Below are 72,089 nucleotides of genomic sequence, written 5' to 3'. Positions count from 1 at the left end.
GTAACAATCAACAATTTATCATCGCCAGCTCACACTTCACACCATATAATTTCCTTGATTTAGATTCAGGACACTCAGAATCAAATACCCCACTCCGTACCTTAATGAAGAATTCTACCATATTTGGACTCTCACTTGAGGAAGGCATCTCCCCGCCTTACACCAAGGGATTGCCCACTACATTTTTTCCCGTTTTATTTTTGCAGCAGATAGCAATGAATTCTCACCCAACCAGATTGCGAGATCTTCTTTCAGCACACAATCGCAGGTCTCTCTGATTCAATGGCTGCATGAGACTATCCCCAAAAGTCTTGAACTATAGCCTTGTGCTACTGTGGCTCCTATTCTTAATGGGATCCTGCCATTACCTTCACGTCTGGCAGCAATTTTTTGCCATCCTGTAAGTATCAGGGCAATATCTATTTAAACTTCAAGCCAACAGGCTGTGAGATTGACTATAGAGGGCCCCTTAGATAGCTGGTACACAGTCCTTAGGTCCATTGTTTTATTGATGGAAGTGTTGGTGAATTCATCCATATTTTATCGTGCCATTTGCCACAGGATCATAACTGCAAATGTTCAGATGCTGCAATGTCAAGACTCAAAGTACAATTTTTCCTTAATGGTAGGGGCTAAATCACTGTGGTGATTGAAAAGCATTTTTTTTTGCAAACAGTAATAGACTGAATTTGAACTGTGTCATGTTTTGAACTACATCAACCTATCTTGTACATTCACTAGTGGACTCAACATCAGAATCTAAAAATAAAATGGACATATTTGCCCAAACTATTGTTGACACAATACTCCCAAAATAACTGCACAACAATAAGGTCAGTGCAGATTTTATGGGCCAAAGGAACTCTATCCGCGCTGTAAGGGTTCTATGATTTTACGAAATGATGTTTGCTGCAGTATAGCTTACATGGCATTGTGCAGACGAAACATTTGCTGAACTAAAACCATGAAACATATACATAATCATTGTGTTGTTTAGTACAAAATTTGTATCCAATGTTATAACCATTGAAATTGATCCTCAGTTCTTCATTCTTAAATGTCACAAAGATGGAAAATTTGCTCCACTTATTATATGCAACAAAGTGGGAAATGTATTGTTTATAATGAAAACGTGTTCCAAACGCACACCGTAAGATTTCACCATTGTTGGTGTGAATGTATTAGCTAGAATTGTGATGACGTTTAAAAAGAGTTGTGTTTGCTTTCAGTGGAAGATATGACTCGCCAGCAGGGTTCCTCAGGGTGGTGTCCTTGGCCCAACCATCTTCAGCTGCTTCATCAATGACCACTATAAGGTCTGAAGTGAGATGTTCATTGATGTTTACACAGTGTTTAGCACCATTCATGGCTCCTCAGATACTGAAGTAATCCATGTTCAAATGCAACAAAGTCTGGACAATATAAAGGCTTGGATCAATGAGTTGCAAGGAAAATTTATACCACGCAAATGTTAGGCAATGACCACTTACAGGAAAAGAGGATTTAATAATCACCCCAACAGATTTGATGTCATTGCTATTGCTGAATTCTGAACTATCAACGTCCTTGGGTTACCATTAACCAAACATTGTACCAGACTGGCCATATAAATCCAGTGCCTACAAGAACAATTCAGAGGTGAGGAATCCTGCAGTGAGTAACTCACCTCCTGTCTCCGCAAAGCCTGTCCACCATCTATAAGGCACAAATCAGGAGTGTGATGGAATACTCCCTCGCTTCCCTGGATAAGTGCAGCTCCAACAACACTCAAAAAAAACCCTAACAGCATCCAGGACAGAGCAGCCCATTTAGTTGTCATCACATCTGCAAATACCCATCACCTCTACCACTAATGCTCATTAACAGCAGTGTGTACAATCTGTAAGATGCACTGCAGAAGTTCAGCCAGGGTCCTTAGACAGCACCTTCTAAACCAAAACCATTTCCATTGAGAAGGTCAGGGCATCAGATACATGAGAATACCACCTAAGTGAAAACAGAAGAACTGTGGATGCTGTAAATCATAAACAAAAGCAGAAATCACTGGAAAAGCTCAGCAGGTCTGGAAGTATTTGTGGAAAGAAATCAGAGTTACCATTTCAGGTTTAGTGGCCCTTCCTCAGAGCTGATGGAAATTTCTCTAGCTACTATCAGTTCTGAGGAAGGGCCACACAACCCAAAACATTAACTCAGATTTCTCTCCATAGATGCTGCCAGGCCTGCTGAGCTTTACCAGAGATTTCTGTTTTTGTTAATGAGAATGCCACCACCTGCTTGTTCTCTTCCAAGCCATTTACCATCATCATTTGGAAATGTATCATTGTTCCTTCAACGTTGTTGGGCTGAAATACTGGAATTCCCTTCCTAATGGCATTGTGGTTCCAGCAACAGAAAAATAGGCTACAGCAGTTTGAGAAGGTAATTCATCACCACATTCTTGAGGGCAACTAGAAATGAGCAATAAATATTGGCCAAGTGACTGACAGCCAAATCAATGAATGAAAAGAAATCCCCAATGTGTTTCTCATTTTACAATAATAAGCTTAAGATCCAAGTAAGCTATTCTTGGTGGCAATGCCGTGTGACTTGACCTGGCATGTCAATAGAGTTTTAAAATATAATTTAATATTAAATTTGTTGCAGAAACTCCACCAACTCCAGTATGGCATAAACCGTCACTCCCATAATTGCACACTATAATAAGCCTAGTCCCATTGTGCATTTCTCTATGGAGGATACATTCCTTGGCCAGAAAGTGATATTCGATGTTCAAATTGTTTCATTTTGCCAGGCTTGTTTGCTGAAGTACATCTTTAATTATGTCTCCTGCTCCTTCCTCTGAATACTCACCCAGATAACAGTCTTGGTGACATCATTTATGCCATGTTGAAAGTTCCAATCAGCAGGAGGGGGAAAAGGGAGAAACAGCTTCTTCAGCTTCCATCCCTGCGTCCCAGCAGCAACTTAGGAAAGTATCTGAGGTCATTTCTGTGTTGCCTTTGGTTCTGATTGCCGCTGTGAGCAGATCTAGCTTCTGTATGGGACTTTGAAAAAAGAAACTTTATTTATATAATTCAACAAAGAGTTCCTTCCTTATTCAGGTTCTCCTTTTCCTATTTATGGACCAGTGGGCAGGTTAATTTTTTTTTGGCCACTTTCATGCTTTGAATAGAATTAAAGGTTGCAGGCTCCTTCTCTCATTCCCACTTGGTGCTGCACAGATCAGCAGGAGACCACCTTGTGCTTCTGTTAGCAAAGGTTTTACCTGAAATGTTTGGAAACCTAATATTGACGATATCTAGTCACTGTGTCCTGATTTACCTTTAATCTAATCTGTATGTAATGCATTGCCCGGTGTACCTTGGGCTTTAATTTAACCATATATATAATACATGTTGGCTTGCATAAAATGTGTTTTCTAATTTTTTTTACACATATTTTAACAGCAAGTGGATAAATAGGCCTCTAGTACAATTAGAGTATCATATTAGATACTTTAATTGATGTGGATATGCAGCTAAAGAATTGCTTTCAAAACAAAGCTATTAAAACTGCTTATTTTATATCCTTCATGGTCACATAATCAGAATCTCCTAACCTACATCAGATGATTTGCGACAGATTTAAACTTCCCTCTTAATACCATCTGGCAGGATAAGGTATCAGACCAAGGTCACAGAGATAAAGTGGTTTACCACACAAAATGCTTAATAACTCATGAATAAAACTTTTACCAGTGTGCAAATAGTGATAAAAAAAGCTTTGGTTGTTAAGTAACAAATCTGTTTTTAGCTCTACTGCCATTTCTTCCACTTCGTTCCCATCATTATTTAAGGATTCCTGGTGCTTTGTTCTACTACTTAGCAATCTGTCCAGAGGTCCCTGCCAGATTTCTAATGACTTTTCAATGATGGTTTAAGGAGGATTTGTGATGCCTCCCCAGGTCTTGAGAGTTTCTATCAGTCAGTATTTGCCAATGTCTGTCACCACTAGCTTCATTCACTCACATTCATATCACTTCTGCTTCATTGCACTGGGTGAATGTACTAGAATTCTAGTAAGGCAACAAGATTAAATTGGTCTGAGAAAAATGTGTAGACTGAGGATTCACATTTAATTTGCATGTTATTAAATAAGGTGTGGATAGCAATCAAAGCCCTGCTGCAATAAAGTTAATTAGAAATTAATGTAACTGTGGAAACAAATTTACTGTGTAGCATCACATGTTTAACAAAGATATTAACCACATTCCTGAGTTAATTAACTTATATGTAACCACATAACAAAAACAAAAAACATAAATAACCCACTGATCATTATTCACTTTTACTCTGCATTTTCAGATTATTTAAAGCTTTGTTTACTTTATTTACATTATATTCAAACAAAGCAGTAAAAAAAATCTACCACATGTGGAACAGATTTATACTGTTGTTTTCAGAGAATCAAAGGTGACCAATGAGCTAGCTGGCTTGTAGTCATTCCAGCTCTTTTCTGAAGAAGGGTCCCGGCCTGAAACATTGATTTTCCTGCTCCTCTGATGCTGCCTGGTCTTCTGTGTTCCTTTAGCTTCACACTGTGCTATCAATGTTTGAAAGACAAAATTTCAATGGTAGGAAAGGAAGAAAAAGATAAAAATATGTGCTGACCAATATACATTCCGATCACTGAAACAGAATGCATAAACAGGAACTCCTCTCTAATACATCTCAGCAAGAAACTTCTAATTATCTTGTATCTACAGCATTTTAATGACATTGACCTACTGTGGTATTTTTCTCCCTTGTTTACTGTTCTGGAATTGGCTTCTGCAAACTACCAGAAAGACTGGAATAATTCACAAGTAGCAGTGCGGATATTGCTGAGCAATATCTGTGAGCACTGGGAGTGTTTGTAGAAGATGCAGCTGGCCACTATAGTGATGATACATTAACAGATGTTGCAAATTATCCAATCAGCGCAAGGTAAAAGACACTGCAATGTCATCCATGATGTCGATAGCGGTTAAGCACCTGAATGCAGTCAGTTATCATAGAGTCATACAGTATAGAAACAGGCCCTTTGGCCCACCATGTCCATGCTGACCAACAAACACCAAACTACACAAATTCCATTTACCTGCACTTGGTCCATAGCCTACTATATCCCAGTATTTTATGTGTTTGTCCAGATGCTTCTTAAAAGTTTCCACCACCGTCTCAGGCTCCATATAACTACCACTCTCTCGGTGAAAGCATTTTTTTCTCAGATCCCCACTAATCCAATTACTCCTCACCTTAAACTTTTAGCCTTAGGCATATCTGCCATGGTGAAAAAAATTTCATGACCGACTCCCTCTATGCCCCTCATAATTTTGCACATCTCTATCAGATCCCCCACACTGCCTTCTCTGCTCCAGGGAAAACACACCCAGCCTATCCTGCTTTTCCTCATCATAGACACTTTCCTTCTGGTTCTATGGATACCTTGTGAGAAGAAAGGAAACAAGGATGGTTTTGCGGTTAATTACTTCTAAAATGTTTCCCTAAAAAACAAAGCGTATCTTAATTTTGCTGACGCACCCCTGCACATGTGCTACTGTATCCTCACAGACAGATGCAATGTGTTGGGGAGTTGCATTTAGGATTTCACTATCATTCAAAGTCATGCATTTTGTTGATGTGGTCACCTGGCATCAGTGAGCTTATACTGTTTCCCATTCCCTTCTGTATTTTTTAAAGGTACTGTTAATTACCTAAAGATACTGACTTATTTTATGTAGATTAATTTGTGTTGCATTCAACTCCAGACACCAAATGTTTCTACTCTTTATGCTGAATCTGTCCCTAATACTGGTGAAGTATGTGTCTTAGACCAAAAACAATATGGACAAAAGGCATCGTTGATGTGCGCAAGGTCACAAATGATATGTTTTTACTGGTTAAAATATATTTCACAAGGACAATAGTGAACTTCCATGCCAGATGTAAGATGTAATTTCTTAACAGTCCTGGAATCCTCTCTGTTCCAAGATTTTCACTGGCAGATGGTTTAAAATCCAAAGTGCAGACACCTGCTGCTTTCTTATTTTTGAAATGAAATGTTACCTTCACGAAACATGGAAGAAGCCTTTGAGGGTGCTTTTATAGGCAGAGAGAATGAGCACTGTGGTAGATCAATGAAAACCATTCTGTTGCAAAGAGTGATTGTGTGTTTCGCTGTCTAGTTAAACAGTCAAAGGGCTTCGCTGTAAAGGGACAGAAAGAGATAAAAGATTCATGTGGCTTTTCCCCTTTGTATTAAATTAACCGCACAATTTCTCTCAAAAAAAGGAGAAAGGTTACTCTTTCAATATAATAACCTAAAACTAAATCAGACAGTGATGTATTGAGTTTAACGAACTTTTAAACCATTTCATTATACTTCATTGAGAAAAGAAATTCTGTTTGCACTTCTAGATACAGATCTGCTACTTAAAACTCCTTACATCTGCTAAACCAACTTGCTATTTGCCTGCAAAATATGCTTTCAATAGTTTTGCAGTCTGTTTAAAACAACTTATGTCTTACAAGATAATAGCATAGCATTCATATCTGATAGGTCTGTAATGGGCAACTGAACTGATGCAAAGCAATTTTGACTTCACAATCAATGCAAACAGTGCAATGTAATTTGAAATAACTGAATCAACTCTCACTGTTTTGATTTTGCATTTGCTCCATAATATAATTGCAATTGGTGTGTGGTTTATAGGGTTCTCAGGAGTCCGAATGACAGAATTAATTATTAAACTGTTGTACGCCAACGGAGGTCTGATTGACGTGCAGTCTTTTTATTAACAGTAGAATCCTTTGGCAATCAAATGCCAGGAGAATAAAGTTTGCTGAATGGATAGACGTGAGTAAAGCTCAGGTCTTCAGGCCAGAGGGTAGTATAACGTGGGTCCACTGAGTTCCACTCACTCCAGACAGCTACAGTCTCAAACAGATTACACACAATATAACAGTGCCATTATTTTGCACAAGTTTCCATCAACAAGAAGTACTTTTATATTTCACAAGCACAGGACATTTATGATTAATGCAATTTTGCAGTAACGAAACAATAACTAATCAAATACCACTTCAGGCCTAAGGGCACCCAAGAGAAGTATTTTCACACATTTTAAACTGAATTGATTGCAGCAGTTGATTTAATGCAAAATGATTCAGGTGATCTTTGAAACCACTTCAAAATTTCAAGATTTTTATCCCAACATCTTGGCCGAAAGCAAAGTGAAGATTTAAAGTTGACAAAGATCCCCTTTAGATATGAACATAAAAACATAGAAATGGGAGTAGACCATTAAGTCCTGGATAGAAATTGACTATGACAGTGGGGTAGCAAGGTGGCTCACAGCACCAGGGACCCAGGTTCAATTCTATCCTCTGGTGACTGTCTGTGTGGAGTTTGCACAATCTCCCCATGTCTGCGTGGGTTTCCTCCAGGTGCTCCGGTTTCCTGCCACTATCCAAAGGCATTCAGGTTAAGGGATTGGCCATGGAGAATATAGAGTTAGAGGGATGGGATGGATCTAGGTGGGATGCTCTTTGCAGGGTTGATGTGAATGCGATGGGCTGAGTGGCTGCTTCCATTCTTTAGAAATTCCATCACATTGCCATTTTCCTGCACTATAGCCAAATCCCTTGACTTTTTTAATGTCTAGAAATCTATTGAGCTGTATCTTGAATATACTCAATTACTTATCTTCCATAGCCTTCCAGCACACTGAATTCAAAAAACTCATCACCCTCTCAGTGAAGAAATTTTTCCTCAGCTCAGACCTAGATTGCCTAACCCACATTCTGGATCCCATAGCCAGGGGAAACATATTCACCATACATTCCTATGTACACCTGTAAGGATTGCATAAACTACAATAAAGCCAGCTGTCATTCTTTCAAACTATATAGAATATAGGCCCCAGCTCCTCATTGAGCAAATGCACCATTTCACTGATCAGTCTGATGAACCTTTGTTACACTTACTACTTCGTAGATATAAGGAGACCAAAACTGTCCACAATTCTCCAAATATTCAGTTGTTTCCTCACTATAAGATAAAACACTAGTGACTGTAAGTCTTTGGGCAAGATTTTACACAAATAGTTAATTATGAACACAAAGATCACTAATTTGATTGCTAATCATCGAAAACAAGCAATATAAATTCTGTACGACTTATACAAATGACTCAATCCCAGAACAGGTCTTTCTTGTTTGTGGTTTGAGCATGACTGGTTGGATCATCATTCATATCCCATCCTTCATTATCTTGGAGAAGGTGTTGGTAAGCTGTCTTCTTGAACCCTTTCAGATCTTGGGATGCAGAATGATATCTAAGGTTTTGGAGTAGATCTGTAGTTCGGGTTGTGTGTGTTGAGGTTGGTTGGCTCGCCGAGGTGATTTGTTGCTCTGCAGATGTTTTGTTACCATGTTTGGTAACATCCTCAGTGCAGCCTCTGATGAAGTGTCGGTGTGTTTTCCCGCCTGGCTTTTAAACTCTGGGGTCCGTTGCGATGGATTGCCTCACTTTCGGGTTTCCTCCATAGTGGAATGTATATGGGGTCAAGTTCAATGGGTTTATTAATAGCATGTCTCGTGGAGTGTCATGCTCCCAGGAAATCTTGTGCTTGTCCCTGCCTAGCCTGTCCCAGGATCTTGGTGTTTTCCCAGTCGAAGTCATGGTTCTCCTTGTCCTTGTGGATTGAGATGAGTGAGCATAGGTCATGTTAGAGGATGGTGGCACTGAGGATGTTACCCTGCATGGTTACGAAACATCTGCGGAACATCAAACCAGCTTGGTGAGCCAACCAAACTCAACAGTAGAATGATATTAGCGAGTTTTGAGAAGATTTGTAGCTCAGGTTGAGGTTCTGGATGTGAGTTTGCTCGGTGAGCTGGAAGGTTCATTTTCAGACGTTTTGTCACCATTCTAGGTAACATCATCAATGAGCCTCCGACGAAGCACTGGTGTTATGTCCCGCTTTCTATTTATCTGGTTAGGTTTCCTTGGGTTGGTGATGCCATTTCCTGTTCTTTTTCTCAGGGGATGGTAGATTGGAGTTCCGGTTGGAATGCCATGCTTCTAGGAATTCTCGTGCATGCCTCTGTTTGGCTTGCCCTAGGATGGATGTGTTGTCCCAATCAAAGTGGTGTCCTTCCTTATCTGTATGTAAGGATACGAGTGATAGTGGGTCATGTCGTTTTGAGGCTAGTTGATGTTCATGTATCCTGGTGGCTAGCTTTCTGCCAGTTTGTCCAATGTAGTGTTTGTCACAGTTCTTGCAAGGTATTTTGTAGATGACGTACATTTTATTTGTTGTCTGTATAGGGTCTTTTAAGTTCATTCGCTGCTGTTTTAGTGTGTTGGTGGGTTTGTGGGCTACCCTGATGCCAAGAGGTCCGAGTAGTCTGGCAGTCATTTCGGAAATGCCTTTGATGTAGGGGAGAGTGGTTATGGTTTCTGAGCCCGTTTTGTCTGTTTGCTTGGGTTTATTGCTGAGGAATCAGCAGACTGTGTTCATAGGGTACCCATTCTTTTTGCATACGCTGCATACGTGATTTTCCTCTGCTCTTTGTAGTTCCTCTGTGCTGCAGTGTGTGGTGGCTCGTTGGAATAATGTTCTAATGCAGCTTCGTTTGTGGGTGTTGGGATGGTTGCTCCTGTAGTTCAGTATTTGGTCCGTATGTGCTGTTTTCCTGTAGACGCTGGTTTGAAGTTCCCCATTGGCTGCTCGCTCTATTGTGACATCTAGGAATGGCATTTTATGAATGTTATGCCAGTAAGGGTATTATTGATGGTCTTGAAGGTTTCCTCTAATTTGTTTTGTTTAGTGATGACAAAGGTGTCATCCACATAGCGGACCCAAAGTTTGGGTTGAATGATTGGCAGCGCTGTTTGTTCGAGTCTCTGCATTACTGCCTCTGCTAAGAACCCTGATATCAGAGATCCCATGGGTGTACCGTTGGTTTGTCTGTAGGTTTTGTTATTGAAAGTGAAGTGGGTGGTGAGGCATAGGTCCACTAGCTTGATGATGTTGTCCTTGCTGATGAGGTTGGTGGTGACTGGTGTATGTGTCTTCTGTTCTTCTAATAGTGTCGTCAGTGTTTCTTTGGCCAGGTTGATGTTGGTGGATGTGAAGAGGGCTGTTACGTCAAAGGAGACCATTATTTCATCCTCTTCTATCTTGGTGTCTTTGATGGTGTTCAGGAATTCTTGGGTGGAGCGAATGGAGTGGCGGGTGTTTTCTACTAGGTGTTTTAGTCTTTGGTGTAGTTCCTTGGCTAATCTGTAGGTTGCTCTGTGCTTAGCCGGCTGAAGGAGGACGACGGCTCGGTGACGTCGTCTCGGCCCGACGTTTTGAGGATCAGCAGATCCTTCTATGCCGGACTGTACGACACGAAGCCCACGGACAGCACGGCCTCCGAGTCGTTCCTGTCGTCTATCACGGAGGTCTTAGATGACGGCACGAGGGAGTGGCTGGACCGGCCGATATCCCTGGACGAGCTGGCCAGAGCCCTCATGTCCTTGCAGAGGAATAGGGCTCCCGGAAGTGATGGCTTACCGGTCGAGCTGTATTCTGCTCTGTGGGGCCTGGTCGGCCAGGACCTGCTGGAGGTGTACGATAGTGCGCTTCGGGCAGGGGAAATGTGCAAGTCCATGAGGAAGGGCATCATCACCCTCATTTACAAGAGGAAGGGGGAGAGGGAAGAAATTAAGAATTGGCGTCCCATTTCACTTTTGAACGTGGACTACAAAATCCTGGCCAAGGTCATTGCCACCCGGGTCAGGTCTGTCCTGGAGTCGGTGATTCACCCTGACCAAACCTGTGCTGTGCCAGGCAGGAAGATCGCTGAGAGCCTCGCGCTCATCAGGGATACGATCGCCTACTTACAGGACAGGCGGGTGGACACCTGCCTCGTCAGCCTGGACCAGGAGAAGGCCTTCGACAGGGTCTCTCGTGCTTACATGAGGGACGTCCTCTCCAAATTGGGGTTCGGGGAGGGCATCCGCAATTGGATCCGGCTGCTCTACACCAACATCGTTAGCGCAGTCTCGATCAACGGGTGGGAATCAGACAGTTTTCCTGTTAGATCTGGAGTCAGGCAGGGCTGCCCGCTCTCTCCTGCCTTGTTCGTGTGCTGTGTGGAGCCCTTCGCCGCCTCCATCAGGAAGGACGTGAGCCTGAAGGGCGTGACTATCCCAGGCAGCGGAGGCCTTCAGGTCAAGACCTCCCTGTACATGGATGATGTCGCCGTCTTCTGCACCGATCGTCGGTTGGTGAGTAGGCTGTTGGACATCTGCGGCCAGTTTGAACTGGCCTCGGGTGCCAAAGTCAATAGGGGTAAGAGCGAGGTCATGTTCTTCGGGAACTGGGACGACCGCTCCTTCATCCCCTTCACCGTCAGGACAGACTACCTGAAGGTGCTGGGTGTTTGGTTTGGTGGAGCTGGGGCACGCACTAAGACTTGGGAGGAGCGTATCTCCAAATTTAAGCAGAAGCTGGGCAGGTGGACGCTCCGGTCCCTCTCCATCGCGGGTAAGAACCTGGTTGTCAGGTGCGAGGGACTTTCGGTACTGTTGTATGTGGCGCAGGCCTGGCCTATTACCTGGACCTGCGCCGCTGCGGTCACCCGGGCCATCTTCCACTTCATTTGGGGGTCGAGGATGGACCGGGTCCGCAGAGATACCATGTACAAAGACCTGGAAAATGGGGGAAAGGGCGTACCGAACGCCACCCTCACCCTGACGGCTACCTTTGTGTGTGGCTGCATCAAGCTGTGCGTAGATCCTCAGTACGCAAACACCAAGTGTCACTACTTACTGAGGTTCTACCTGTCCCCGGTGTTGCGAAGGATGGGCCTGGCCTCGTTGCCGCGGAACGCTCCGAGTAGTTGGACCGTTCCGTACCACCTGTCCTTTGTGGAGAAATTTTTGAAAGGAAACACCTTTGACCACAAGGCCGTCAGGCAGTGGTCAGCACGTAGTATCCTCAAGACCCTTCGGGAAAAGGAGAGGGTGGATCCCGTCGTGTGGTTCCCCATGCAGACTGCCAAAGTCGTTTGGCAGAATGCCTCATCGCCAGAACTTTCAAACAAGCACAAGGACATTGCTTGGCTGGCGGTGAGAGGGGCTCTGCCAGTGAGATCCTTTATGCATGCCCGGAATCTCTGCGCCACCGCATGCTGCCCTCGAGGTGGCTGCGGGGGGGACGAGACTGTCGATCACCTCCTTCTGGAGTGTGCCTATGCGCAGGAGGTCTGGAGGGGGATGCAGTGGTATTTGTCGAGGTTCGTCCCGAGCAGCTCCGTGACGCGGGATTCCATGCTCTACGGGCTGTTTCCGGGGACGCACACCGAGGCCAACATCAACTGCGCCTGGAGGACCATCAATGCGGTGAAAGACGCTCTTTGGTCTGCCCGCAACTTGCTGGTCTGCCAGCTGAAAGAACTGACCCCGACCGAGTGTTGCAGACTGGCGCACTCCAAGGTCCAGGGCTACGTGCTGAGGGACGCGCTAAAGCTTGGGGCAGCCGCCGCCAAGGCGCGGTGGGGAAAGACCACCGTATGAGCCCCCTCGTCCAGAAAAGGGAAAAGAATCCTATCTGGTAACTGGGCCCAGCTGGCGCCTTCCCCAACTGGTCAGGGGGCCAACTGGGACTGTGCGGGGTGACGACTGCCGGGGCGGTTTCTTTGCTTTGTTTTCTTTTTTCTCTGTTTTGTTTTTTTTTCCCTTTAGTTGGTGTACGTACCCCCAGGTAACCCGGAGTGGCTTGCATGACTGGGTAGGTGTATAAATGTTTTATTTTTTGTACATTCTATGAATAAAGTATATTTTTTCAAATAAAAAAAAAGGTGACAAAACGTCTGAAAATAAACCTTCCAGCTCAGCGAGCAAACTCACCTCCAGTAGAATGATATGCCCGAACCCTGGGTAAAGGCCCACAATTCATTACAATTCTGGATGAATAACTCAAATTGTCATGACCCTAGGCGAGGCGGGGTAAATTTCCTCCCTGTTGCTCTCACCAAGGTTACTTTTAAAAAGATCTCTCCCTCCATGGATACCTTTTGCCTGATCAAATATTTTTATGTTTAATATAATATGTTTTATGTTATGATGTGAATTAACTACTTTCTTAGTTAAAGAAAATAATACATTTTTGAGCCATTTCAACTTGAGAGAAAAAAGAAATTAATGAAGTGTGACAGACACAGAGATTAGAAATAAAACTTGAGGCCAAAATGTGCAAGTGAAAATAAAATCCTTTGGCTAGTCCCTGACGAATAGATATTGAAATGTTTTGGACTCAAAAGTCAGTGATTCCTGACTTGTCCCAACATTGACTGTTGAGTGGCTGTTCTGAGATTTTGATTCTGTAGTTAGCTGAAAAGAGCTTGTCCAGTATCCTTTGATACATTTTTTTGCTGAGTTGACTTTATTTCAGAAATCAGAGAGAGAAAGACTTTATTTCTTTTTACCTGCCCATGCAGGAGAGTCTAGTGGAAGTTCTCAGCTGTGTCCCTTCATTACACATGTGAACACAGTAGAAATTGTGCCTTAAGCAAGCATATGTGCAGATTCATATGCCAGCACTCTGACATATAGAATCCAATATTTTCCAAATCGTAGGGTAAACTGAAATATGTCTTTCACCCAGGCCTTTCATTCTATCAAATCATATCATGTCTGTATCTGGACACAAACTGCAGGAGATGGTTTTCAGCTAAGGGAGGATAATTAGCCCCTCATTACCTCTGTAGCCATAGGAGATCTAGTCCAGTTTATTTGAATAGCATATTCAAATATGACAGTTGTTGCTGCTTGAAGTTCCATCAGCACTCTTCGGGTATGACATTCTATGGTCCCTCTCACAACATAATGTAATCCACCCAGGAATTTTGCCAGACAGCCACAGAATCCACAATCTCATCTATCGTCTGGCTGTTATGTCCTTCAAATATACACATGTTGCTTTGACACAATCAATACATCCATGAGTCTCTTGAGATTAAAATGTTATCTTAACATGATACACTTATGGTGCTTTTAAGCAGGGAGTTCTAAGATTTTAACCCAGGAAAACTGAAGGAGCAATGAGATAGCTTCAAGTCAGGGTGGCACATTGCTTGGAGGGCTACAGTGTTCTGAGGAAGGGTCACTGGACCTGAAACATTAACTCTGATTTCTGTTCCCAGATGCTGCCAGACCTGCTGAGCTGTTTCAGCAATCTTTGTATTCATTCAGTATTTCATTACTCTCCTGATTTGTACCTTGGAAATAATGAGCCGACACTGTGGTATCAGGAAGTGAGTTACTCAAAGCAGAACTTCTTGCATTTGACCAGCTCTCATAATGGTATTTAAATGGCAGATACAGGTCAGTTTCTAGTCAATGCTAGCCCTCACATTTTTAGTAGGGAATTCAGCAATAGTAGTACCATTTATTATGGTTAGGCTCTGTCTTGTTGGACACAATCGTTGCCTGGTACTTGTATGACATTTCTTGTCTCTTACCAAATCAAGCCTGGATGTTGTCTATGTCATGTTACCAATGGATGTGGACTGCTTCAGTATGTAAAATGTCACAAACATTGTAAACAATATGCCAGCAATATGCTAGCTCGGTAGGAGGCTCCTAGTGGAGCTCCTCGGCTCTGCCTGTTCCTTTCCTCTTTTAATCTCATTTTTTTCTCCTCTTAGTTCCACAGGCAAATCCTGAAGCATGTCTGGCGGCTGTGAACCCTCAAATGGAACATGGGCTGTGAGTCCTGGAGCAGAGAGTGGGCAGGTGGTGGGCAGTGAGTCCTGGAACAGACTGGTTGTGGGGGTGGCAGCAGTGAGTCCTGGAGCAGAGAGTGGGCAGCAAATGCTGGAATGGGGCGTGGGCTGCGAATCTCAGAATAGTGAGTGGGAAGCGTGTCCTGGAGCAGCATGTGGGCAGCAAGTCCTGGGCAGAGACTGGCACAGGAAAGGCTTTTCTGGAACTTACATTGGAGCAGCTGAGTGCCAGTATGGAGTGAACCCGAGGCTTGGAGTGAAAGGGGGACTACTGTTGGACTGTGGTCTGGTGTGGGCGGTCAGACCACATGCAGACGCCCTGTGCTGAGCTGTTACACTGCAATGTTTATTTGAAAATGTTCACCTGGCCGTAATATTAATCCTTTAATGATGTCTTTTAATTAACTTTTTAAAAACTCTGTAAAGTAATGGAACTACATTTTATTCCTCTGCTGTATGCAAACATTGTACCTGGGTACATGTACCTAAGATAGCACCATAAGAGGTAAACATAGTAAAAGCTTTTCACTGTATATCTACAATGGAGTACACATGACAATAAACGATATTCTATTCTATTCATCAACAAACACCTCCACTTTTCACCATATAATGGAGAGAATGTCATTGTTTGAGCAGCTGAAGGTGATTGGACAATGAACCAATGAAGAGTGCTGAATGAAACAAAGCTTATAAAGCTTTTAAAATGTGAGGCTGGATGAACACAGCAGGCCAAGCAGCATCTCAGGAGCACAAAAGCTGACGTTTCGGGCCTAGACCCTTCATCAGAGAGGGGGATGGGGGGAGGGAACTGGAATAAATAGGGAGAGAGGGGGAGGCGGACCGAAGATGGAGAGTAAAGAAGATAGGTGGAGAGGGTGTAGGTGGGGAGGTAGGGAGGGGATAGGTCAGTCCAGGGAAGACGGACAGGTCAAGGAGGTGGGATGAGGTTAGTAGGTAGCTGGGGGTGCGGCTTGGGGTGGGAGGAAGGGATGGGTGAGAGGAAGAACCGGTTAGGGAGGCAGAGACAGGTTGGACTGGTTTTGGGATGCAGTGGGTCGGGGGGAAGAGCTGGGCTGGTTGTGTGGTGCAGTGGGGGGAGGGGATGAACCAGCCCAGTTCATCCCCTCCCCCCACTGCACCACACAACCAGCCCAGCTCTTCCCCCCCACCCACTGCATCCCAAAACCAGTCCAACCTGTCTCTGCCTCCCTAACCGGTTCTTCCTCTCACCCATCCCTTCCTCCCACCCCAAGCCGCACCCCCAGCTACCTACTAACCTCATCCCACCTCCTTGACCTGTCCGTCTTCCCTGGACTGACCTATCCCCTCCCTACCTCCCCACCTACACCCTCTCTACCTATCTTCTTTACTCTCCATCTTCGGTCCGCCTCCCCCTCTCTCCCTATTTATTCCAGTTCCCTCCCCCCATCCCCCTCTCTGATGAAGGGTCTAGGCCCGAAACGTCAGCTTTTGTGCTCCTGAGATGCTGCTTGGCCTGCTGTGTTCATCCAGCCTCACATTTTATTATCTTGGAATCTCCAGCATCTGCAGTTCCCATTATCTCTTATAAAGCTTTTGTAGTGTGGAAAAAGATGAAACTGAATCATATGAATCAATCTTCAGCCAGAAGTGCCCAATTGATGATTTGCCTTGGCCTCCTCCACTGCTCCCAAACATTATAGATGCCAGTGTTCAGCCAAATCAGATCACTCTACGTGGTATCAAGAGACAACCAGAAGCAATGGATCCTGCTAAGCTTTGGGCGCTATAATGTTCTGGCAATAGTACTGAAGGCTTGTGCTCCGGAACTTGCAACTTGCTCAGGTACAGCTACAATATTAACATCAAGCAACACAGGGGCAATTTGCCTTGATATGATCTGTACACAAATAGCAGAACAGATCCAACCCAGCTAATTGCCACCTCATCAGTCTACTCTCAATCATCAGTAAAGTGATGGAAGATGCCATCAACAGTGTTGCAAACAGCACTTAACAATAAAATGCTCACTGACGCTAAGTTGTCCCCATTAGAGCCTTGGCTCAACAATAGACACAAGAGAAAGGATGAGTGTAACAGCTTTTGACATCAAGGCCATATTTGACAAAGTGTAGCATCAAGGACTCCCACAGCAACACTAGAGTCAATGGTTACCAGTGGGAAAATTCTGCACTGCTGAGAGTCATACCTGGCACAATGGAAAATGCTTGTGGTTGTTGGAGACCAGTCATTTCAGTTCCAGCACATCTCTGTACAAGTTCCTCAGGGTAGTGTGCCAGGTTCCACCATCTTCAGTTGTTTCATCATTGACCTTCCCTTTAATCATGACTCCTCAGCTACTGAAATAATCCATGTTCAAAAGCAGCGAGGCCTGGGCAGCACCCAGATTTGAGCTGACGTGGCATTTACACTGCTAAAATGGCTGACAGTGCAGTTACTCATTTTTGACTCCTCAGAGGCTGTGGGATAGCCGTCAAATGCAAATTCCTCTCCAAGCCGCTCTCTATCCTGACCTGGAAAAATATTACTGTTCATTATTCACTTTCATTGGATCAAATCCTTAAATTCTTTCCCCGACTGCATTGTGAGTCCACTGACACCAAAAACACCACAGCAGTTGAAGAAGGCAGCTCAGGGTCTCAACAGTGATCAGTAAATGTTAGCCCAGCAAGCTACAGCCACATCCAGTGAATTATGTTTTTAAAACAAAAATTAATATTTATAGCCCCTGGTTCTGGTATCATCTGCAATTGAAACCATCATCTCTCACTTTATCCTGTCACACCATTTCATAGTCATAAAGAACTCAATCACAACACATCTCAATCTTCTTGTTTCCATTGAAATGAACCCCATCCTGTTTAGTTTCTTCCTGATAAGTATAACCTCTCAGTCTTGTATTTTTCTAAGAATTCCTTTTGCACTTTCTCCATTACGTTTATATATTTATTATAATGTGGATACAAGACCTGTGCTTAGTTTCTCAAGGGTAGCCTTTAGCAAGGTTCTAAGTGTGTGTGCATACTGTCCACCATATTGGATACTTTGGCCTGTCAATTACTTTCAAGGTCATGCTTTGAATATGTGATACTATGGCAACTGATTGAGCTCCATGTTAGGTCTATTCTGAACTGTATGACAGTCAAATGAGCAGCTGATCATAGCAGAATTTTTATTAAGGGGTTATTCTTGAACAGCATAAACATCATTCACTGAATCATAGATACAGGGAATACTAAGAGTGCAAGAGACCAACATTTAGGCCTTCTTAGTTGTGCCAGTTTTTTGCAACAGAAAATCAGTTAGCCTCACTCCACCCACTCCCTTCCATTCCAAATAGCTTGTAAAATACTCTATTTGCAAATAATTGTCCAATTCCCTTTGAAAGCCATCATTGATTACACGTACACAAGAGTCTCAGCAATGTTTTCCAATTTTTCTACACCTTTTAAATGTAAGCCAAATGCGCAATTACTTAATGATTGAATTTTGATTTGATTTGATTTATTGTTGTCACATGTAGCTAACTACAGTGAAAAGTTTTGTTTTGCATATAGTATAGGCAGATCATAACAAACAAGGACATACAGATTATAGGGTGACTGAATAGAACAACGCATACAGAGTTACGGCTGCACAAAAGCAAGGTCAGTATTAGATATGAAAATAAAGAGGTCCATTCAGCAGTCTGATAACAGCAAGGAAGAAGATGTTCTTGAATCCGTGATGCATGTATTCATGCTTCTGTGTCTTCTGCCTGACAGAAGACGCTGTTAGAGAGTATTACCAGGGTGTGATGGGTCTTTGATGATATTGGCAATCTTTCTGTGGTGACAAGAAGTGTAAATCGAGTCCATGGAAGGGAGGTTAGTTTATGTGATGGTCTGGGCTGGGTACGCTACTTTCTGTATGAACTCTGAAAGGACAAATGTCATATACAAGATTCCCTGCAAAGACTGTGGCAAACACTACATTGGACAAACAGGAAGGAAATTAACCACAAGTGTACATGAACATCAATTGGCAACAAAAAGACCCGACCAATACTCACTCATCTCCATCCACATGGATAAGGAAAGCCACCAGTTCGATTGGGGCAACATCAGGATCCTGGGACAAGCAAAGCAGAGACAAGCACGGGAATTCCTAGAAGCCTGGTACTCCACTAAGAAAGCCATCTATTAATAAATAGAGCTAGACCCCGTATACACCCCATTGCAATGAAAAACTGGAAATGAGGTAATCCAGCCCAACGGTCACAGAGTTTAAATAACAGGTGGGAAAACACACCAGCACTTCATTGGAGGCAACACTGGTGATGTAACAGAAGGGTAATGCAACATTCGTGGAACTACAAACCAGCTCAGCGAGCCAACCAATCACAAGATATTCATGCTAGCCCAATTCTGGTATCTTGTGCCTTCTGGATTTTAAATGCTTCACCTTTGGGAATTATGCCTTCAGCTGTTGTGACCATAACTCCTGGAATTTTCTCTTGATCTTCTCCTTTGGGATATACGTTAAAATGGACCTTTTTGATAAACATTTTGGTCACTGTTCTTAACTATCCTTGTGTGGCTTAGTATCTAATTTTTTTTAAACCTTCCAGTGAAGCAGCTTAAGACATTTTAGTATGCTAGTGTTGTTATCTAAATGTAAATTGTGGCTGTTCCTGGGCTGGCTCATTTAGAACACCATTAACCTGAATACTCAGCTTTTTCTGTTACTGCCCCACTCAGTACAGAGTGACTCAAGTCTCCATAGGGATGAAATTTAACTGACCAGAAATTTAGTTGTCTAAAGACATGTTTGCTAGGAATTTATTAGTGGTTGGGAAAGCTGTAACTTGTTGCAGTATTTTTGAGTTTTACGTATTTTAAAAAATTCAATACATGGTTTTAAACATTCAATGCAGAGAAATGGGTCATCAAACCTCAGTAACATTTTGGAAATGATTCCTTGTTAAATAATTTTAAAAAAAAGAAATTAACAGTACAGATGTGTTAAAAGTGGAATTTAACATTGTTCCAAAACTTCATATCGGATAAATATTTGGCCATTACGATGTTATGGATCCATAATGAGGAAACAGCCGTAAGAGGAACCAGAGTGAGTATTGTCCATTTTGCACGACACTGCATTAACCAGCCTTGAAGCATGATTTATGGGATATAAAGCGGAGTTTGTGAGTAAGAGGAACCAAGTGAAGGTACAACATGAGTCGGGAGGAGCAAATGGGGGTTGCATATGTATTAATGCCTGTTCTAGCCTCTCACAAAACTCTTGGAACAGTGTCATGCAGTATCTGTGGAAGATTGCTTCAGCATCATCAATTCATTAAATACTTTAAGGAATAACATTTGTTTTTTTTTGAATACGTTCAATAGACAATAGACAATAGGTGCTGGAGTAGGCCATTCAGCCCTTTGAGTCAGCACCACCATTCATTATGATCATGGCTGATCATCCACAATCAGTATCCTGTTCCTGTCTTATCCCCATAACCCAGCACTTATTGCCTACTCCTAAGTGTCCTGAGAGCATGATGTGGAGGTGCCGGTGTTGGACTGGGGTGTTCAAAGTCAGAAGTCTCATGACTCCAGGCTATAGTCCAACAGGTTTATTTGAAATCACAAGCATTCAAAACGATGCTCCTTCATCAGGTAAGGCAGTTGAAGATCAACCATGATTGAATGGTGGAGCAGACTTGATGGACTAAATAGCCTAACTCTCCCTGCTATATCTTATATCTGGAGTCACATGTTGGCCAGACCAGGTAAGGGTGGCAGATTTCCTTCTCCAAAGAACATTAATGAATGAGGTGGAGTTCTCTTTCCCCTGAAAAATGGCAATGGTTTCATTGTCATCATCAGATTCTTAATCCCAGTTTTTTTAAAATTGAATTCAAATGCCATCACATGCCATTATCTGGGTATCAAGATTAATAGTCTAGTGATAATGCCACTAGGCCACCCTTTCCTCTTATGTCCTTGGTACTAATCAAGTTGTAGAGACCAGACAAAGTGGTCTGGATAATTTTGGGAACAGAAGGAAAGTTTTAAAGAGGATCATTGAAGAGAGCAGAGTACAAGTTTCTCCAAAATTGATTAAGCCGGTAAAACACAGAACAAGTAGCAAATTCAGCAACAAAACCAGAAATTGCTGGAAAGAGTCAACAGGTCTAGCAGCATCTATGGAGAGAAATCAGAGTTAATATTTCAGTTCTGGAGAAAGGTCACTGGATCTGAAACATTAACTTTGCTTGATGCTCCACAGATGCTGAATTTTTCCAGCAATTTCTGAGTTTGTTTCCGATCACCAGCATCTGCAGTTCACAGTTTTTTATTTAGTGTTTAACAAATTCAGCAATCCGTGATACTAAACATATTCATTTCCTTTGAGAGCTACTGATGGTTTCTGCAATGAATACCTGTTTATCCTCCAACATTTTTATAGGTTATTTCACAATGAAAACATTATTAGAAGTTTCTCAATGTTTGTAGTAATGGGGGTTGCTGCTGTGTGGAACTCTTTGGCAAATGTTTGACAATATTAGCACAACAATCAAAGTGCTCAGTTGAAAAGGTAACTTGAATCAGCCTTAAAGATCTTACAATGCAATAAGTACAACATATTTCTTCCTTTTGTTCATGCTGAGGTAAGATTTGCTGCTCAGGGAATTTACAATGTGTAAACAATCACTTTCAGAAGAACTCTTTTTCAAATCCAGTACTGTTAAACTATTGTTTGTAAAGCCACTTTTAGATGAATTTTCAAATTTTCCCATTCAGACTTAATAATGTTATACATCGATGTTTTCCCCTAGGGCAATTCCCAACTCAAGTTTCAAAAAATGTGGCTCTTTGCCTGCCAGCCCTGTCTGAAACAAAGCATAACACAATCATTGGGCTTAGGGTATGAAATATTACCTCTAAGTTAGTGGACTCTCTATCCAATTGAAGTGTCCTACCGACTGTTAATACAGTATTAATTACTGCGACCATATTCTCAATCTTAACAATGTGTCTTTTTGGAGTTGGCTTGGAAACTGTTCACTCTGCTGACTCAAAGAATACTAACACTAAACCAAAGGGTATTTGATTCTTAGATAACAAAGAACCATACTTCTTCTTAGGTTTTGGCAATTTCTTTCTGAAATAACTATTGGGTGTGTGCAAATTCAGTCTCCAACAGGTCAATGTCAAGTTTTTGTAAATATTGTTCCTGTGATGCCTATCTTTTTTATGCTGCATTAATATAGATGGCAGATCAGTTGAGCTGATTGGCTTTCCTGTATTGAACATGTATGGCCCTCAAACAGGAATATACATCCAGAGGTAAACCTGTGATTGAAATGTTGAGATTCGAAGAGTGAGTAATCTAACAGATGTAAGCAGACCACAATGTCTGAATAAAGAAAGGAATTAGAATCTCATTAAGAGTTGATGAAAGAAACCACAGGATACCTCACTTGAGACATCATGAATCAATGTCCAGTTTTGTCTCAGGTAGATAGCCGAAAAAAAGAACCTCTCACTGTGTTTAAGATAATAGTTAAATGGCACATGTGCTTATTGCTTTCATCTCACTCACGGTTGCAAACATAACTCTTCAAATTAACTGGGCACGAGTTAGTGATGGTAATAAAAAGGCATTTAACTCTTCAACTCTGTTGACATCTCTTGCTATGCTGATTAAAGGGGCAATTCTGCTTGTACTGCAGACTTTTATAACTGCAAAGATCACAGTTGGGCCGTATAAATAAGATTGTGACAGCCAGGGTACAAGTAAGGGAGCCTAGGGATTTAAACCCATCTGCGCAACAAAACAAAAACAAGGATCAGACCTGGAAAATCAAAGGGAAACTTTGGCATACTTTTAACCCTTAATATGCATCTAATACTATTAAGAAGTAGACTGAGACATATAAGCTGGGAATAAATATAAATTTTGAGGAGGCATACTTCCTCGTGAGTCCAAAGTAGTCGTAAAATCCTAATACTGCTGCAGATTTTATGCAATGTGAGCCGTGTATTTTTAAGTGGCAAACACATGTGAGGAATGACTATTAAAGACATCCCCTCCTTCCAGCTGTCTCAACTTGTACATAAATACCATAAAATTATGCAATAAGACCTGGATTTGTCAAACAAAATGCTTGGTTCTTCCATATTCAAAGATTTACCTCAGTCACTAACATTAAGGGTATGCACTTGCACAGAAATACTCCTTCAATTTTGATATTACTCAATGTTATCTAAACTGAACTCTAAGCACATCTGTCTCTGAGGCAAGGTCACCCATAAATGAGCGATGCAGGTGTGATTCTGTGAATCTGTAAGAGTGCCCCTAAGACTGGTAGTGGCTCTCCAATGGCCTTAATCTTCTACAAGGAGGAAAACAAGATCCGACTACAGATGTTTTCACAATTTCCTTTAAAGGGGGCCTTGTTAAAAATACAATAATGACAAAAGTTAATGACACAGAGAAAAATACATGAATACTGCAAAATAGCCCACCTAACAAGCCAATAGTTAGTGTCAAAGGCAATTCAGTTTATCTGATGCCTCATAATTTGTACAGTACTTGGAATCAGTACTTTTTAATCCAATTACAGGCCACAGGTCACAGCAAGACCAACATTAATTGTCCATCTATAATTGTCTGATAGAAGGTGATAGTGAACTATCTTTTCAAATGTTGTCATCTAAGTGCTTTCTCGAATAAAGTTCTAGAATTTTGATTCAATAACAATGAAGGGGTCACAATATTTCAAAGTTAGGAAATTGCGTGACTTGAATAGGATCATGGAGGCTGTGGTGTTCCCCAGCTATGTTCAAATTCTTGGTGGTAAAGATCACCGTTTAGGACATGCTTTGGGAGAAGCCCTGGAGAGCTGAAAAATATATCTTATTGATGCCAGGCTGTGCAGACATGATGTGGGAGTGCCAATAAAGAGGGCTGGTTTGTCTTGCATGTTTCTCAACATTTTGAATGCTGTTGGAGCTGAACTTAGAACAAAGAGTTGGTCAATTCGCACTGAGGTAATGAGAAAGATTTCCTCTCGGAGTGTTGTGAATCTTTGAAATTCTCTATCTCAAAGGACTTTGGATGTACTGAAGGTGAATACTTTCTGTTCTAGAATTTGCTGAAGACTGGCATCTGTGTTGCTGACAATCTTAGCAAGAGGATGTGAAAGCCCATTCATTTGGCATTGTTGGCTGATAATGGATACAAATGCTCCAGCATTGACTTTTGCCTTGATGTTTTGAACTCCCTCATTGAGAATGAAGATATCTTTGGAACCTGTTTGTTTTTTTAACATTCAAGACTGGATAAGCAGGACTGCAAAGCTTTGATTGGACCCATTAGTTGTTTCACTTAGGTCTATTGAAAGCAGTTTCTGCTGTTTAGCTTGGAAGTAGACCATGTGGTACGTTTCAGAGATAGTAGGAACTGCAGATGTTGGAAAATCTGAGATAATGGAGTGTAGAGCTGGATGAACACAGCAGGCCAAGCAGCATCAGAGGAGTAGGAAGGCTGACATTTTGGGCCTATTTTCTGAAGAAGGGTCTAGGCCCGAAACGTCAGCCTTCCTGTTCCTCTGATGCTGCTTGGCCTGCTGTGTCCATCCAGCTCTACACCTTGTTATCTCATGTTGTAAGTTCACCAGGTTGGCACCTCAGTTCAAATAACCTCCTGATACGTTATTCTACACTATTGAAGAGCATTTAATCTCCTGGCTTGTTTGTAAGAGTAGAGCTGGGGATATGCAGGCATTGATGCCATAGATTGTGGTTGAATGTACTTTTGCTGCTGCTGCTAGACCTCATGATATTACTGCATGGGTGCTCAGTTTTGATTTGCTGGGTCTGCTTGCGGTATCTCACAGTTAGCATGATGGAGGGTATACTGACTGAGGAAGCGGGTCTTCTTTTCCACCAACATCCTGTGGTGGTTACTCCTACTGATACTTTCTTGGGCAGGCAAATCTGTGATTAGCATATTGATGAGACTTTGAACTAGAGTTTTCACTATTGCACTCAGCCATTTTGTTTCAGCCACTTGTGTTGCATTGACAGCTCAGACATCACATGTTGCTTCACATTTAGCTCCACAAATGTGTTTATCAAATTGGTCTCCAGTCCCATGTTGAAAAGACTGTGCTCCCAGCTCTGTGCAAACTGCTATGTCAAGTTAGCGTTCAAGTTGTTTGCACGTTATCACATTGAACCCATGTTTCTGGCAAACTTACCAAAGCACCAATCATTTGTGAGTACACCTACGAGATATCTTCTGTAGTCTGCTACAGTTCAGTCCCCATCTGAGCACTATGTCTTTTTTGTGTATTTTGTATGCAATTGTGCCCCTAGTAAGTTGGCTCCTGCATTATCCTTGCCCCCTACTTAGCTGCAGGCCAGCTACTCCCCCATTGTCACAGTCCATGCACCTCAAGCCTCTAATCTATCCTTTAAAGTACGTACAGTATTGGCATCTGAGCTGCTGGCTAAATGTGTGAAATCTATTAATGGTGTGTTTAACTTATTACTCTCTCCTTGCTGTTCTTCCACAACCTGGTCAAACTCTTGCTGTCTAGGATAACTAAGGTCCAAGGGGAGCATTGTGTGAGTGGGTCGGGTATTAATAAAGACATACGTGCTTACACTATCTGCTTGGAAATTGTAGGTTGAAGAGGAACTGGGATGCAAGGAAAAATGATTAGCAGTGAACAAGACTATCATTGTCATCAGATTCACTCCAGCTACTGGCCATTGGCCTTCCATTGGGGATGGTGCATGCACTTACTTCCCTTACATGTTGGATAACTCCTGCTGCTCTAGATGTATGTTACACTCTCCTGTAACAGAGAGGGAAATGTGTCAAGTGTTCTGCAATATGTTTATGTAGTGTGACACTCCTGGTTGATTATGTGCCGGTGTGTCTAAACTGAGATGCAGGTGTGAATCTTGTAGCACTGTTCAGTGTGTGAGGCTGAAGCAGATAAGTGTTAGGTGAGTTTTGACTGGAAGAAATTGTTGGCAGTTGAGTGATGGGGATTTCAAGATTTGAAAAATGGCGGAGATGCGTGGTCTACTTGATAGTGTATGGCATTTGAAAATGCATTTGAAAACCTTGAACACTGGGCATTATTCTTTAATGTGTAGCATTGACCAGCACCACCAACTGCAACAACACATTGATTATTTCAGAGCTGTAAACTAGTTTTGAGTATCACCAGGGACGAAGGACCTCCTTACTGACTGGGCGTGTTGAGCTGAACAGCCTGTTTTCGTGCTGTATACCTCTATTACTTCAGGACTTTATGACCTTGGCCTGTTGTGATCTGAGGCTGAGAAAACCTTTCTTTAACTCTTTGTGCTATTAAGAGGACAGTTGCATTTATGATGCACCTTATAAAATGATCGGCACGATGAGGATTTTTTTCTTCTGACAGTACCATTCAGCATCTGCTAAATATCCTACGGAGAAGCAGAAAAAAGAAGCAATTAAAGAATGTTAGAGTTTCTGCTTTTTTTATGCTGCACTATCAGGCATGGGATTTGAACCCACAACCTTTCGACGGTTGCTTGGCTTGTCTGTGGGACAGCTCTCCCAATTTTGGCAGGATCCTCCAGTTCTGGATGGGTAAATGAATATGGATGGGTAGAGGGATGCGGACCAAATGCTGGAAAATCAGGCGAGATCAGATGGGGATGTCTGGTTGGTGCAGACAAGTTGGACTGAGGGGTCTGTTTCTGTGCTGTGTGAAACTATGACTCCATTAGCAGCAATTAATGACTTTGGACCCCTTATGCTGAACAAAATAGCCAATTTTGCTTGGACCTAGGAAGCATGATAATATACACCAGGAACAAGAATCTGCATTGCCTGTAAATCATCAACAGATGTGGATAAATGCGCATTGTGCTGTCAGGTGCTCTCCAAATTAGTCCACAAATACTCCGAAGATTATAGTTTTGATCCTGGCTTTTACTGAGATAGCTAAGCACAGCTGGGTTCCACTGAGGCTGCTTGCTGCATTTGTAACTCACTAGGGCTAGAGATAGAAAAAGCAAGCCAGAGCCTCAGGTCTTGTGGAGCTAAACCCTCTGTCTTTAGGATAGATTTGAAAATGGAGCAGAGTTGAAAAGGAGCTAAAACTAAGTAGACGAATGTCTGGTCAGTACACAAGACATGAACATTTGCTGAGAAAAAACATGTTTACGCATCTGGATGAAGTGAAGTGCCTCTTATATTGATGAGAAAAGTGAGAAGCACTGGCAAAGTATCTACTCGTAATCAGCACTGACTATTCCGCGAAGAAACCTGTGCAAATCCCAGTTCAAGAGAATGCCATTAACTCACTGAAAAATCTTCCCTAACCAAAATAATACCTTCATTACTTACATAAGTTGTGTATTATTCAAAATTTTCAGCTTACCCTGAGTAGCAATCACACTATCCATCTTTCACAAGCAGAATACAGTTTATAGGTGCAAATTACTGCCGATGCTGGAATCTGAGCTGAAAACAAAGGAGCATTCTCTACCTTTTCAGACAACTCCAGCTGAACACCACCACTAATACATCTCCCCCTCACCTCTCCTGTCTGCATTTCACACGGATGGTTTCATCTCGGACACCCAAGTCCATTCCTCGAATACCAACACCAGCCTCACCCCTTCCCACGGCGCCTTCCTGTGTAACTGCAGTAGGTGCGACACCTGCCCCTTCACCTCCTGCCTGCTCACCAGGTGAAGCAGCCTTTCCAGGTGACGCAGCATTTCACCTGTACCTCCTCCAATCTTGTGTATCGTGCTTCCTGTACCCAGTGTGGCCTGCTCTACATTGGACAAAACAATCGCAGACTGGGTAACAACTTTGCAGAACGACTCCAGTCCAGGCACTAGTATGACTCCAACCTTCCCATTGCTTGTCATTTTAACAACACTATCTTACTCACATGCTCGCTTGTCGGTCCTCGGCATGCTGCAATGCTCCAGTGAATCACAGCGCAAAGTAGAGGAGCAACATCTCACCTTCAGACTCGGCCGTTTACAGCCTTCTGGGCTCCATATTGAGTTCAACACCTTCAAATTGCAAACCCATTGCTTCCCTTTCTTTTAGCTTTGCTTGTTACATTCTCTGTCAGTCTCATTCCCCTTCCCCCACCCCAGTGGGTCTGTCTGTTCTTTCCAGTTTGGCAGGTAGACAAACTATTGTTCAGTCTTTCTTACATTCCAATCACTTAATCTGAACTATCGACATCTTTTCTCCACCACAGCACTCTACTACCACCATTCTCCAACTATAACATAAATGCTGCCGTCTCTATACTTCACTGCAGCTCTGATGACGAGTCATCTAGACTCGAAATGTTAGCTTGCTTTCTTCCTATGGATACCGCCTGACCTGTTTTAATCTCCAGCATATCTTGTTTACTGAACAGACTTTCTGTCTGCTTTGGAGGGAGCATCTGCATTGATATCACTTATTCTGTAAAGTTCCTGACAATTTCGGTATGAGAGAATAAGTGAAAAAATATGCCAAGAACAGTGGATTAGCTTGGGAGAAATAATCATTCTTGTTTCAATAAAATGAACAAATAACGTATTTGACAAGGAAGTTCTGTTGTAAGATTTTTGATATGGCTCATTTTTAAAGGGACAATATTTAGATTGAATCAATTACAAATGCAATTTTGGTAGTTTTGTACCCCTATCTCTTCACAAAAACATCAGTAAAAATAGTCAAATAGGATTTACAAACTGATGTTTATTAGTCATGATTTTTCAAACTTTGTTTTTGGTCACTCACAGAATGAGGGTATCACTGGCTAGGCCAAAATTTATTGTTCATTCCCTGGGAGCAGTTAACAGTCAACCATGTTTCTGTGGGCCTGGAGTCACATGTAACCCAGACCAGGTAAGGATTGCAACTTCCTTCCCCAAAGCACATTCGTGAACCTGATGAGTTTTTCCTGGCAATCAACAATAGGTTTGTGGTTGTCATTAGACTCTTAATTCCAGATTTAGAACAGAAATTGAATTCAATTTCCATGATGGCAATCAAAGCCAAGTCTCCAAAATATTAGAGATAGTAGGAACTGCCGATGCTGGAGAATCTGAGATAACATGGTGTGAAGCTAGATTTTCATAGCAGGTCAGGCAGCATCAGATGAGCAGGAAAGTTTGACATTTCACAAAGGGTCTTGACCCAAAATGTCAAACTTTCCTGCTCCTCTGATGCTGCTTGGCCTGCTGTGTTCATCCAGCTTCACACCATGTTATCTCCAAAGTATTACCCAGGTCTCAGGATCCAGCAATAATACCACGAAGGCCATTGCCTCCTCTTGTAGTGGTATACTTAATGGCATTTATCATGCCTCAGATTATCATCACTCAACGTATCCCTATAACTGATTGACATGCACTTGCTGGGTTTATTTGTTTAGAAGAGGGTGTAATGTTTGTAGTCTTTCAGCACCTGCTCCATTTCTGTAGAGGAAATGCAAGATTGTGGCCAGAATTTTTACAACGGCCACTCTTATGTTCCTCAATAACTATCGATGCATCCTGATCACTCCATACGATCTTTCCACTTTAACTACATCCTCCTTGTCTATTTCTTTTCCAGTAATTGCTACTGCTTTCACCTTTGCTGCCACATTGGCAACATCCTCTTCTCTGCTCAGGGTAGATAGAAGCACTTCACCTTTAGTCTGCTGTTTCCACAAGTAGATTTTGTTCCTTGTGCTTAATTTGTTCCAGCCTTCCTTTATCTACCATCTTTCAGTTATGAGTTTATAAAATAACTTTAGACTTCTTCTTATGTTTATCATTACTCTGTTGTCACACTTGGTCTTTACCTCTCATACCTCTCTCGTCATATTTTTTACCAACTAAGGAACATTGCAGTCAACATTGAATGGCGCTCTCCAATTACTGAACAATTCTTTGTATGATTTATGGCAAGTGCTATCATGGCATATCCACTTAGAAGAGACAAATTGCTGAACAAAATGCTGAATAAAACTGCAAAACCTATTGGTCTAGCTTAGTTAATGCAGCCAACTATTTGAAACAGTGCACCTCTAATGAGATGTTGTAAAGCTACCAAGCCAGCATTGGCATTCACTTCTAAAATGAATTATCACCAGCAGACTGACTGAATTAATTCTGAACTTGTACAGCATCTTAAAAATATCACTTTGACAGTTACAGATAACCTTATTTTGATCAGTCAGCAGAGAGGTGGTGAGTGGTTGTTTGGGTGTATGAAAGAATTGTGGAGACTTTACCTGCACTGATTACTGAACCCCTGAGCTCTGATTGACCACTTACTGAATTTTATCCAGGATTGGCAATGGTGTGTGTGGTCTACCAGCTGCAATTTAAACAAATTTCCTGTGAATCGAAATTTGATGTAAACCACAGGAGTTTTGTTTTGAATGCTGCATTTGCGTAGGGTTGATCTTGTGACCTGGAGCTTTCGAAGACATTCAGCTGGAGCAATGTGAACTAAAGTAGTTGGAGCAGTGAGGCGCTGAGTTGCAACAAAAGTCTTCTGTGTGCGAATGAATGGGGACTGTTGGCAACAGAGAGTCGCAGCCAATAGAAATATTTAAGAGCCGGGGAAGCGTCTCAAATCCTTCTTAAATCATCATTGAAAAGTCATTAGAAAACGAGCAGGGACTTCAGCACAGATTGTTAAGAGGTAGAACAAAACACCAGCTTCTTAACATAATGATGGAAATGAAGTGGAAGACATAGGGAGGAGCTGCAAAACAGATTTCCTGGTCTGCAACTAAAGCTTTTGAAACTTTGTACAACAGTTTTACTGGGGAAGGTTACATTTTATTCATGTGTTGTTAAGCTTGTTGCTCACTGAGATGTTTTATCTCTCTGACCTCCAATCACATCTCACTCCCCCACATCAAACTCTAGCCATATGTTACCAAAAGAAAACTCTTTACATCTGAAGAGTATTGTCCCAAGAATCAAACACAAGCCCCATTACATTGCCATGAATGTTGAAAAAGCCCTGCTATCAAATGAAGCCAAGCCAAAGAGAAATCTTGCATAGCTAGGAATACGATCTCATAAAAAGTCCCCCATTCTTCAAATCTAGCATTTGAATCTTTCATCAATATGCCTCAAGTGTTCTTTTCATTATTTCTTGCAGGCCTCTAGTCATCCTTAAAGTTGTGTATTTTTACCATAGTAAGCATAGAATCTTGAAAGTTTTATTTAGTTAAATAAAAGTTGATATCTATAATTTGAAGCTAAACATCATCACTGATGATTCCACATAGTTTCTGCATTGATTGGAGACCGAAACACAAGGCACTCCCTTCTGATGGTAAGTGAGTAGCTAATGTAAATTAACTCTAATTTTACATAATGGCCGAGGAGACTGCGGTGTTCTTAGCAAAATTTAGCTTCACTTCATGGATTGGTAGACAAACAGTTTGGTGACTGTGAGAAATGGGCATGATGCAGAGAAATACAAAATCTGCACCTTGGAAATAAACATTTGGAGCCTGAACTGATTCCAAGGTAAAGAAGAATAAAACATTTCTTAAAAGAGAAACTAATTACAGCAAATGCTGGAAGTTGTAAATAAAAGAGCCTTTCCCCAGGAATGCTTGCATCCATATTCTTCCAATATCAGGTCAGAACTTTACTTCACATTGTTTGATTTGACACTATGATTGTAGCCACAGTTTGAAGTGAAACGTCTTTGCCCTGATTTTACAGCTAGAAATGTACTGCTTTTTGTATGTTGAGGATTTTGTTTGTTCTCAAGGGACAAGCAATAATTGTCCACCTCAATTTGCTCTTGAGAGGGGGTGATGAGCCATCTCCTTGGATGTGCAGTGAGGGGTAGCTTTTTCACACAAAGGGTAGTGTGTGTACGAAACGAGCTGCCAGAGGAAGTGGTAGAGGCTGGTAATATTCCAACATTTAAAAGGCATCTGAATGAGTATATGAATAGGAAGAGTTTAGTGGGATATGGGCCAAATAGTTTCAAATTGGAAGAGGTCAGATTTGGATGTTTGCTTGGTGAGGATGTGTGGACCAAAGGATCTGTTTTTGTGCTATATGACTCTTTGTGGTTCAAGTGGACTCACAGTGCTCTGAGGTAGGAAGCTGCGGTATTTTGACCCAGTGTGGTAAAGATCTGGTGATAAAATCCCAATTAGGATGGTGTGTGACTCAGAAGAGGAATTGTACATTGTGTCGTTCCCATGTGCCTGCCATCCTTATCCTTATGGGTGGTAGAGGTTACTTATTTGAACAATTCTGTCAAGGAATATGGTGAGATAATGCATCACATTGTTTAACGGGGGCACACAAACTAGCAGATTGTTTTATCATTGTGTTGAGTTTTTACAGTTTTGTTGGAGTTGCACTCATTCAGACAGAGCATAGAGAATATTCCATTAGGCCCTGACTTGTGCCTTCCTCATCTGCAGGTTTTGGAGATTCAAAAGAGTTACTCATCACTTCGTTCTCAACCTGCTCCAATAGATACAATCAGCTATTACAGCCACCATACCCATGTGACTGATACAGCTAAATTTATGATCAATGTGTTCTTAAGGATATTAATGGTGGAGTATACAGTGAGGTAGTGCTAATAAATCACCAAGGAAGACTGTTGGGTCTCTCTTATTTGAGATTATCATTGCCTGGCATGATCTGGTGAGTATGCTACTTGCCACAAGTCAGTCGTTGAACACATGTTGCCAGTTCTTCACTTCACTTGCATTTACCTGCAGACATGTTGCAGTATTTTACACAGCAAAATACTCTGGACTTTCTTAACAATTCAGTCTGTACAATTGTTAATGAACAATGCAAAATCTGGACCAGGAAATGTGAGTTAGGATATTTAATTCAATGTCAAACCAGATACAGAATGCAGAACAATACAATGAAGGATGGGAAAGATAAAATTACAATCAGGAAGAAGAAAAAGAAATGAAAGTAAAAGTAAAAGTAAAATCCTCCTCCATTCCCAACAACCCCTACTCCTCACCACGAGCTCCCCAACCCCGACCCACTCCATGGCACCTTCCCATGAAATCACAGAAGGTAGAACACCTTCCCATCTACCTCCTCCCTCCTCACTATCCAAGACCCCTCACAGGCCTTCCAGGTGAAGCAGTGACATCCCTGTAGTCCATTGAATCTAATCTACTGCATTCATTGTTGGCAACGTAATCCAAAGTTTTACGCTGGGGAGATGAAACATACACTGGATGACCGCTTTACAGAACACTTAGCTCTGTCCACAAAAATGACCCCAAGATTCCAGTTGGCTGGAACCTCAACACATTCCCGCAGCAACATTTCTGCCACAGGCCTACCACTGTGCTCCAGTGAGCATCAGCACAAGCTCAAAGAACAGCAACTCATAGAACATAGAACATAGAACAATACAGCGCAGAACAGGCCCTTCGGCACTCGATGTTGCACCGATCTGTGAACTAATCTAAGCCCCTCCCCTACACTATCCCATCATTATCCATATGCTTATCCAAGGACTGTTTAAATGCTCCTAATGTGGCTGAGTTAACTACATTGGCAGGCAGGGCATTCCATGCCCTTACCACTCTCTGAATAAAGAGAGTCATTTTCCACTTGAGGATGCTGCAGCTTCTGGGACCCCGTATTGAGTTTAATAACTTTAGAGCCTGATTCCATCCTTTATGTTTTTTTTATCCACCCCACAGCAGTTCATGTTATGACACGGGTTACATTTAGCACAGTCACCCATTCTTATTTACTCCGAGGCCCATATCACATGATATGGCTTGCTTTCTCCTACTCTTAGCTCTTATCACCACTATTCAGCTCTTCTTCTGTTGTGGCCTGCTGACCATAATCTTCTTGTTGATCTACCCCTTTCGTCTCTCTCTCTTTCTCTGTCTCTGTCTCTGTCTCCGTCTCCGTCTCCGTCTCCGTCTCCGTCTCCGTCTCCGTCTCCGTCTCCGTCTCCGTCTCCGTCTCTGTCGCTTTCCCTCTCTTTGGGCTCCATTTCCACCTATCTTACCTCCTCTCCCCAACCCCTAACTTAATCTTCAGCATAACTGCCATCTTTTCCTCACTGCTAACAGTTCTGATGAAAAGTCACCAGATTTGAAACATTGCCTCTGCATTCTTCCCACAGATGCTCACATCTGTTGAGTTTCTCCAGCACTTACTGTTTTAGTAGTAGTCATTATAAAATCCTTTTTTCTTATTTAAATTGGTGTCCTCTGGTTCTTGACTGTTCCACCAACCAGAAATTTTTTGATGATCTACTTGGTTCAGATGCCTCTGGACTTTGAATTCCTCTGTCAAATCCCCTTTCAGCCTTCTTTTCTCTAGGAGAACAACACCAGCCCATCAGGTTACTGAAATTCCATTTCGCTGCGACCATTCTCAAGATTTTTCTTGGCAATTTCCTTGAAGCTTTCCCATCCTTTCTAAGAAGTGGGCACGACATCAGTGTTGTGATTAGAATCAAAGCCAGCTGGTTCTTATTGACTATGAGATGCTTGATTGGGGTTGTGAACCCAGGCCAATGAGGGAGCCCTGGCTGACAGATATAATTGGGAGTTTCAGGAGGTCTTCTCAAGCCCAGGGACTGGCTTGCAGCTGTCTACTGTAGAGCCCATCTACTGTGAACATGTAACTAAAGAGTGACAGTGGTGGGATACTGGCCTCTGTGCAGCTATTTCAAATAGTTAAGACCAGAATGCTGTCACCATCATTTAATTTCTGAAGAAGGGTCCTGACCGAAAACATCAGTTTTCCTGCTTCTCTGATGCTGCCTGACTTCTGTGTTCCTACAGCTCCACACTGTATTATCTCTGATTCCAGCATCTGCACTTCTTCCTGTCTCTTCACCAAAACCTCCTTGTTTTAGTATTCTATGCCCTATTTTTAAAAAAAACCCAGAATCTTTTATACCTTACAGAACATAGAACATAGAACAGTACAGCACAGAACAGGCCCTTCAGCCCACAATGTTGTGCCGACCATTGATCCTCATGTATGCACCCTCAAATTTCTGTGACCATATGCATGTCCAGCAGTCTCTTAAATGACCCCAATGACCTTGCTTCCACAACTGCTGCTGGCAATGCATTCCATGCTCTCACAACTCTGTGTAAAGAACCCACCTCTGACATCCCCTCTTTACTTTCCACCAACCAGCTTAAAACTATGACCCGTCGTGCTAGCCATTGCTGCCCTGGGAAATAGTCTCTGGCTATCAACTCTATCTATGCCTCTCATTATCTTGTATACCTCAAATTAGGTCCCCTCTCCTCCTCCTTTTCTCCAATGAAAAGAGACCGAGCTCAGTCAACCTCTCTTCACAAGATAAGCCCTCCAGTCCAGGCAGCATCCTGGTAAACCTCCTCTGAACCCACTCCGAAGAATCCACATCTTTCCTATAATAGGGCGACCAGAACTGGACGCAGTATTCCAAGTGCAGTCTAACCAAAGTTTTATAGAGCTGCAACAAGATCTCACGACTCTTAAACTCAATCCCCCTGTTAATGAGCCAAAACACCATATGCTTTCTTAACAACCCTGTCCACTTGGGTGGCCATTTTAAAGGATCTATGTATCTGCACACCAAGATCCCTCTGTTCCTCCACACTGCCAAGAACCCTATCCTTAGTCCTGTACTCAGCTTTCAAATTCAACCTTCCAAAATGCATCACCTCGCATTTATCCAGGTTGAACTCCATCTGCCACCTCTCAGCCCATCTCTGCATCCTGTCAATGTCCCGCTGCAGCCTACAACAGCCCTCTATACTGTCAACGACACCTCCGACCTTTGTGTCGTCTGCAAACTTGCTGATCCATCCTTCAATCCCCTCATCCAAGTCATTAATAAAAATTACAAACAGTAGAGGCCCAAGGACAGAGCCCTGTGGAACACCACTCACCACTGACTTCCAGGCAGAATATTTTCCTTCTACTACCACTCGCTGTCTTCTGTTGGCCAGCCAATTCTGTATCCAAGCAGCTAAGCTCCCCTATATCCCATTCCTCCTGACCTTCTGAATGAGCCTACCATGGGGAACCTTATCAAATGCCTTACTGAAGTCCACATACACCACATCCACAGCTCGACCCTCATCAACTTTTCTAGTCACATCCTCAAAAAACTCGATAAGGTTTGTGAGGCATGACCTACCCCTCACAAAGCCGTGTTGACTGTATTTGATCAAGCCATGCTCTTCCAGATGGTCATAAATCCTATCCCTCAGAATCCTTTCTAACACCTTGCAGACGACAGACGTGAGACTTACTGGTCTGTAATTGCCAGGGATTTCCCTATTTCCTTTCTTGAAGAGAGGAATTACATTTGCCTCTCTCCAGTCCTCAGGTACGACTCCAGTGGAGAGCGAGAATGCAAAGATCTTCGCAAGTGGCGAAGCAATTGCATTTCTCGCTTCCCAAAGCAGCTGAGGACAAATCTGGTCCGGGCCTGGCGACTTGACAATCTTAATGTTTGACAAAATTTTCAGCACATCAGCTTCCTCTATCTCTATGCAGTCCAGCATGCACACCTGCTCTTCAAAGGTTTCATTCACTACAAAGTTCATTTCTTTCATAAAGACAGAAGCAAAAAACTCATTAAGGGCTTCCCCTACCTCCCCAGACTCCACACACAAGTTCCCTATGCTATCCCTGATCGGCCCTACTCTTTCTTTGACCATTCTCTTATTCCTCACATAAGTGTAAAATGCCTTTGTGTTTTCCCTGATTCCTTCTGCCAAGCCTTTCTCGTGCCCCCTCCTGGCTCTCCTCAGACCATTTTTGAGCTCCTTCCTTGCCTGCGTGTAATCCTCTCTAGCTGAACTTGACCCTAACTTCCTCCACCTTATGTAAGCTACCTTCTTCCTTTTCACAAGAAGCTCCACCGCTCTCGTCATCCAAGATTCCTTTATCTTACCCCTTCTTGCCTGTCTCAGAGGGACATATTTACTCATCACTCGCAACAACTGTTCCTTAAACAGTCTCCACACGTCTATAGTGCCTTTACCATGGAACAATTGCTGCCAGTCCATGCTTCCTAACTCATGTCTCATCGCGTCATAGTTTCCTCTTCCCCAATTAAATATCCTCCCATTTTGCCTAATCCTCTCCTTCTCCATAGCTATGCAGAATGTGAGGCAGTTATGGTCACTATCACCAAAATGCTCTCCCACCACAAGATCTGATACCTGCCCCGGCTTGTTTCCGAGCACCAAGTCTAGAATGGCCTCTCCCCTCGTCGGCCTGTCAACGTACTGCGTTAGGAAACCCTCCTGAACATACCTTACAAAAACAGCTCCATTCAAATCTTCTGCTCGAAGGAGGTGCCAATCAATATTAGGAAAGTTAAAGTCACCCTTTACAACAACCCTACTACGTCCACACTTTTCCAAAATCTGCCGACCTATGCTTTCTTCAATCTCCCTGCTGCTATTGGGGGGCCTGTAGTAAACCCCTAACGAGGTGACTACTCCCTTGCTGTTCCTAATTTCCACCCATACTGACTCAGTAGGCAGATCTTCCTCGACAATGGAAGCTTCTGTAGCTGTGATACCCTCTCTGATTAGTAGTGCTACACCCCCTCCTCTTTTTCCCCCCTCCCTATTCTTTCTAAATGCTCTAAACCCTAGAACATCCAGCAACCATTCCTGCCCCTGAGAAACCCATGTCTCTGTTATGGCCACAACATCATAGCACCAGGTACTGATCCATGCTCTTACGTTCATCACTTTTATTCCTGATACTCCTTGCATTAAAGCAAACACACTTTAACCGATCCCTTGGTTCCTTCCCACTAGCTGGTCTACCTCTTGCTACTGCCTCACCTGCATCAACTCTCACCTCTGGTATACAGCTCAGGTTCCCACCCCCCTGCCATACTAGTTTAAACCCTCTCGAACTACTCGAGCAAACCTTTCACCCAGGACATTGGTCCCCTTCCAGTTCAGATGCAACCCGTCCTTCTTGTACAGGTCCCACCTTCCCCAGAAGGCATCCCAATTATCTACATATCTGAAGCTCTCCCTCCTACACCAGCTGCGTAGCGACGTGTTAAGCTGCGCCTGCTCCCTGTTCCTCGCCTCGCTATCTCGTGGCATTGGTAGTAAACCAGAGAACACTACTCTGTTCGTCCTGCTCTGCAGCTTCCATCCTAATTCCCTGAAATCACTTTTTATATCCTCAATCCTATTTCTGGCTATATCATTTGTGCCAATATGTAACACGATTTCTGACTGTTCGCCCTCCCCTTTTAGAACTTTATACACCCGATCGGAGACGTCCCGGACCCTGGCACCAGGGAGGCAACATACCTTCCGGGAATCCTGATCCTGACCACAAAATCTCCTGTCAATTCCCCTAACTATCGAGTCCCCTACCACGAGTACTTTTCTATTCTGCCCCCTTCCCTTCTTTGCCACAGTGTCAGGCTCAGTGCCAGAGAACTGACTACTATGGCTTTCCTCTGCTAGGTCATCCCCCCCAGCAGTATCCAAAACGGTATACTTATTGCTGAGGGGAATGCCCACAGGGGATCTCTGCACTGTCTGTCTGTCCCCTTTCCTCCCCCTAACTGTAACCCATCTATCCTTGTCCTGAGCCTTAGGAGTGACCAACTCCCGGTAACTCCTCTCAATTACCCCCTCTGCCTCCCGAATGATCCGTAGTTCATCCAGCTCCAGCTCCATTTCCCTAACACGGTTTTCAAGGAGCTGTAGCTGGGTGCACTTCCCGCACATGTAGCCAGCGGAGACGTGTGCCATATCTCCCACCTGCCACATTCTGCAGGAGGAGCAAGCAACTGCCCTCGCATCCATACCCCACTTATCTGAACACCCACTCAGTACTAAAGTAGAAAGCTTACGTCAAGTAATAATAACAAATTAATAACAAACTTATCAACTATATTCTCAACCTTCTCTGATATTTCAAAAGATTTGCGCACATGTTCACCTCACCAGGGTCCCTCTGCTCTTGGACTCTGTTTAGAGTTGTATCCTTTGCAAAATCCCCTGTTTAAAAGCCATTCTAAACATGCACTTGCATTCTAGCAAGGCTTGTATATTAGGGATATTCACTACCGCTGCCAGTTTTTGTTTTAGCACAATTACTGAGGTTTACAGTTACACTTTTAAAATAATAAACTGCCACTTGCCTCATCCACTGTCTTGCTCCCAGCTCTCAAACCTGTTGCCACTCTTGCTCCCCAACTCTCTGGCACACCGACTCTTCAGCTCCCCACTCCCCTTCCCTAACATCCCGGTCCCCAGTTCTACCAATCGCAGTGATTGGTTGGATCTGCGAGCAGTGGTGAATGGGAGGCTGGAAGAGGTGAGCAAAGCCGGAGACTTTTCGGACAGGAAGGTGTGCAAGTGAAGAGCTGGTAAACAGGAAGCTTGAGAAGTGAACGTACAAGAGGAAGGGTCAACAAGAGAACAGGCCAGGGAGGAAGTAACAAGCAAGAGAGCCTGTGATCAGGAGATGAGTAGCATTCAGCTGGATGTAAATCATTGGTTATTAAATGGTAATCTATTAACAAGCTTGGAAACGTTAGCAAGAGGATTTTTGGGCCAGTTAGGTTCAAGGCAGATAATAGGATTTTTACATAAAAATTACACATTAGGATCATAAGCCAGCCTTTATTACATGATTTTGTCTGGGAAAATGATATTTGTTCAGTATGTTTCATTTCCATGCAGATTTATTTTTATAAATGTGATTGAAGGGCTAAAAGAGAGTCCATGTTCTGGAATCTACATGTTCTGAAATTGTGCCAAACACCTCCATGAACTAAACCATTACTATGGATCAAATTTAAAGCACATATTGTTTCCTTGTCATTCTAACCAGTTACACCTTCACTCCTCCATATCCAATTTCATGTGCCACTTATCAGCCAATCCTGCCAGGCTATCTTTTCTTAAAATAGATCACTATCCACCTTCCAGTTAACAAGATTTGCAAATTTTGGGAATCTACATGTTCTGAAATTGCGCCAAACACCTCCATGAACTAAGTCATTAATATGGATCAAGAAAGGCAGTAGTCTTACTCAGCTGTCCCTGTTAAACTTCACAATGTAACTTCCCCCATTCCTCCAAAAGTAACTGTTCATCGCCGCTCTGTTTCCTACCATTCAGCCAATTTCTATTCATTGCCTCTTTCGGTTTATGCACTTCAATTTTGCTGACAAACCTGCTACGTTGCAGTTTATTATCAAACATTACCAAGAAATTTGTATCCTCCACATCAACTACATCATCTCACCAAAACAACTTACTCAAGTTAGTTAAATGTGATTTGCTTTAACAAAACACAATGGTCTTCTTTAATTAATCTACATGTCTAAGTGACCAAATTGATGTTTCTTCTAAATTTCTAAGCAATGAGGTTAAACTGATAGGCCTGTAGTTTCTGGACTTACCTTTCCATCCTGTTCTGGATAAGGATGTAACAATTGCAGTTCTTTGGCACAAACCCTGAATCTAAAGAATGTCTCTACAATGTTCACTGTTATTTCCTACTATATCTTTGGAAACATCTCATTTGGCTCATCAATGTTGGGTGCTGTCAGCCTTTCTGATGTGTTCTCAGTATCAATTTTTTAGGCATCCCGTGTGTCAACAGCCCCCTGTTCATAGTGATTTTGGCAGCATCTTCTTCCTTGGTAAAGACAGTCGCAAATTTCCTAGTTTTCCCAGCAATTTCTGTTTCTATTCCTGACTTCCAGCATCTGTTGTCGTTTGGTTTCTTTGCAAGTTCTATCTGCTGGGTAAAAAAAAACTTAAACAGTTTTAAAACCAGAGGACTCTATTAACAATAAGTTCAAATTCTGGGATGGCTGAGACGAGAATTAGAGGCAGGGAGTTCTTAGATATAAGCCTCCAGATTTAAAGCACATATGGACTGAGGTGGTTAAGTATAAAACATCAGAGAGGCTTGTTTTGGATTAGGACCTTAAAGTCTTGGAGAGTTGGAAGAAATTTGAAGGGACAACCTTACAAGAAGTAAGTTGAAGGAACAAGAAAACTTAAGAGTGACAAACTGGGGGCTAGAAGAACACTGCAAGCCAGGCAGCATCTGAAGGAAAGTAGCAGTCAACATTTTGGGTAAAACACTTCTTCAGGACTCTTAACACTTTTTCATGACTTTTAAACAGTGATCAGACCAAATGGTTAATTTTCCAATTTCTGGTAATTATCTGACTTGAGGTTTTTACAGGTACAGTCAAATGGCTGCAAAAGGAAATTTGAGATCAGGAGCTTTGGTGGGAATATAAGGAGCTGTGTTTGTTATACTTTCAATGTGAGCAACACATAAGAACATAAGAACTAGGAGCAGGAGTAGGCCATCTGGCCCTTTGAGCCTGCCCTGCCATTTAATAAGATCATGGCTGATCTTTGAGACTCAGCTCCACTTACCCGCCCACTCACCATAACCCTTAATTCCTTTACTGTTCAAAAATTTATCTAGCCTTGCCTTAAAAACATTCAGTGAGGTCGCTTCAACAACTTCACTGGGCAGGGAATTCCACAGATTTACAACCCTTTGGGTGAAGAAGTTTCTTCTCACCTCAGTCCTACATCTGCTTCCCTTTAGTCCTAAATTCACCAGCTAGCGGAAACAACCTCCCTGCCTCTACCTTATCTATTCACTCCATAATCTTATATGTTTCTATAAGATCTCCTGTCATTCCAATGAGTATAAGCCCAGTCTACTCAGTCTCTCCTCATAATCCAACCCTCTCAACTCTGGAATCAACTGAGTGAATCTCCTCTGCACCCCCTCCAGTGCTAGTATATCTCTTCTCAAGTAAGGAGACCAAAACTGCACACAGTACTCCAGGCGTGGCCTCACCAGGAACCTATACAACTGCAGCATAGCCTCCCTGTTTTTAAACTCCAACACAATGGACTATGTAATATGAAGTGTCATAATTGGTATTTATGTCATTGATTTTTGTGTACCAAGATTCTTTTGTTTTGAACTGTGAACCTTGTGACTTTATTCTTTTCGTAAATGGATGGGCTTTCAGCTTTAAAAAAAAGTGCTATGGATCTCCATTGAGATTATAATATCAATGCACAATTTTGTATAGGTTATGCAGCAGTACCTTGTCTCTGCAGAATCTGTGTAATTAGTGTAGCACCACACCAGCAGTACCATGTAAGTAAATTCTTCCCCAGTCTGCTTGCCTGCAAACATAAGTATTTGTTGGTACCTATTCATCCTTCTTAATATTCTGTGTTCCAACTGAAGACTATCAGACTACCTAAAAATTAGGTTCCAAAGATGTGCAGAGGAGTGAAGCAATTAATTACAAATCTTTATGCTTGATAGCACACCAACACTTCCTATTCAAGCTTACAAATGAAAAGCAGTCACCAGAGTATCACTGTTGCAAGAGCATCTGAACCCCAGAAGTCAGGATTTTAAACAAACTCTTTCACATTGCACTGAAGTCTTCAATATTTATGGTGCTGTGCGTTTGGAATTGGGAGGCAGTAATTAATGCATAATGCAGAAGTACAGGTTTTTTTCCTGAATGCCTTTCAGTTTTTATAACTGCCTGATAATTTTGTGTAACTGTTGTTGATCCCTTTGAATCAATGAACATACAAAATAGAAACAGAAGTAGGCTACTTAACCTCTTGACCTTGGTATGCCCTTCAATGAGATCATGGCTGATCTGCTTGCACTTCGAATTCCACGTTCTCATCTGCTTCTGACAACATTGGAATCTCTTGCCTATTAAGAATACATCTTTCTCTATCTTAAACTTATCTACTGAACATTCCTCCACTGCCTACAAAGGCAGAGTTCCAAAGTTGTGCAAACTACTGAGAGAAAATATTTCTGTCCTAAATTGATGATCTCTAATTTTAAAATTGCACTTCCTAATTTTGCACCAACCCACAGGAGGAAGTGTTCTTTCTATGTCCATCTTGTTGAGACTCTTGGGATCTACTTTCTTTTCATCAAATCACTCCTTTTACATCTTCCTTAAATAAGGAGTTGAGATGTGGGCTCGCTGTATGTAACATTGGTCCTGGCATCTGATAAGTAGGCACACAGCACAAGGATGGATTTGAGCAGAGAACAGGCAGCTGTGAAGGAGAGATTGTGGTAGGGGGGGGCACTGTGGGAGGGAGGGGGTGCATAATGACTCAGGAGATGTGAAATGATGGTTGCATGTTTGGGAGTGGTGAGCTGGGGAGAAATGGTAGTCAGAAGGGAAATGGTGGTTGAGGGGATTTTGTTTGAACTAGTGGTCAGGGTGATTATTGGACGATGAAATGATGGTAGGGAGGTAAAAGAGCAGGCAGGTGAATGTTGCTGGGAGTAGATAGCGTTTGGTGGGGAGGATGCTGGTTGTTAAGAAGGAGATGTTGGTCGGCTGGGAAGATGGTCATTGTGGTCGGGGAGATTTGCCTTGTGGTGATGGAATTAGAAACATATATGTCTGTTCCTCTTGATGCAGAAGCCATTCTATTAAAATGAGAAAGGAAGCTTGTTCCAATGGAGACAGACACCTTCCCTAAAAGTTATTGACTTCCCGAGGGTGAAGTGGTCACCTGCTCTCACTGCCCTGATTGTCTCCATTAAAACCATACTGAGTTCATTGTCAAGATAATACAGTGTGAAGCTGGATGAACACAGCAGGCCAAGCAGCATCTCAGGAGCACAAAGGCTGACGTTTCGGGCCTAGACCCTTCATCAGAGCTCTGATGAAGGGTCTAGGCCCGAAACGTCAGCTTTTGTGCTCCTGAGATGCTGCTCGGCCTGCTGTGTTCATCCAGCTTCATACTTTATTATCTTGTATTCTCCAGCATCTGCAGTTCCCATTATCTCTGTGTTCATTGTCAGTTTGGGTCAGGTTTGAAATGCATAAAATATTAAGTTCTCTGATCTGATCCTTCTTATTTAGGAATTAATTTATCCTGAAGTATCAACTTTGATTGAGTATTCATACATCTGGACTGCAGTTTAAACCTACAACCTTCTTACTCAGAGGTGAAAAACTCATAGAGGTCTTTAGCACAGAAAAATACCTTTCAGCCCACTAAGTCAGTGCTGGTCAAAAGAAAGTGTCTAATTAGTCTAATTCCATTTTCGAGAACTTGGCCATAGCTGTGTATGCCTTGGCATTGCAAATGCCTTCTAAATGCTTCGTATATGTTGTGAAGGTTTAGGTTTCCACTACCCCTACAGGCAGTGAGTTCCAAATCTCTCGGAGTGAAAACGCTTTTACTCACATCTCCTCTTCACTACTTTATCCTCTGTATAACCACCTGAAAGTCTAGAATGTAGAGGCTGAATTAAAGTTGAAACTTCCCAATGTCAAACCAAGAATCTACAGATGGAACCAAAACAAAGTTGCTGGAAAAGCTCAGCAGTTCCGGCAGCTTCTGTGAAGAAAAGATCAGAGGTAACATTTTGGGGCCGGTGACCCTTCCTCAGAACAGGGTCTGAGGAAGTTCTGAGGAAGGCAGCTCTGAGGGTCACCGGACCCGAAATGTTAACTCTGATCTTTTCTTCACCGACACTGCCAGACCTTCTGGGATTTTCCAGCAACTTTGTTTTTGTTCCTGGTTTACAGCATCTGCCATTTCTTTGGTTGGTATTTATCCATATATTGAGTACTGGCATAAAACAAATATATCGTAAAAACTTAGGTATCTTCAACTGATATTTTACATCTAAGTTTATTTAGTAGCATAATTCTGATCTAGATACCATTTATAGAGTTCTCTGTTTTAAGTAACATGCTATCTCCACTAAGAGAATACATTTTCTTGTTTCATGCAAAAATACTGTTTTTTTTGGAACAGAGATAGGTGAGCATGGATCATTAATTTGTGAAATTAATGCAAAAATCTATGCAGATCTGATGATATACAGCAAGAACATGCATCATGCAAGTAAATAGTAAACAATTTTAATGGTTGACATTACAAAAACTAAATTCAACCCATTTGTTCACATAATCCTTCAATTAAATTGCATGGTTGTCTTGCTGTCTGATGTTCAATTCCCCGGCTTCTAATGCTGCAGTATAATTATTATTGGATGTGGAAATTTTAAAACTCTGTTTACAAAGAACAGAAAATCTCAGAACTTTATTCAGTTTCCAGAAGCAATTGTAAACATTATTCTTGGTTCACCAGCTTGGGTATCACAAAGGAATACACACAGCACAATGTAGCTGTAATGAGCCGCAATGCATTTTGTGGCAGCTAATTATTTTCCACAGTACAGGGGTATTTACACAGCTGTAAACTAAATTGGAGCCAAATTAAATCGACACCCTGGAGATGACATTTTTTGCTGGGCAATAAATTTACAATTTTGCAGCATTCACTCAACTGAACCTAAATAAAGAACAAATGTTAACTCACTCCAAAAATGTATCAGTATTGTCCTCAATTAGGTTAGTCCCACGTGCCCACAGTCAAAGAAAAATAACTTGCATCTCCATAACAAGTTTCCTGACCTTAGGAAGTCCAAAAATGCTTTACAACTGATTAACTACTGTTGAAGTGTAATCACATTTGCAGTGCAAGAAACAGAAATTGTGTGCAGCATGGCACCTCAAGTGGCAATGAGATAATGACTGAGATAGTCCGCTGTTTAATGATGGTCAAGGCCCCAGAACAACTTCTCTGTATTTTTTACATCGCCTGACAAGATAGACTTGGCTTCATGCTGAGAAAGTTGGCATCTCTGACAGCACATTATTGCATCATGACAACACTAGAGTGTCAACCTATATGGTGATCTCAAGTTCAAGGCGTGAGACTTAAACCCACAACTTCTGAATTAGAAGCATGTGTTATGGCTGAGTCATGGATATGACTTCTTTTCACTTGTGCTACATCTACAACTTCCTTCCTAAGGACTGAAATTATTTCAATATTGCCGATATTACTTCACATCAATATTTAGACATTTTTTAAAGTAACCGTGTATCACCTTGGAGTACATTGATCATTGAACTATGATTTTCTCCACACATTTGCCTTGACTTCTTCCATATGATAAATATTAAATAAAATGTGTGACAATACATGTGAGTGCTAGGAATCTGAAACAAATAGTGAAATGGTCAAAACATACAGAAAAATATTTAGCCTAGGAAATTGAAAAGAACTAGTTCAGATAGAAACCTTCAATGAACAAAGAATAGGAACATGCCTTTCGACCCACCAAGACTGTCTTTCAAAACTAAAAACCTTTTGCCTCTACATATCCCTCTATTTCCTGCCTACTCACAGATCTGTCAAGATGCCTTTTGAATGTTGCAATTGTATCTGCCTCCACCACATCCTCTAGCAGAGCATTCCAGGCACTTCCCACCCTCTGTGTAATAAGACTTGCCTCTCACACCTCCTTTCAACTTACTCCCTTTTACCTTAAACCATTGTTCCCTCGTAATTGACATTACTACCCGGGGAAAAAAAATAACTATCCAATCTACCCATGCCCGTCATAATTTTGTAAACTTCCATCAGGTCACCTCACATTTTTCCACATTCACTTGAAAACAGATCATGTTTGCCTAAACTCTTGTCACAGCTAATACTCTCCAAACCAGGCAACATCCTGGTAAATCACATCTGTACCCTCTTCAAAGGGCTTTCACATTCTTCTTTTGATTTGGTGACCATAACTGGACACCATGCTCCAAACGTGACCAAACTAACAGCTACAATTCAGTAGAATTAAGTATAGAAGTCACATAATAACTTGACGTTGACTTTCAATTTGTTTCATAAACTACTGGTGTCCAAATCTCCCTTCCTTGGTTCGATGAATGGCCATCAATCTAAAATGCTGTAAACAGCTGTTGGCTGATCCGCTGAACATAGCCCAGTCCCTTGCCTTTGTCTTCCAAACCCTTGTCTTTCCTCAGGACAAGGCAACAGTTCCAGAAGAGAACTCTCAAAGACAATTCGGTAAAGGCAATGAATGCTGGCCAAACTAGAGATGCCTATATCCCATGATTCAATTATTTAAAAAATTCCAATCTTTTACCAAACAATGGAGATCCGAATCATACAGAATCATATTAGTGATATGGGTTCTTAAAAGTTGGATGTGGGAGACAAACAAAAAGCAAGAAAATAAAGAAAACAAGAAAATATTAGGGCCAGTCAAGGACAGTAGTGGGAAGTTGTGCATGGAGTCTGAAGAGATAGGAGAGGCGCTAAGTTAATATTTTTTGTCAGTATTCACAAAGGAAAAAAATAACGTTGTCGAGGAGAATGTTGACATACAGGCTATTAGACTGGACGAGGTTGAGGTTCATAAAAGGAGGAGGTGTTAGCAATTCTGGAACGTGTGGAAATAGATAAGCCCCCTGGGCCAGATGGGATTTATCCTAGGATTCTCTGGGAAGCTAGGGAGGAGATTGCAGAGCCTATGGCTTTGATCTTTATGTAATAATTGTCTACAGGAATAGTGCCAGAAGACTGGAGGATAGCAAATGTTGCCCCCTTGCTCAAGAAGGGGAAATAGAGACAACCCTGGTAATTACAGACCAATGAGCCTTACTTTGGTTATGGGTAAGGTGTTGGAAAGGATTATAAGAGATAAGATTTATAATCATCTAGAAAGGAATAATTTGATTAGGGATCATCAGCACGGTTTTGTAAAGGGTAGGTCGTGCCTCACTGACCTTATTGAGTTCTTTGAGAAGGCGTCTAAACAGGTGGATGAGGATAAAGCGGTTGATGTGGTGTATATAGATTTCAGTAAAGCATTTGATAAGGTTGCTCACGGTAGGCTATTGCAGAAAATACGGAGGCATGGGATTGAGGGTGACTTAGCAGTTTGGATCAGAAATTGGCTATTTGGAAGAAGAAAAAGGCTGTGGTTGATGGGAAATGTTCATCCCGGAGTTCAGTTACTAGTGTTATACCGCAAGGATCTATTTTGGGGCCACTGTTGTTTGTCATTTTTACAAATGACCTGGATGAGGGCGTAGAAGGATGGATTAGTAAATTTGCGGATGACACTAAAGTCAGTGGAGTTGTGGATAGTGTGGAAAGATGTTACAGGGTACAGAGGGACGTAGATAAGCTGCAGAGCTGGGCTGAGGGGTGGCAAATGAAGTGTGATGGGGAAAAGTGTGAGGTGATTCACTTTGGAAGGAGTAACAGGAATACAGAGTACTGGGCTAAAGGTAAGATTCTTGGTAGTGTGAATAAGCAGAGCGATCTCGGTGTCCATGTGCATAGATCCCTGAAAGTTGCCACCCAGGTTGATAGGGTTGTTAAGAAGGCATACGGTGTGTTAGGTTTTATTGGTAGAGGGATTGAGTTTTGGATCCATGAGGTCATGTTGCAGCTGTACAAAACTCTGGTGCAGCCACACTTGGAGTATTGCATGCAGTTCTGGTCGCCGCATTATAGGAAGGATGTGGAAGCATTGGAAAGGGTTCAGAGGAGATTTACCAGCATGTTGCCTGGTATGGAGGGAAGGTCTTATGAGGAAAGGCTGAGGGATTTGAGGCTGTTTTCGTTAGAGAGAAGAAAGTTAAGAGGTGACCTAATAGAGACATACGAGATGATCAGAGGATTAGATAGGGTGGACAGTGAGACCCTTTTTCCTCGGATGGCGATGGCTAGCATGAGGGAACATAGCTTTATATTGAGGGGTGATAGACATAGGTCAGATATCAGAGGTAGGTTCTTTACTCAGAGATTAGTAAGGATGTGGAATGCCCGGCCTGCAACAGTAGTAGACTCACCAACTTTAAGGGCATTTAAATGGTCATTGGATAAACATATGGATGATAATGGAATAGCGTAGGTTAGATGGGCTTCAGGCTGGTTTCACAGGTTAATGCAACATTGAGGGCCGAAGGTCCTGTACTGCACTGTAGTGTACTATGTTCTAAAACTGTTTCTTCTGGTTGGGAATCTTAAAATTGAAGCTAAGCCATTCAGGACTGAAATCTTTGATACAAAATGTAGAGGAAATTTGGAACCACGTTTCCTAAAAGGTTCTACATGTTGAATTAGCTGACATTTTCCAGACAGATATCAATAAATTCTTGCCACTTAGGAGCGCCAAGGGATATGGAGAAAATATTGTCAAGTGGAGTTGACGTACAGATCAGTATTTCTTGACCCAAATCATCGAATCCCTAAACTGTGGAAGCAGGTGGTACCAATCCTCCAAAGATCATCATACGCAGTCTAATAACCTGCACATCTTTGGACTGTGAGAGGAACCCAGAGTAATTCCACACAGACATGGGTGGAATGTGCAGTCACCTGAGGGTGGAATTGCACGTGGGTTTGTGGCACTGTCAGACATCCACACTAATCACTGAGCCACCATGCCACTCAATGTCCTTTTCGCTTTTCTATGTACCAGGCTTGAGAGATTGTATCGTATAGTATTGATCCTATATGAGAGTTGTGGCATCCCAAAATTGTTTCAGTCTTGCTTGTAAGATCTTGGACACTTATTTGCACATTCTTAAGAGAAATGTTTGACCTTAATGTAATCTCACAGGAGAGAAATTATATAACACCTGCATCTCTGCCAGCTTTTTTGAATCATTTATCGAAGTCAGATGGGCTGCCATATGTGCAATAGATTAGTTTAAATTGAACAAGCCTTGCATTATCATCAATCTGATCTTTCTATGTTCTGACTGACAAAAACAGTTCTATAGTAATCGACTCATCTATTGCAAGGTTACAACAAATTTTCTTCTTCAACAGATCACTCAAGTTCACTATTACTACACAGCTTTGTCTTTTCTTGTTTCTAAAAAGATTTATATTGAGTGAACGGAAGCTGAAGAGGCATTTGTTTTATTTAAGTCTAAATTGATTCAATGTACAGAGATATAAGGATCATGCTTTTGAACTTGTCACTCAGAGGTCTGGACTGAGAATTTGGAAAATTAAAATTAAAATCCCATCATGACCAGCTTTAGAATTTGAAATCAGCTTTTAAATTCCTGTCAATTAAAAGTGGCCAACAATAAATTGCATTCATGAAGTTTCTGGATTGACCTAACTATCCAAATTTATTCAACTGTAGTGGCTCCTCTTCTACGGTTTTAATTTCCTCACTGGATTGCTTTGACATGCTTATATGGTCATCAAAGCAGAGACTGACAGGCCAGTGATTTTCATCAACTAGAAGAGCTTCCACTCTTCAATGTTCAACTAGCTTACGACTACAATAGGAACTTCTTCCATGTATATGCCTGCTATCCAGTGGCTGCCATGCATATTTGGGAATTCAGGATGCCTTGAGTTGGCCTCCACTACCTAATCATGGATTCTAGAGGATAAACCTATGCCTTGAAGACATGGCTACTGACCCCTGTAGGAGATCCTGACACTGAGCTATAGAGGGGTTGAAACTGAATGTACCTGCTGTCAAGCATCACCAAAGAGCAGACCATTGGACTCCAAAGATGCAGTTCCAGTGTAGTGCTGGTGCCTGGATGAGAGAGGTTCATGCCCTGCTGTACACTTCTACACGGATCTTGCACATGATGCTGTGTTCTCCAGAACATCATTTTTCAAGGACATATGGCTGTTGAAAATGCTGAAGTTCTACAACACCATGGCTCATCAGAGGATGAGGGGAAGCAGGAGAAGGAGGACAAAGATGCAAAATACAGATTAATTCTGACTGCACAGGGAGGAGTGCCAGAGCCAACAGCAGACTTTGAGATCTCATCAGGAAGGTATGAATGATCATCTGATTCAACATGTTTCAGCTGATACCTCTAAGCCAGATACCATGGCCCAGTAGCACACCTTAAGCTGTCTGTCTGAGCATTTCCATTAGAGATGAAGCATGATTGTTTGATTGATTGTCTAATTTATTTATTGCCTCATGTACCAAAGTGCAGTGAAAAACTTTGTTCACAAGCAACACAGGCAGCTTATAGTATGAAGGATGTGCAGATCAAAAAATCTTAGAGGCAAACAGGTTACATTGCGGTGGGCATGTGCCGGGTGAGATCAATGCTAGCAAGATCAGCATTATTTGAGGCTAGAGTCCATTCATTGGTCTAATAATAGTTGGGAAGAAGCTGTTCCTGAATCTGCTCATACTTGTGTTTGCACTTCTATATCTTCCACCTGACAGAAGAAGTTGTGGGAGATCATTACCAGGAGGTGATGGGTCTTTTATGATGTTGGCTGCCTTTCCACAGCAGCAAGCCATATAAATGGAGTCCATGGAAGTTTAGTTTCCATCATGGTCTGGGCTGTGCAGACAACCTTCTGTAGTTTCTTATGGTCCTGGGCAGAGCAGTTGCCCATACCAGGCTGTTATGCACCCGGACAGTATGCTTTCAATTGTGGGTCTGTAAAAGTTAGTGAGGGTCCTTTTTGAGGACCAAAGTTCCTGAGCTGCCTGAAGAGGAAGAGGCATTGAAATAAATCCACTTCTACTGCAATTAATGATGCACATCTCTCTATAGTACCTTTGCTCTTTCCTTTATGAACTCTTGTCGTCTATATGTCTTAGGTAATCCTTCAATACTTCCTCTCTCTTTCTTTATGTATAACTTTTGCTACATAGATAGTTCTTATGTCTGGGGTCATAATTACATGGTCTTCAAAAATAGAAAAAAATGGACAGTTTCAGGTGGAACAAACATCACAAATGCATTCAGAGCTCTGCCTGAAATGGTAAACTCTGCTCTGAGCCGCACCTACTTTGAGGCTGAAAGGAGGTGAGACAGTTTTTATTTGCCTCTGCTATAATGGCTGAGATCCATATCATGTCTATCCTCAATTCAGAGGAGACGGTCGGGACTCCCTTAAAGTACCTGCAGTACTAGTATCATTGCATGCACAATCGTTATGAACATATGTTTCATTTCACAATGACAATGTTATTGAATATCATGGGGAAGTGGCAATAATTTCTCTTGGACAGTGTCACTGCCTGGAACTTGAATGGCCTGAATGTCAATTGCTACATATCAGCTCAAGCTTACATGTTGTCCAAATTCTCCTGTATATGGGCACAGACAGCTTCAATAACTGAGGAGTCACAAATAGCATGAAAGATTGTGCAATTATCTGCAAACATTCCACTTCTGAACTTATGACTCAGGGGAAGTTATTGATAGGAACATCAGAATACTCAGAAAGGTACATACCACATGGCACAAAGATAGGTGGAGGGACAGTTGGAGTCAACGTAGCTGAAAAAGATTTGGAGGGGATGGGAGAGTGGTCAAGGATGTGGAGTTGGAAACTGGAGTCCCCCAGTGAAAGTATTTTCTGTGCCCTTACTAGTCTCAGTGAATCTTCAATAGGTGGTCAAACGGAGCGATGGTGATGTTTTAGCAGAGGTTGGGAAGGTAGTAAGTGGTATTCAGTGGGACAATTCCTTGTCATTTTTGACCTGATACCGTGACATTTCATGGGATCTGAAGTCGGGTTTGTAGACTCCCAGAGCAATTCCTTTCTAACTGTCATCTCCGCTGGATCTGTCCTGGTGGTGGGACAGGATCTGCCCAAGGATAGGCATAATGGCGCCTGGGACATTTTCTGTAAGGTATGATTCCATGGCTATGACTGTGTCAAGATGCCTCTTGGCTAGTCTGTGCAAAAATTCTCCCAAGTTTTGATCGAGTGTTATTGAGGAAAATCTTACAAAGTTGACAGACGTGGATTTGCTGTTGTTTTTTGGGGCGCCCAGAGTGATGTTAAATGGTCCTTCCAGTTTCAGTCCTTTCTTAAACTTTTGTAGTAGCTTGTTTCAATTGAGTTCCTTGCTTGGCCACATCAGAAGGCAGTGAAGGGTCATCCACTTTTTTCTGCAGATCTGCAGTGAATTGTAGGTAAACTTGGCAGATTTCCTTCCCTAAAGGTCATTAGTAACCCAGATGGGTTTATGTGCTAATTGACAATAGTTTCAGATATTGTGTTTTTTTAAAATTCTATACTTTTTAATTAATTGAATTTAAATTCAGTGCCTCCTCCTTCATTGGATGGGAAATTTGTTGCTTGAGAAAAATAATATCTGAACACAGTCTGAGAATTCTGCCCCTCACTGCTTCTGTTACTATTCCAGTTTACATCTGGGTTGTTAAAGTTTTCCATTATAAGTATATTATAATATTTGCAGCTCTCTGTAAATTTGTTCCTCTGCGTCTTCCCACTAGCTTGTGGCTTACTGTCAATGCCAAACAATGTAATTTTATCTTTTTTGCTCCTAGTACATGAAGGTGACAGTGTTGGGGTTGGTTGACAGTGTGCTTGACTTTTGAGGGCGCTTGCTCTTCCATCTCTGGCAACAGCATTTGTCCTATTCTCAGCACATGGATTTATCTTTTTCTTGGAATGTCTGAATTTGTGAGTGAAACAAGAGAAGAAATCTTGGGAAGTAAAGACCTTGGCTGTTCTGATTTGTGTACTGCTTCCTGATTGTACACTCCACAGCCACCCTTCTTCTCTGTGCTTCAGTTTCTAGCCGCCATTCAAAATATTGCCAGGGCCGACAGTCTTTGCTGTGTCCTGATCTGCCAGGCATTCAGTAACATCACATGGAGTGAACAAAATTGGCTAAATGCTGGCATCTGTGATGCTGGGATCTCACGTGGCACGGTGTTGCCCGAACGAAGCAGCAGCCTGAGTGCGTCTGTGAATTTTGTTCACCTGTAACTGTGCACATTTTCTATTCTTGAGACCATGTAGTCATGACTCCAGACAAGAGAATTTACAGCCTTTAGTGGCTACATAAAGAGAGAGGAAGCTTTGAAGCAGCACTCAATCGACACTTCTGGCTCAAAGTTGGCTGTGAATGCTTCAGACTTGTATTTTGTACCCAGATGCTGGGTTTGCCATTGAAGATATTTATGGAGCCTCCTCCCATTGTTGGTTGTTTAAGTGGCCACCACAATTCATAGCTAAATGCGGCAAGGCTGCACAACTTTGATCTGATTCATTGGTTGGACAATCACTTAGTTCTGTCTATAACATGCCGTCCCATGTTAGATCTGTCATCAATCATGTATGGGGTCCCGCATTTTAGCTTCATCATGCCAACAGCCCGTTTCTTTTTGGGGATTTTTGACCGGTTCCCCAGCCAGGATTGGCCACCTGACTTGATGGTGGTGTTTGAATGAGAGATACGCTGCACCAAAATGTTACAGATAACCACCCACTAAAACAGATTATCAGCTTACTGTCACTATGTTGCTCACAAAACACATTGTGCACAAATTGGCTGTCGTTGTTTTCCACTTAATAGTGGGCACTACGCTTCAAAGGGATTTAGCTAACTATAAAGCGCTTTTGACATGTCCTAATATCATATAGGGCGCTATATAAGTGTAAGTCTTTCTTTTCCACTGTTTGCATAGCATACACCACTGGGATTATTGATTTATGTCAAACAAGCCATTGCTGTCATAATTCATTGATCCTGTGGTGTAAACCTAACATGCATTTTTGTATCACAGCCTGTCATTTCTCACTGTAAGTCTTGCCAATGTGTTTACCGGCATGTACCAACAAACACCAAGGGCCCAGTGCTCTGTGCAGTCCTTATTGACTGCTTAACAAGATATATTAATCCATGTACTGTTTGATAAATGTGGGAGATTTGAGAAAGAAAAATCCATAAGAACCTGCTTAAAATAATTAAAATTATTAGTTTGGGAAGGTACATTTCAGCATAGGTGTGTGACAGAGAACATGTGCCAGGAGGTATAGTCTAACAGAAAATAAGAGTAGCCTGTGAATTACCCATTCAAAACCATTTTATTTTTCATTAATCACTGCATGGACGTTCTTCTACTCTTCATTCTGGCACATAATTCACTAAACAGCACAGGGTGAGAAGCATTCACAAAAATTAAATTGCTTCATAGTTTACATTGGCACAATCAGGAAAAGAACAAGGAGGAAGTTCCAAAATGCATTTTCACCAGACAAGAGTAAATTTCAATGTAAAACTGTTATTAGGAAGATACTTTCCCCTAATTTTAATTATTTTGTCCAGAAAAATATATTTGGATTACTATCCAGCCCCACTGCCCCAGACCACCTTGAAAAGCTCCTAGAATTTAATTGGAAAAAATTAATAATTTATCAAACACTTTGTCATACTCAGTTACAATGGTAAGTGAAGCGATGAGGGAAGTGATAGAAAGTTTGAACTGAGTGTCATCAGCATGCACACAGTAACTGGCCTTGTCTCTGTGGATGATCTGGCCAAATGATAGTTTACAAATAAGGAAATAGAGAGGGTAAAAGGTATAGATCCTTGACAGCCCTCAGGGATGATTGTATTGGATTTGAAGAGGTTGTCACTACAGATGTATTGGCAGTGTCTGTTTTAGCAGGAATAGAAGTTCATTCCTCCAGTTTCACTGAACGGGTCAGATGAGGTGAGATGATGGAGGCAGACAGTGTATTAACCGCAATGAAAAGGTGATACATCACGTTGTTGACTAGGGCTGTCTCACTGTTAGAGAAGGGAAAAATTTGGACTTTTTTTTGATAAGGTGAGTCTTCAACTGAGTGTTTTGACGTTTAATCTTATTTTAGGAATCTGAGGCTTGAATTGGGGATAGCGAAGAGCTATGAAAACAAAGTTGCTGGAGAAGCTGTGCAGGTCTGGCAGCATCTGTGAAGGAGAACTGAGTTCTGAGGAAGGGTCACCGGAAACGAAACGTTAATTCTGTTTTCTCAATCTCCTTCACAGATGCTGCCAGACCTGCTGAGATATTCCAGCAACTTTGTTTTTGTTCCTGATTTACAGCTTCCACAGTTCTTTAGGTTTTTGTGCAGTGAAGAGCTAATCAATATTGCTTTCTTCTGTTAGTTTAAATATTTGAGTTAAGTTGAGAAATGGTGAATGAGGGATAAAAACCTGCAATCCTCAAAACAGAGTAGTTGGATCATGTGGATTTTGCATTTTGAGTGAAGTTTTATAAACAAAAACTCAGTAGAATTGCAGTGAATCACTTACAATTCATGACCTTCACCAATAATACAGGGTGCCTTACACACATCACTAATGCAAACCTGTTGTCATAGCAATAAACTCTAAGTGGCATTTGGTGACACTAATAGGGGCCAGGTAAGAAGATTAAGTTATTGGTAGGATGCTATACCTGAGGAAAGGTGGGATGATGTAAATACAAGTAGTGAGTAGTTCAGATTGTAGCTGAAAAGATGAGAAGTTTGATACACTGAAGCAAATTAACTAACGTACAGAATGTCACAAATGACAGTTGAGGGTGAAGGTGTAAAATCTTGTGACAAACATGGGGGATGTATGGCAGAACAACAAGGTAAATGATACTAATAGAGGGTTACATTCTTAGCAACAAAGAGAGGCATATACAGATAAGTGATCAAAAACACTGTGAGCCATGTTAGCTCCTAGGTATAACAATGAAAACTAAGGACAGGCAATAAATGCTGGCCTAGCCAGTGATGCCAATAACCCAGGAGCCAATTACAAAAAAAAAGAATCTGAACTCATGAGTAAATGATGACATAGAATTATATAAAATTGTACAGAAGCAGGACATTCTGCTTAATAAATCCATAGCCTCACTTAAACCTCCTTCCTCATTTAGCTCTGTGTGCTGAACTTTTGTTGTGAATACAAAGTTGATAATGTTGTTGCATATTATGATTGCGTCTCTAATTTTAAGTAAAATGAAGGAATGGAGTGTGTCATGAAATATGGTCAGAAATCTGCTGATAACAAGCCATGTTAAAGGGAGGTTAGGGATTGGCAGATTGTTTTACTGGAAAGAGTTCACACCATAGTCACACCTGTACACTGTAATGAGAGCAATGGCGGGCAACTGTTGGGCCTGAATTGTTTCTGTTGAGCAAGGGATACAAACACTGCGAAACTCTGCAAACATGATTCAGGAGAAAGTGCTGCGGATGCTTTGTGTTAGCCTTCACTGCAGACAATACATTTAAGATCTCAGAAATAGATATCAAATCGAAAGATGGAAGGAACGGAGAAATTTGAGAAAATTATGAATACCAGTGAAGCAATATTAAGTAAATTATTAGAGCTACAGCTGACAAGAGCTTGGATTCTGTTGGACTTGTTCGTGAGTCTTAAAGAAATAGCTAGTGAGATAGTTGATGTTGTTTTTATTTCACCAAAAGCCCCTAGGTTCAGACAAGGTCCCATTAGATTGAAAAATTGTGAATGTTATTAAAAGAAAGATCAGATTCAGTTTAGCAAGCTGGCAGAAATGGAGTAAATATGTTTTTCACATGCACGGTTAAGATTAAAAAATGTACCTCTTCTCAACTTCTTAAATCCTTCAATTCCAAAATTGTTACATATTTCAGCCTTTTCTTGAGACTTGCTGTTAAAATTTGCTCTCTGTTGCTTTTCTATTTCAACAAGTTGTCCTAATAGAATGTAAATTTTTCTTTTAGAAGTCTCCTGTTGCCATGTTTAACATCCCCATGACAGTTTGCCACTACAGAGCTGAAGAGCTTCAGTTCACATTTCAACCTCTCTCTGCTGGCATGAACACACACTTATCAAAGTAAGATATCAAGGATTCATTTGAGAATTGAATTCCCTCAGTATTTTTCATCAAATTTATTAAAGAAGCTGGCTGTTTTATAATGAAAAGGCAAACATGTTCAAGGTGAGTGAAGGTAAGTAGACTCTTTAGGCTTCTAGAATTTAAAGGTATTTACAAGTTTCACATTACCGTCAATTATATCATTACTTTACTTTTCACAGCACTGTATGTTACATTAAACATCACCACAACTAAACAAAAGTTCCCTTCAAAATTTTGAGTATGAGGTAGAAATTATGAAGGACTAGGCATTTAGTTATTAGTTACAAAATGTCTTCCAAGATGTCATTTCTTTACCTTTTAAATTGTTCAATTTTACATCCCTCTGTGTAATTGCTCAACATAATCATGCTTTGTGCATTAAATAGAAGCTGAAAAAGTGGTAATTTAATAACCGTTTTCTTTTCTTGCAATCCTTAAAGCAGCAGACAGGAACCATAAATGTTTTGGGAGGTTTATTTTGCCTCCTCTTGTTAGAGGCAATGCAACATCAGCCTCTGGGCCTCCACAAAAACAGTTGTGGAACAAACCGCGAGATAGCAAGAACTGCCAATGCTAGAGTCAGAGATAACACAGTGTGGAGCTGATGGGACACAGCAGGCCAGGCAGCAGCAGAGGAGCAGGAAAGTTGACGTTTTGGGTGGGGAGCCTTCTTCAGAAATGGGAAAGGGAAAGGGAGCTCAGAAATAAATAAAGAGAGGAGGGATGGGGCTGGGGAAGGTAGGTGGGACGGTGATTGGTGAGTGCAGGTAGGCAGTGGTGAGGATTGGCCAGTGTGATGGATGGGGTGGATAGGTGGCAGAGAAGATAGACAATTTGTGTCAGGTCAAGGAGGTGGAGATGAGAGAGAGGGTTGGTCATGGGATGAGGCCGGTGCGGGCGAGATTTTAAAACTGGTGATTTCCATGTTTAGGCCTTTGGGTTGTAGGCACCCGAGGTGGAATATGAGGTGTTGCTCCTCTAGTTTTCAGATGGTATCATTGTGACACCGGAGGAGGCCTAGGATGGACACATTGCCCAGGGAGTGGGAGGTAGAGTTGGAGTAGTTTGCGACTGGAAGGTGTTGTTGTTTGTCACGAACAGAGCGCAAGTACTCTACAAAATGGTCTCCAGGTCTCCGCTTGGTCTCACCAATGTAGAGGAGGCCACATCAGGAGCAGCGGATACAGTAGACCTCAAATTGCAACATAAACCACAAATATTTTACTCAAGATCCAATATGGCTAATTATACACTTTCTGTCTTAGATTTAGAATTTAAAAATCCATCACCAGGTTTCTTTAATAATAAAAATAATATTTTGTTATGGAATGAAACACATGGAATGAATGAGTTGATTAACACATGTAATTTACAATGTGATGCTACAAATGTTTACCCCTCTAAAAATCCCAAACACACACAAAAATATACATTTCAGGTAACAGAGGGACAAAGACCTTTTTTCTGCAGAGGTTCACCTGAAAAGGAAATAAAAACACTTTCACAGCTTACTGAGCATATTCAATACTGAGAATTTCTCTCGGTCACTCTTCCGGAAGAACAATCAGGTTTCACCTTGATTTGACAGCGATGATATTTCAGATAAATGAGACATGAGCTGAGTCGCTTATTCCGTAGCATTTTTCCCCAACTGAACATCCAAACACAAGGTCTAAATTCTGTAAGCACTTTTAAAACAGAACAGTCGTAAGATCCAGCTGTAAAACAGTCAGATATTTTCCCTGAAGTGAGTTCAAGCGACCACAACCAGCAATTATCCAGAGCAATGCAGCTCCCAGGAAATGTCTTGTGTAAAAATATGTTTTAATGCATCTTCATATGGATCTTTAAAAAAGTCACAATCTTCAGAAGTCCAAATAATGAAGAAATATGAAGTATTTTCAGACCAATCTATATCCACGTGTACACACATTCAAGAAAAAAATGGAAATGGGAATAACATATTTATAAATTTATTTGACAAATTATTTAAGGCTGTATTTGTAGCTTACAACAACACCAGGTGGAGCTATACACACTCAAGGCCAAAAAACATTGGAACAGAATTTGGCCATTCAGCCCTTTGAGTCTGTGCTGCCATTCCATCGTGGCTGATATGTTTGTCAATCCTATTCTTCTGCCATCTCCCCATAATTTCAATCAAGAACCTATTTATCTCTGTCTTAATTATAATCTTGCTTCAGGTTTGATGTACGGTTAACGACACACCTTTCACACTAAAAGGGAATCCATTAAACAAGAATGATTATTCACTCATGATAAGATCCATAGAGAAAAAGATCTATTCAGTATTGGCCATGATGGTTTTTTGCTAATAAAAATGTTTTCCAGCATATATTTAAAACACAACAAATTGCTGGAGAAACTCAGTAGGTCTGGCAGCATCTTGGACAGAAAGCAGTGTAAATGTTTTGGGTGAATGACCCTCCATCAGGAGTCTCTAGCAATTTCTGAGTTTTTTTTTGTGCCAGATTTCCAACATTTGCAATTCTTGGTTTTTGCGTCAAAAATGCTAGCATCTGAAATTGAGAAGTAAAGAATAATGTTTTCTTCACTATGCATTTATCTTTTAATGATATTAATCATCAGATATCACTACAATTTTGCATCCAAAATGCCCATTAAAGTTGTCTTCTTGTTACTGTGCCTTACTGTTGCAGTTACATTGTTGGTGCATCTGCATATGTGCAGGTGGATCACTGGGCCACCTTTAATGGTAACTACCTGTCTTGGAATTGATAATGCACACTCCCAGGGAGATTCTGTAGCAATGTATGTAAATTTAGAATAGGTTTTGCTTTCCTCCTGCTAGGATTAAGGACATCTTTCACCATTTCAATCATATTGTTAAAGGTGAGATTGAGAAGTCAGAAATGTTAGCACACATTGGTCGGAATGACATTTTTAGGGAAAAGATTAGAGCAGCAAAGAGTGAATTTAAAAGTTTAGATAGTAGATTAAAAACAGAACCTTGAAAGTAATCATTTCTGTTTTACTCCCAAGGTGAAACTCAAACGAGGGAAGGAACAAAAGGCTAAAGGAGATAAATCAATGACTGAAGAGTTGGCGTATTGTTCAGGGAGTCAAGTTTTTGGACAATTGGAATTTTTTTTGGGATAGAAAAGACCTATTCAAAAAGGATATGCCTAACCTAAACTGGAAAGGGACCAATATTTAGCAGGGAGCTTTGCTCATTCCATTAAGGGAGACTTTATACTGATAGGAAGGAGGAGTGGAGGAATTCTGAGTAGCAGTGTAAATGAAAGGATAGATGGGGAAGGTTCTGATTGTGAGGAGAGCGCATTAATTAGAAAAGAAAGACAAGAGATGGTTAGAGTATGTAAAAACTCTGAAGAGCTAAATTATATTTATTTCAATACAGGTGGTCTTACAGGTAAGGCTGATGAACTCAGGGCATGTTTAAGAACATGGGATCGGGATGTCATAGTCAACACAGAAACTGGGCTGCGAAATGGCCAAGACCACCAGCTCAACATTTTGTGTTTGTGATGTATAGGCGAGATAGAAAAAAGAGGCAAGAAACAAGAGGGTCTGGCATTTTTGATTAAAGAATGCATTACTGCTGTAACTACGAAGATATTTCTGAAAATTTGCCTGGTGAAGTTATACTGGTAGGAATTACAGATAGGAAAAGTAAGATTACTTTGATGGGATTGTACTATAGTGCCCGCCACACCCCCACCCAGTAGTAAGAGGGAAGTTGAGAAGCAAATATGTAGGGAGATCTCAGATACATGTAAACGTAATAAGGTTGTAAATATGGGAGTTTTAATTGTCAAACATTGACTGGCTCTATGATAGTGTTAAAGTTTTCTATGGTAAAGAATTTGTCAAATGTGGTCAGGAATTCTTTTTTAATCAATATGTGGATGCTCCTACTGTAGAAGGAGCAAATCTAGGCCCTCTTTTGGGCAATAAAGCAGGACAGGTGACTGAAGTAAAAGTGGGGAAACACATTGGGTCCAGTGATTACAATTCAATTAGTTTCAAAATGGTTATAGAATGGGATAAACCTCCCATAAAAGTTAAAGATTTTAACTGGAGTCAGGCAAATTTTAATGGTACCAGACAAGAATGTTCAAAAGTCGTTTGGAGTAGACTTGACAGGTAAAAAGATGTTTGACAAGTAGGAGGTGTTCAAGAGTGTGATGATGAGATTTCAGAAACATTTTGTTCTTGTTGGAGTGAAGCATAAGGCTGGTAAGATTTGGGAACAATGAATGAATAAAAATATTGAAGTCCTAGTGAAGAATAAAAGATAATTTTATTTTAGATGCAGACAACTTTGTTCAATTGAATCCCTTAATCAATATAAAGAGTGTTGGGGCATTCTTAAGAGAGAAAGCAGAAAGGCAAAGAGGATTTATGAGACAACATTGGCAGATAAGGTTAAGGATAATCCAGAGATTCTATAAACACATTAAAAGCAAGAGGGTAACTAGAGAGAGAGTGGGGCATCTTAAAGATCAAGGTGGTTGTCTTTGTGTTGAACTCCACGAGATCGGAGAGATACTAAATGAGTATTTTGTGTCAACTTTTACTGTAGAGAAAGAAATGGAGTCTAGAAAATGCAGTGAAACAAATGTTCTTGAAGAAGGGTCCAGATCTGAAACGTCAGCTTTCCTGCTCCTCTGATGCTGCTTGGCCTGCTGTGTTCATCCAGCTCTACACCTTGTTATCTCAGATTCTCCAGCATTGGCAGCTCCCACTATTTCTGAAATAAATGTTGTTGCTTTAGAAGCAGTTCACATTACAGAAGACGTAGTTCAACATGTCTTAGAGATTGCAAAGATGGATAAATCTCTGGGACCTGATCTAATGTATCCCAGAACGTTGTCGGAACTAAAGGAGGAAATTACAAGGTCATTTGCAGCAATATTTGCCTCATCTATATCTTCGGTGAAGTGTCTGATGGCTGGTGCGTAGTTAATGTTGTACCTTTGCTGAAGAAAGGTTGTATGGAGAAACTAGGAAGCTATAGACCTGTGAGTCTGACTTGGTTGTGGGTAATTTATTGGAGGTGTTTGTAAAAAACAGGATTTATGGACATTTGGAAAAGCATACTTGATTAGGGACAGTCAGCATGGTTTTATTTGAGGAAAGTTATGTCTCACAAGCTTGATTGAGTGTTTTTGACAAAAGTTGCAAAAAGATTGATGATGGCAATGCAGTAGCTTCATGAATTGGACACTTCATTTTCAGGCGTTGCTCCTGGTATGCCCTCCTACACTCTCCGTTGAACCAGCAGTGATCTCCTGACTAGATGATAATGGTGGAGTGGGGGATATGCAAGGTCATGAGGTTGCAGACTGTATAGAGTACAATTCTGCTACTATTAATGGTCCACAGTGCCTCATGGATGACCAGTTTTGAGGTCTATCCCATTTACCATGCTGATGGTGCCATACAACACGATAGAGGTTAGCCTCAAAGTGAAGGTGTGACCTTGTCTTCACAAGGACTGTGACCACTGTTACTGATAGGCCATTTCAGAGGGCAATTGAGAGTCAACAACATTGTTGTGGGCATGGTGTCACATGTAGGCCAGGCCAAGTGAGGATGGAAGATTTCCTCCCTGGGAGCACATTAATGAACCTGATAAGGTTTTTTTTCGACAAGGAACATGGTTTCATGGTAATCAGTAGACTCTTACTTCCAGATATTTTTTATTGAATTCAAATTCCATCATCTGCTGTGGTGGAATTTGAACACACGTCCCCAGTATATTAGCTGAGTTTCTGGATTAATACTCAAGTGATAATACAACTGGGCTATCACCTCCCCTGAGCAGACTGACTAAAAACATTGGGAATTATATCATTGAAGACGATTGAAACAAACCAATGGCTTCAGTCATGTGACTGCAGTTCCAGGTCAAGGCACTCAGCCAACAAGGTGGATTTTTCGTGCCCATCAACAAAAACCATCATGGTATGTAGCAGATCACCATGGAGCTGTCAGCAACAAGTCAAGCAATATTGAATTTTGATCAGTGTGGAGGTGTTGGTGTTGAACTGGGGTGGACAAAGACAGAAGCCAAGGACACCAACAACAGGTTTATTTCTAACCACACATTTTTAGAGCGTGCTCCTTTTGTGAGGTGAAGTTTTGATTGGGTATTCTTTTTTCAGAGCTCACTGAGAAAAATATCTTATCTATTCTTCCATCTGATGAAGGGTCACCAGACTCGAAACATTAACTCTGTTTTTTCTTCACAGCTTCTGTCAGACTTGTTGAGTTTCACAATCAATTTCTGTTTCCTGTTTGTTAACATTCTTTTGTTTTGACATGGCTGGAATGTATAAACAATGTGGAGGCTCGGATATTCCAGGAGGTTGTAAGGCACTACTGGATGAATTTTGCATCCTTTGTAGTGAAAATAGAAGCAAAGCATTCATTTATTTCATCTACCAACTATGGAACCACAAAATAGAGGCACAGGTTATGAAGATCAAAAATAATATGGACTTCAGTTAATACTTTTGTACACAGTGTTAATCAGGTAAACTTAAAGAGTTGAGTTCAAATGTCAGACTCGTTTAAGAGAAAACCCAATACTTAATGGGAAACTAGTGGGGTTGGCAGTTTGGGAGGACTGAATTGATTGAAGATTCAATGAAGGAAATCCTACCCTTAGTACCTTGTGAACTGCGTTAATGACCTTTTTCATGGAGAGTCAGTGATTTCATGTTTTGAAACGGGGATTAATGCACAGTGATATATTTACACTACTAAAAATTAAAACAGGGGTGAATGAACCTTATGATCACTTTATTTATTTAGAAATGTTTGTGACTTCAATTTAATTTATTTCCTAAAATTAAAGTTAATGACTGAATTTTTGAGCAGCAAGTTGCCTTTCCATGATTTTTTTTTCTTATTCTTTATTCATACTGTTATTAGCAAATTTAAGTAGTAACATCTTCCTTAACTACATGCTTACATATTTGCTGTATGCTAAAAAGTTTGTTATATTCATGTTGTGTATTTATATATGTATATATATATATATATATATATTTTATGCATTTGCAGAATTTTGTAAATGATGCTACATTACACATTACTACTGCTGATAGTGAGCCTTGCTTTTCAAATTTGAAAAGAGTACATTTCCCAAAATGTAACAAATGAATCTTTCAACTCTACTCATGTTTGGTTAATATTCATTATGAATTCATATTATTGGTTTATGTCTATTATGAGATGTCATCATGCCTACTGGGTACATCAACTCTAGTAATGACATACATATTCCACCTCAAGCCTGAGGTACAGACATTCATTTATGATCTGTAATCCTTGATAGGTTGTTGCCCCTGGCAACTGACACATACCACATGGTAATATAATGCTAATGTTGACCTGTGCAGTCTATGAAAGTCATGCAATAATATTTGTTCTTTTTTAAACATGCAAGCAGGAAATATGATGACATTCAATGAAAACCTACAGTAGTTTTACTGAAACAGAGGTACATTAGCAACAAATATGGTACTAGGAAGACAGATCTTAAGTCACTTTTTCAAAAGTGACTTTCCAATGGAAAGACAACGTTGAAGACTCAGTGATAACACGGTGTGGAGCTGGATGAACACAGCAGGCCAAGCAGCATCAGAGGAGCAGGAAGGCTGACGTTTCAGGCCCAGGCCCTTCTTGGGAAAAGATTCAGTGCTGCGATGTTGGTGTTTTTAAAAAATAGTTCTCTTGCCTGAAGATCACTTTTGTCATCTGATACTTCTCTACTGCATAGTTGAGGAGAATTTTATTTCAATTGGAACAGATAATAGTACAAGAATTCATGAGTTAAACAACATTTAATACTTCCCATGTTTCACAAATATCAGAGCTCAGGGCATTGAGTATTGTGAGAAGTGTAGCCTAAAAATACCCTAACAGAAAATAGCAGATTGTGACAACAGGTTCCTAAAATCATAGTTGAATTGGCAGAAGAGCAGCCGATAAATTAAAATTCAGCAATTTTTGTTTAATTTACTGGCACCTATGGGACCAGGAGAGTGCTAGTTGATCAAATATTCTGGATATTCAAGAGGTATGCATAACCACAGTAAACATTGACCAAACCAAGCTTTGAGACATCAACAGCCCTCAAAACATTTATGTAAAACCATCAGCACTCCTCCTAAAGTCAAAGTAGAAATACACATTATTGTTATTCTTTATTTACAACATAAGTACTCAGATATTGTGGTAGATTCATAGTATTTGAGGCAAATCATTTTTGTCTCACATCAGCAATGCTGGTTGATAAGGTGTTGGTTAAAATAAATTTTGCATTATACTTGGGTCAGGGCACAATTTCAGTGCAGTACTCAAGCACAGCAACCAATAAGGTGAGCCACATAACACTGAATTCCTGGCCTCATTTGACTACTTCCAGCAAGCTGCTGCTGCAAGGCTAGAACTTCCCAATATTGTAGCTGATGTCTGGCATCAGGCATCGAAAAGGGAGTTATATCCAAATGGGAAACAAGTTGGATTGTTACATGTGAGTACCTACTGCTCAGCTCATTACACATGTAAGTGTAAGAAGAATGGGGAATCTTATGGAAGATAAGTCCCCTTGGGACTTTCATGGGTTGAGGTTTTGGGAGCCATACTTAAAGGGCATCTGGAGAACCCACTACTCTCTGCAGCATCAGGCAGCCGGTGTTGCTCATCTTTCATTCCACACTGCCATTCACTTCACTCCTGAACATGACTGAGACTGTCAGAAAGTTGCTTCCTGTTTGGGTAATGCTTTGCTGGAGGTTCTCCTCGGGTTGTCCCGTCAGAAGGGAATGTCGCTTTCTCAGGATGGCAATAGAGGGCCTTTCCATCTGACCAAGCCTACCCGGATGGACAATGTTGCTCATGGCTCGTGCAGGGGGACCTGGTTGCTGAACTCTAAGTGGGTAAATGATCCGCTGTGCACCCACAGCATGTGCAACTGTCTACTGAATTGGAAACAAGGGCGTGAAGCCTTAAAAGTTTGTGACTGCAGAGAGCACACAGGAGGTTGGTGGCAGTCAGCATCACCACAAAATATTTGTGAGTTAGTTTTACCTGAGAATGTTATATCACTTGCACAGTATTGTTGGTGGATCTTCCACATGTTCCAGGGCTCACAGTGAAAACAAACTGGATACAACCATCAGCAGGTTACATTCCATCAGGGCAAAGAGCTCTCATCCCAATGAGGCAAACGTAGACATAGCAAAGATTTTAGCAAAAGTGTGAACTGGGGGAGAAAGATGCAGAAAATGTTCTCTATGTTCTTAATAGCATGGAGATATTTCAGTGACACAGATGATTCAATGCTTAGATTTTGTTCTCAGGTAATCAAACTAATTGATAAAGAAGAAACAGCATTCATTCAGCATTCTTAACTGGTCAAGCGCTTCTTACCAGCAAAGAAGGTACAGAGATTTATAGCTCTGGGAACTGTCTTCAGAATCTGTTGCTATGAATGTTTGGAAAGTGTGTACATAACCATGGCCATGTTTCTCAATGCTTCTTTCTTCCAGCAGGACAAAATGTGCATGGTATATTGAATGTACATGGACAGGGGAAGCAATGCCTGACATCAGACTCTAATCCATTTTGAGAAGGAAGCCATGGAGTTAGTGAGAAAAGAAAAGATAATTGAGCTGTAGGGGAGTTTGGACTTGTCCAACCCTCCAGTAGGAATGCTCCTGTTTGTTTCTTCCAGCTGCATGTGAAGCAGCAATGTGCTATACACATCTTGAGTAATATAATTTGCAGCGTGAATAAGTCTTTATGTTCTTCTTTGTCACATCTAGAATGCTCTCCAATTGCAGGCACAAAAGGAGTAGATCTCACACCCACCTCCATTTATACCTCTAACATCATCTCTGACGAGAAAATGTCAGGGTCATTCGAGGGAACTCGGTCAAGATGCTCACTTCCATTTGACAGCAATGAAGAGACCATCACCTCATTGGGTAATCCTTCAAGAATAGGCTTGCAGTACAAATTGGCCATCAAAACACTGACATAGGTCCACCGCTGGTGGTGAATGGTAGAATTGATGTCACTGCCATTCAGATGACAGGTGGACAACATGCCCCAGCTGAGGAGATGATAAGCCTCCTGAATAAACCATTAATGACTTGATGGAGATGTCCCAGGGGAACATCTGCTTGACCTGGCAGAGGCCATGCAGCAAAGGACAGAGCAGTATGTGTCTATGTTCTGCTTGATGCTGTGGCTGTAGCATGTGAGCATATGGAGAACCATGTCCAGCAGAACTGTCAGTATCTGAAGGAGATGCATGAGGACTTCACTCCATTGCTCAAAATACAGATGTATTCATTCATTCACTGGTGCAGCAAGAAGTGGGCATCTGTCCAAGGCCAGCATTTGAGAGTTTTCTAAAGAGCCCACCATATTACTGTGAGACTGGGTACACATATAGATCTGAGCAGGTAAGTAATGGCAGATTTCCCAGCTAATGGGCATGACTGAACCAGTTGGGAATTTAAATACACTAGTGTCACCATTAGAATGGTACAGCACAGTACAGGGCCTTTGGCTCAAGATTATTGAGATGAGCTTTATGTTATGAAATGAATATAAATTCCACCAGCTACCATGATGAGATTTGAACCCATCCCTCCAGCCCATTGTCCATTTTTACCAGCTCACTGATATTTCCTCAGTGCCATGGTCTGCTCCAACTGCTTCCCAGTTCAGGAATGTCAGACAGAACAAGTTATTGCACTGAAATATGGTATTTTTACACTAAATGAATGTTGTATGATTCTATCTCACATTACCTTGATGACAAACATTCTCTCAACTAGCGTGGGCTTCTAACTCAAAGTGTTTTTACGGATTTATAAAAAGTCATCTGGCCTCAAATCTAGTTGCTGTTCAGTTCTCTTGGGTCTGTCATGTCCAACTAATACCTGAGCCTCTTCAGCAACATCATCAGCATTGTCCTCCACTTCTTTTCTGTCCAAGGAGACTTGAGGCTCAGCCACAACCCCCTCTGAGAAGTTCTCTGTTAAACCAGGTTGTGGAGGACACAGGAAATAATCACTATCTTGGAGGCACAGTCCTCAGAATACTGGAGTATGGTGCCTGAGTGGTCCAGAAAAAACAGCGTCATCTTAAGCAGACCAATTATCTACGAAATGATAGCTTCTGTTGAAACATGTGCACATTGCTCTGATGTTCAGTGTCAGTTTCCAAGTTCCAGACTTAGCTCACTTTCCATGCCTTCTGGGCACAGCCCTTGCTAACTCTGACCTAGCAGAGATAAAACAGTACAACACAACGCAGCACAGGAACAGGTCCACACCAATTCCAATTCCTTATTTAGATCTGCTACTTATTGCCAGTTTGTGATGTCTACCCATCTGTTCACCTCCTGGTCATGTGTCTAACAAAATATGCCTTAAAGATTACTAACATGACTGTTTCCACCATCTCCACTGGCACTAACCCCACTCAGGGTGAAAACTTCCCCGTATCTCTCCCCTAAATATTCCCCCTCTCATCTTGAGCCGGTGCCCTCTTGTAGTTGACATTTCCATGCTGGGAAATAGCCACTGACTGTCCACCTTGTCAATGCCTCTCATAATTTTGTCAAACTCTTCCAGGTCAGCCCCCTTAGCTGCCGTTTTTCCAGTGAAAACAATCCAAGTTCATCCAACCCATCCTCATAACTAAACGCTCCAGACCTGGCAATATCTTGGTAAACCTCTTCTGCACCCTCTCCAAAGTATCCATTTCCTTCTGGTAGTGTGGTGACCAGAGCTGCAAGCAATATTCCAAATGTGTCCTCGTGGAGGTTTTACAAAGCTGTAATATAGCTTGCCAGCTTTTACATTTGATGAGCCAGCCGATGAATGCAAGTGTGCTGTCTGGCTTCTTGACCACCTCATCCACCCGTGTTGCAACTTTCATGGATCTGTGGACCTGCGTGCCCAGATCCTTCTGTATGTTAATGCTCCAGAGAGTTCTGCCATTTATGGTGGGCTAATGAGGGAAAAGAAATATTTGTAGAAGTTTGGTAGAATGTAAGTTTTGTGATAGCTCCCTGGATAGTGGCCACGTCTATGTAAGAATTGTCACCTGTGACCACACATGAGGTGCACGTTGAGGGAGTGAATTCTCCCTTCTTTCTCCATTCTGGTCAGGAATCTGGCTAAAGGTTTCCAGGGAGTTCTGTGCAGTACATGGCGGCTATCAGTGAGCCCTTGAATATGAAGGGAGGCAATGAGGTGGGCGGATTTCATGGCTCAGGCAGTATGGCTCTCAGTGTCCGTACTGAACTGCTCAAATAGATGTACTTTCCTGAAAAAGCACCTGTAAATCCTGTGCATGCCCGACTTGGAGAGTTCAAGGAAGTTCAAGCTTCAGTGTCACAGGCTCAGTGCTTTCTCCCAAACTGTGCAACTGCAGATCCTACTGCCAAAGATGGTTAATGTAGGTGATTGTGTGCTTGGTCATTTGAAGCTTCCTCTGGTGTTGTCCTTTGCTCATTTACAGGTAGCTACATTACCATCACTAGACCGTCTCTCAGTATGCTGGCCCTGGTTCCCCTCTTTCAGGGCCTGTCCATTCCTTCTCAGCTGCAGCTACCTGAGCTTTCTGTCTCTGTTCCTGCCTTTGGTTTTATCTTTTTAAGCACACCAAAAGCAGGACATCTGCAGGGTTCAGCTGGCAAGCATACTGATTATGGAACTGTGAACAAAAAGCATTTAAGATATGGCTAGTTTTTTCCTGATATTTTGCCCTTGTTCCCCAGTCTTTGGGACCTTATCGGCTTGTTCATATGTTTCGTGAAACCGTGCCTTGCACCCATCTGGCCATGGTGAGACCCATCTTACACGAATCCTGACTATTCATATTCTCCTTCAAGCAGGCTGGTGTGAGGAATTGGAGCCACACGGATTTACATCACAATCCATGTGTGTATGACGAAACTTATGTGAACTCCAGGGAGTCATTATTATGCCCTGCAACACAGTCCAGCAACCTTTAAATTGACAGCATATACACAGCCTCCATAAGCTCATAATATATAGGTGCAGAATTAGACCTTTCAGTCATTCCACCATTTGATCATGACCAATACATGTCATTTAGATGGCCTGCCATGAAGAAGTCTCAATAACAAGCACAAAGCTGGAGTGTCCATGGCAAATCTTTCTGCCAAGTATGAAAGGCTGTGTTTCAGAAAGCACATTTTTTTGATGAGTACTAACACGATTATAACTGTAGTACCAGATGCCCAGGGTTTTAATGTTTATTCATGGATGCCAATAAATGCAAAATATTTTCCCAACCATCATGTCAGGAATACCCGCCTGAACATGTTCCCCTAATTAGGGTGGCACGGTGCCTCAGTGGTTAACACTTCTGCCTCGCAACACCAGGGACCTGGGTTTGATTCCAACCCTGGGAGACTGTCTGTGTGGAGTTTGCACCTTTTCCCCATGTCTGTGTGCACTTCCTCTGGGTGCTCCAGGTTCCTCCCATAGTGCAAAGATGTGCAGGGCATGTGGGTTGGCCAAACTGTGGTGCCCAGGGATGTTTAGGCTAGGTGGGTTAGACTAGGGTAACAGGTCTGGGTGGGATGCTTTTTGGTGGGGTGGTGTGGACTTGTTGGGCTGAATGGCCTGTTTCCACACTGTAAGGATTTTATGAATTTAATGCCAAAGTATTAATGCCACGGGAATCTGAATTTTGGTCGCCTGCACTGTTGAGTGCCTCCTCCCTTCTTTCGTCTACCCCACATGGAGATTGACGATTCTGTCTCAATTCTGACTCCGGGCAGGAACAGATATTGATCGGTGAAATGGGAAGCAGGTTGCCTGGGGAAGAGGATGTCCTTGCAAATGGTGAATGGCAGCTGCTTCGAATCAAATGTGCAGTCAACAGGAGATTCACAGTTAGGGAAGTTTTTAAAAAAAGCAACTTTCTCTTCTGGAAGCAGCCTCCAGCAATCCTTAAGTATGACTGCACAGGTTGTCAATTAAGTACCTGAGAATATTGATCTCAGTACTTCTGTGGTTAGCCACTAACAAATCTTGGAAACAGAACCTCAAACAGACATTAATCTCCCTACTCACATTCTCCAAGAATGTAATGGTTATTTCAGGCACAGGTTTTGAAAATGTATGCAAGAATTTGTCTCAGAATCAACACGTGAAATATTGCAATGCAGTTCCAGCACAGATAATTTTAAATTACAATCGAACTTGTACAAAAACCCAAGGTCACATTGGTGCTTTTAACCCCAGTCTCCTGTGCATACAAGGTACCACGCTTGTAACTATAACACAGAAGATGGGAATCTACTGCTTATTCATTGTGGGTACTTGAGGAGATCATAATGGGTAACATTGACAAGCTTGGTCCTAAACACTTGGCTGCAATTTGCAGATTCTCAGCCAAGACTGCAGTTGAGGCAGTCAGCCCCCACTGACTGACTCATTGCAACAATTCTTGGAGCTGACAGGTGACTGGGTGTGCTCTCATCCCAGGAACAATTCACGTTTCTTCCATGGCACCTCAACACTCCTACTGTGGGTGGTGATGTGAAGGTGCAGAAATGTTGGGTTTAATATAATGAACATCTCTCCCACTTCTGCCATTGCTGAA

The sequence above is a fragment of the Stegostoma tigrinum genome, chromosome 6 (genome assembly GCF_030684315.1).
Source record: "Stegostoma tigrinum isolate sSteTig4 chromosome 6, sSteTig4.hap1, whole genome shotgun sequence".
Classification (NCBI taxonomy): Eukaryota; Metazoa; Chordata; class Chondrichthyes; order Orectolobiformes; family Stegostomatidae; genus Stegostoma; species Stegostoma tigrinum.
Note: the sequence above shows the minus strand (reverse complement) of the source record.